At 41.8% G+C, this 60948-nt stretch overlaps 1 protein-coding gene and 1 pseudogene across 1 annotated transcript; both read right to left on the minus strand.

Annotated features, from left to right (window-relative positions):
• Positions 1 to 28741: 28741 nt before the first annotated feature.
• On the minus strand, positions 28742 to 33672 carry LOC132659116 (pregnancy-associated glycoprotein 1-like; annotated as a pseudogene).
• Positions 33673 to 40037: 6365 nt separating this feature from the next.
• On the minus strand, positions 40038 to 60671 carry LOC101104539 (pregnancy-associated glycoprotein 1-like). Its single transcript, XM_060408771.1, has 6 exons — positions 60639 to 60671; positions 57231 to 57348; positions 57014 to 57132; positions 55768 to 55819; positions 53316 to 53330; positions 40038 to 40102 (listed from the first exon to the last, which is right to left on the minus strand). The coding sequence occupies exons 1-6, from the start codon at positions 60669 to 60671 to the stop codon at positions 40038 to 40040; spliced, it is 402 nt and encodes a 133-aa protein (XP_060264754.1).
• Positions 60672 to 60948: the final 277 nt, after the last annotated feature.

A 60948-nucleotide genomic window follows, 5' to 3' on the forward strand; every position in this document is an offset into this window, starting at 1 on the left:
TGCTTCCCTTCTTTTCACAGCTATCTGTAAGGCCTCCTCAGACAGCCATTTGGCTTTTTGGATTTCTTTTCCTTGGGGGTGGTCTTGATTCCTGTCTCCTGTACAATGTCATGAACCTCTATCCATCGTTCATCAGGCACTCTGTCTATTAGATCTAGTGCCTTAAATCTATTTCTCACTTCCACTGTATAGTCCTAAGGGATTTGATTTAGGTCATACCTGAATGGTCTAGTGCTTTTCTCCACTTTCTTCAATTTCAGTCTGAATTTGGCATACGGAGTTCATGATCTGAGCCACCATCAGCTCCCAGTCTTGTTTTTTCTGACTGTATAGAACTTCTCCCTCTTTGGCTGCAAAAAATATAATCAATCTGATTTTGATGCCAACCATCTGGTGATGTCCATGTGTAGAGTCTTCTCTTGTGTTGTTGAAAGAGGGTATTTGCTATGACCTTGCATTCTCTTGGCAGAATGCCTTTGCCCTGCTTCATTCTGTACTCCAAGCCCAAATTTGCATGTTACTCCTGGTGTTTCTTGACTCCTACTTTTGTATTCCAGTTCCCTACAATGAAAATGACATCTTTTTTGGGGTGTTTTTTCTAGAAGGTCTTGTAGGTCTTCATAGAACTGTTGAGCTTCAACTTCTTCAGCCTTACTGATCGGGACATAGACTTGGATTACTGTGATATTGAATGGCTTGCCTTGGAAATGAACAGAGATCATACTGTTGTTTTTGAGACTGCATCCAAGTACTGCATTTCAGACTCTTTTGTTGACCATGATGTCTACTCCATTTCTTCTAAGGGATTCCTGCCCACAGTAGTAGATATAATGGTCATCTGAGTTAAATTCACCCATTCCAGCCCACCTAAGTTCGCTGATTCCTAGAATGTCTGTGTTCTCTCTTGTCATCTCCTGTTTGACCACTTCCAGTTTGCCTTGATTCATGGACCTAACAATCCAGGTTCTTATGCAATATTGCTCTCTACAGCATCAAATCTTGCTTTTATCACCAGTCCCACCGCTTTGTGTTGTCTTTGCTTTGGTTCCATCCCTTCATTCTTTCTGGAGTTATTTCTCCACTGATCTCCATATTGGGCACCTACTGACCTGGGGAGTTCATCTTTCAGTGTTCTATCTTTTTGTTTATCATACTGTTCTTGGGGTTCTCAAGGCAAGAATACTGAAATGGTTTGCCATTCCCTTCTCCAGTGGACCACATTCTGTCAGACCTCTCCACCATGACCCATCCATCTAGGGTGGCCCCACATGGCATGTCTTAGTTTCACTGAGTTAGACAAGGCTGTGGTCCGCATGCCAGATTGGCTAGTTGTCTGTGCATGTGGTTTCAGTCTGTCTGCCCTCTGATGCCCTCCCTCAGCGCCTACCATCTTATTTGGGTTTCTCTTACCTTGGACGTGGGGTATCATTTCACTGCTCTCCAACAAAGTACAGCCTCTGCTCTTTACCTTGGAAGTAGAGTAGCTGCTCTTGTTTGCTGCCCCTGATTTGGACGTGAGGTTATTCCTCTCCACCACACTTCTGTACTGCCGTTGTTGTCATCATGCATCTGCACAACCATCACAGCAGAGGCGAGCAAAAATTCAACCACTTATTGTTCTTCATATTGTTTCTGTTATTGTGACAGAATCGCATGTATGTTAACAAGTAAAAGCAAGATGATAATTAAAACTAATGTTTTAAAGTAAGCCTTTCAGTGGCGAGGAGAAAAGGTTCACACATAACATATACAAGTTTAATTCAAACCCTGCTATTTTAAAACTTGAACTGAAAGCATAAGTTTGTACCAACTAATTATATTTATTTTCATTTTAATTTTTAAGGAAAATGGGTACTTCCTCCTCCAACTTCTGTAAAGCCTAGAAGTAGTAACAACTTGATGACAGTGCCTATTCTGAGGTCTAACATGTAGCTTCTAGATATATTTCTCATCAGAAGATCTTAAAAAGATGGCTGATTACTTGACTGGGTAGAGAAATGCACAAAATAATCTTGGGAATCGTGAAGGACCAGAAAACTGAGGGACTTCAAAGACCAGTGAGGACTGGGCAGAATGTTTAGGAATCCAAATGAAAAGGCCAGACATCTACCAGTCTGTTGGGCAGAGTGATGCTTCTGCTTCTCAACACACTGTTTATGTTTCTCATAGCTTTCCTGCCAAGAAACTAATGTCTTCTGATTTCATGGCTGCAGGAAGCATCCACAGTGGTTTTAGAGGCTAAGATGAAGAAATCTGTCACTGCTTCCACATTTTCTCCTTCTATTTGCCATGAAGGGAGGGGCTGGATCCCGCAAACTTAGCTTCTTAATATTGAATTTTAAGGTGACTGAATGTGTCCAAATGTTAATAGGAAAACATCTAATTTGTCACTGTGATAGACTGCTAGGACACCAGCTCACCATTCTGGACACTGAGAAAGGAAAATAATCATCAATATTTAAGCTGTTCTTGTTTCTATTAAGCATAGGTTATGTAACTACAAAGAGTTCCAGGAAAACAAGCTAGACTCCCTCTTCTGTGGGTGATGAGAAAGTGATGGGGAGCAGCTATAATACAGTTGAAGCCTCACTCACTGGCCTGCAGCTCACCTCCTGCTGTGGAGGTCTGGTTCCTAATAGACCAAAGACTGGTACTGGTCCTGACCCACTGTGCTGGTATTGTGGACTCCTGCTCTAAAACCAATAGTGGGACATTCTGTAAGACAAACCACCATGCTTCCGCCCATTTTTTAAACAAATGAATGGCATTAAAATTGGGAGAGGAACAGTTATTTAGTCCTAAAGGAGAACAACCAGATGCAACATATGACTACATTCTTTCAATAAACTGTAAAAAGACATCTGCTTTTTGAGCATCAGGGTAATTTGCACATGGACTGGATATAAAATGTTCATTTTTTGGGGGGAACAAAAGAGCATTTTTTTTTCATATCCTATCATTCTACCACAGATACTCATTATGTAGATGTGGTGAAATGTTCATCTTGTCCCTAAAATACTTCAGGGAAAATGAATAAGCATTAAAACAGAGAACGAAACAATGCTTTGTCTTGATTTAAAAACAGATAGCTGCTATGCATAGCTGCTATGGATTGTATTGTGTTTACCCTTGACTGCCAATGTGATGGTATTAGGAAGTAGGGCATTTGGGAAGCACCCAGGTTGACATGAAGTTTTGATGGTGGTCCCTCATGATGGGAGTAGCCTCTGCTTCGTTTTCTCTCTTATTCTCCCTCTTCCTTCCCTTCCACCACCACATGTGAGAACATAGCAAGAAGAGAAAGACTGATGCAAGTCAAGAATGTCTTCGCTGGGAACTCAATTGGCCACCACCTTGATGTTGCATAGTCTTCAGTCTATGACAACCTTTGGGACTAAGAAGTTAGTTTTCTAGTTATTGATGCCAAATGATGAAACATAGGGTTCATGACACTCTTCTTTCTTATATTTGTTATGTTTGAATTTTTTTTTGCAGTAAGAGGTTTATGGAAAGTCCATTTTGAAGGTTCTGTCTTAGTGATACCCTGAGGAGTTCAAGAATACAGATTTAGGCAGGTCCCAAATGAATGAGTGGTTGGAGGACCACATGCTCCTTACTCCAACTCATCTCTTGTCATCTGAAAACTGTCCCCCACTTCTGACACCCTTACCACCCCCTTCCCCAATCTACATCTCCATTCCTCTCCTAAGCTCAGTCATCTAGCTGGCAATGTTGATGACTCAGGGCAGGGTCTGGAAGCAGAAGGAATGCAGGCATTTTTAGGAAGAATGAACGGGACAGACCCGTCTTGGTTTTCCCTCCTTTAGTGCGATCTGCAGGTGAGGGATTGGGCCTGCGTAGGGAAGGAGCCACAAGTGAGACTGCCTAGATATCTACAATTGAAGGGCAGAAAAATTCAGAACCCAGCAACCAGGAGGTGGGCAGTGTGCATAGGACCCAGGAGGGAAGGGAGAAATACTGGGAAAAGAATAGTGCCTACAGGAGGGCCAGACCTTCTTGAGACTTCCGGTTAAACTTGGAAGTCATGTCCTTCCTGCTGGAATTCCTGCTCCACATGTGGAGGGGAGAGAGCTCTACTCACTCCTAATGAGTCAAAGGGAGAGGGACAGCGTCCCCCAGAGGCCCTTTGATTCCACTCTAACTGTGGGTATCATCCCAAGCCAGAGACCATATGGCAGGTCATCCTAAAGATGACCTACTTTAAAAAGTATTTAAAATACTACAAAATTTGTTGAAGAGTCCTGGCATATCTAGTTCCCAGAGTTTTTTGGAGAGATGATTCATCACCCAAATTTGGGATTCTGCTGAGGAATCTACATGCTCCCCCATTGGTAACTTCTGAATTATAGCTACCTGATCTCATCCCACAGAACCCAAATGATGGTAAGTTCCAGAGAGCAAGGCCTCTAAGGTCCTTGATGGCACAGCAGCTGTGTGCCAAGTGGTCTACCACTCTCAGTGCTGAGACCAGGAGCCATGAACATCACCAGACAGTTACATCCCCCTGACCACCAGAGGCAACCTCATCATCCTCAGCAACAGCCACCTCTGAGCCACTTGTCCACTGATTGGCATTGAGCCTCATTCTGGAACAAGTGTTCTGGAGCATGTCCAGACTCCCTCATCCAAAAAATGGGAAACTGAACCCTGGGGTGTATGACTCACCTTAGCTGTAGGTAGGTTAGTGAAGACATGGAACCCAGGAACTCTGGTTCCCAGGCTGGGAGACTTCCATGAAGGGAAAGATGAGAGAAAACATCATTGCATTCACTGCTGGGTAGCTCTCAGATGTCTGCAAGCATCAGAGTGAAAGTTTCTTTCTTGTTGCCCCTCAAGTCTGGTTCCGATTTTATTAGCAGACCTGCCTCCCTGGAGCAGCAGGAATGCGATATTCAGAGCTGTTTCATCTGGGCTCCAGGCACACTGGGAGAGCCCCAGCTGTAGTGACCCTAGGAGGCGGTCATGCAGGTGGTGACTGACTGACTTCCAACTCAGAATCCCCAGAGCTCCCAATCCTCATTGAGACAACACAGACCTTTGGTTGACTGGGTAACATGAAGTTGCATTCACAGCGAGAAGCATTCTTTTCTCAGCCTTCTGGAAACTTATATATGTGCCTTATGTTTCCTCAGGGAACCACTGGCTGAGCGAGGTCGGGGTCTGAGACTAGCCTGGATGCAGGGGATGTGTTTCCACTTTGATGCTCCAAATAGACCTTGGAGATTCTAAGGCCTTGAGAGAATTACAATCACCCTTTTATTTTGTAGGGACTTTGCTTTATGAATCTGGTTGGAGAAAAAGGACAGAACCACAGGACAAGGCTGGACATCTCTGGGTCCCAGCTGACTATGATTAGAGTTCCAGCCACCAGGCTTCACAGTCACGTGCTGAAGTTATTCACAAGCCACCTTTGAAGAAGCAAAAGAGGAAAGAGTTTTTGGGCAGAGAGCATTGTGGTCAAGGGACCATGGGAATCCCATGGGGCAAGATGAAACAAGAGTCATTACTTGTTTCTTTGCTCTATCAGTTCCTTGGCTTTTCTACTCCTGAGAACAAGTACATGGAGATAGTCAGAGCGTTGGTGGTGCCCCTGGCACCTGATGCTCCTTCTGATAACCAGTTTGTGGATAAGTCCCTGAGTCCAGAGCATATTCAGCCTCGTGATAGCCCCAGGTTCTCCCATCTTGGGAAGGCTGACATGGCTCATTCCTGCTAACTCACAACTGAAGCATGGGATGAGGTCATGGTGGTTTACCTGTGGGTCAATTCCAAGCATGGTAGGAAGATTGGGAGTGGAAGCGTAGCCATTTATTAAACTTGGTTACCTTAGTCCTTAGCAGGGGCTACTTCCCTTATCTAGAATGTTTTTCTCCCAGATTTTTGCATGGCCAGGTCCTTGTCCACATTCAGCATCATCTCAAATGAGTCTCTCTCAGGCTTGCTTTCCCTGGCCACTCCACTCTCACAAGCACAGACCCTGATACAAAAAGTGCCTATAGACACTTCCCTCTATCAAAATAATAATTATAGCTACCAATGTGGAAAGGTGGCAGAGGGATAAATTGAGAGTTTGAGATTAATATATGTATACTGTTTTATTTAGTAAAGAATCACCTGTACAGCACAGGAATTCTGCTCAGTAGTCTATAATATCCTTTATGGGAAAAGACTCTAAGAAACAATGGATACATGTGCATGTATAAGGAAATTAATTTCCCATACAACTAAGATTAATGCAATGTTGCAAATCAACTACATTCCTATATAAATTAAAACCTGAATTAAAAAAAAAATGCTTACATGTAGAGACCCATGGAGTTCTTTAGACTCACAGGAATCCAGATATGATGTTGGAGATGGCAGAACGGGTGCAGAAATCTAGACATTATCTGAGTTTGCATTTTCCTGAGCTTTGGTGTCTTTTGCTTCAAGTGTCAACTTTGATTTGTCTTTGGAGGATCTGATACAAAGGCTTGGAGACAACAGCTGGGTGTTAGTTGAAGGATGAGAGGGAGGCGCTAGTGGGAGAGTGAAATCCCAGATCCCTAGCCTTGGGTTGGGGCATGTTTGAGGCACAACTTATATCCCAAGTTCCCTGTGAAAACAGGCTGTAGCTTCCCTCTCCATGACTTGCATGATATCAGACCCAGACTGGTTTCATTATTTTTTATGTCCTGCTTCCCCTGAGACCTCACTGGTTTCTCTGGGAGAATCGTTTTTTGTTTTTTTGTTATTATTTTTTTTCCTTTTGCCAGCACTAGGTCTTCATTGTGGAGAAGGCAATGGCACCCCACTCCAATACTCTTGCCTGGAAAATCCCATGAATGGAGTAGCCTGAAAGGCTGTGGAGCATGAGGTCGCCGAGGATCAGGCACCAAGGAATGACTTCACTTTCATGCACTGGAGAAGGAAATGGCAACCCACTCCACTGTTCTTGCCTGGAGAATCCCAGGGATGGGGGAGCCTGGTGGGCTGCCATTTATGGAGACTCACAGAGTCAGACACAACTAAAGTGACTTAGCAGCAGCAGCTGGTCTTCATTGCTGCTCAGGACTTCTATATTGTCAGCGAGCAGGGGCTACTCTGGAATTGCAGTGCACTGGCTTTTTAATCCTGTGATTCTCCTGATGTAGAACACAAGCTCTAGGGCTCTCAGGCTCAGTAGCTGTGGGTCACCAGCTTAGTTGCCCTGCAGCATTTGAAATCTTCCCCAACCAGGTCTCAAATGCACATCTTAAGCACTGGATCAAAAGGGAAAACACTCTGGAAGGAATTTGAAATAAATCACTTTTATGTGAAACTTGGCACCATGGTCTATTTATGAGGAGACTGAGAGAAGATTGTCTCTGCTTCAAGCAACCTCCTGAGATCAGGATTGATTGAGGTTCCCCTCCCAAGGGTTCCTACAGGATCATGAATCTCTCCTGCCATGTGGCTTTGTTCTTGCTTCAGTTTCTGGATCCCACACTAAAGCAAAGCTTCCCGAGGGCAGGGATGTCACTTGACTCACTTCTAAGTACACATCAGGAGATATTGTCTCATTCAGATCCTAATGTCAAGATAAGGCTAACACAAAGATCAGTTATTCTAATATGACTGTTAGGTTACAGGTTCAACGACTGTAATCAAATCCTAAATAACATTGTCTTACATACAATACAATTTCAATTCTCTGTCATATAATGTTAGTACAGGTCTCTCCACAGAGATGAGGGCCCACTTCTTTCTTGTCACATCTTACACCTGTGCTGCTAACCTATGGTCTAACATGGCTACTCCAGTCCTGTCATTATATCTGCATCCCAGCTAGTGGGACAGAAAATAATACTTCCATTTGGAAGTGACATATCACACCTACTCAAATTCCTCTGGCTGTAGTATCTTCCATGATCATGGCAAACCTGGGGGTGGTGGGAACACAGAAGGGCAGGGAATGTAATCATCGTACTGAAGAACATTCATGATGAGTAACAAGGGCCACCATCCTTCATTTATGTCTCTGTAATTCATCCTTTTTTGGTTCTCCCCACACAGCTCTCAGTCTGTTTTAGCCTGCAGATATGGATATGGATGAGGTTATAAGAGAGGACATGGCCCAGGCTGTACAAATATGGAGAAAAGAAGAAAGGAAAGAAGATAAGAAAGTATAAAAATTAAAAATCCAAAGGAAAGCATGCTTATAATCATAATTTTACATTTATACAACGTAGGTATAATGGCTGATGAATCTATTTATAAAATGAAAAATTACAGAAATGTAAAACATAAATATATTCACTAAAGCCAATAAAATAATAAGGCTATATCATATTAAACACATAGTAGTATCAGGATTAAGTTTGGATGCACATTGCAAAAAACTAAAACAACTATAACTTTAGCAAGATAAACTTGATTTTTCTCTCCCTCTGAAACAAAGCTGGGGTTGGGCCAGCCAGAGCTTGTGTGGTATCCATATCGAAAGTTACATGATTGTGCAATACAACTGCAGGAGTTCCATCCATCACAAGTAAAATCCAGACATCAGTTATGAAGAAAGTAAAGAAGGAAAGAGTCCCATCTCTCAGCTAAATCAGCTCCTTGAATGCAGTCTTCCAAGAAATCCCTCTTACAGATCTTCTTGCCTCTCTAAGTCACCAGTCATGACTAAGGCACGGGTGTATAGGAAGGGCAGTCCTGTAGCTACTAGGCTCATGGCTATATAACAAACTATTTTCAGTTTTGAAAGAGAAGCAGAGAACTGATCATTTTGTAGGCAGCCTGCAGCACCTGCCTTAAAGAAGAAGAAGAAGAACAACAACAACAACAAAACGAATGGAACAGGCTGAATGGCTGGCCACAGTGTGGGAGCCAGGAGAAAGGAGCAGCAATGAGAAACAGCTGGATGGATCTGAACTGTGCTCCACAAAATAGAGGCAGAGCAGTCTGTAGAAATCTTCTAAGGGATGAAGTGAGGATTACACACACCACATGACCCAATTTGTTTTGAAAACTGCTTTTGCAACTCAGGTCCCAAATCTCTCTCAATTCTTCAGCTTCTAAATATCTTGTCTTTGTTACCTCACATTCTGACCTACCTGGTTCACCTTCCTTATTTTTGTTCACATCACTTCTCCAACAGTCCACCAGCATTACAAGATCCAGTATTGAAAACTTAGCAACACTTTCTCAAAATGGGTAGAAACACAATGACTATTTCTACTTTAGTATTTGTTTGTCCTGATCAAGGTCTTTTGAAAAGACTGAAATGGCTAGAATTATGGAGATCTCATGTTTCCTCTAAAATCCCAACCAAGAATGTGACTTCCTTGGACCTGGAGGGGATGCGTTCACTTTTGGATCCACAGGTTTTAGCAGAACAGTAAGTCCCCTGTATATGAACAAGTTCCATTTGAAAGGGTGTTCAATAATCACAATTTCTTCATAAATCTAGCAAAGTTACTTAGGTAGCCAACTAAGAGAATTGGCTATATATTACTGTTTTTAATAACTTTATGATACTTTTCACACAAGTAATACATAAAAAACAAACACAAACAATAAAAGAAACATTTTAAATCTTGTGTACCTGGATAGGGCATGGCAACGCACTCCAGTATTCTTGTCTGGAGAATCTCAATGGCAAGAGGAGCCTGGAATACTGCAGTCCATATATTAAAAATTCAGACACAGCTGAGCAACTAAGCACTCCTTTAAAAATAGAATAGTAGTAGCATCTCCATTACCACTGCATTTATGCTTCCTTTCAGAAAGTGTAGGCTTGAAATAAAAGTCCTGCACTATTTATTGTACTCCATATAGTTCTGCACAGTAAAGTACACAAATGCACACCGACTTGTCTTAGACGTGCCCACGACAATGGGTGTCAGATCTGTGAATTAACTGATGTGATTGCACTTGCAAATGCACTTTTACATGTTTGAATGTTTTCAACTTGAACGTTTGTATGTAACAAACTTGCTACACAGGTTTTCAGTGAATGTATGTAATGAAGGAACAAGAGGGGAGAGTAAAGAGCTGCCTGTTCTTTCCCTTTTTGCGTGTATTATGGCCACTCTGAATAGGAATTTCTTTGGGTGTAATTGAGGCCTGGTGTATGGGAACATGGCTGCAAATGACGGAGGACCAAGATCCCAGGAGGTAGGAAAAGAGCCGTGGTTGGTTGAAAAGAGCCAAGGGTGTGAAATAGGAGGAAACAAGTTTTCACAGGTTTATGTGAAAGACGCGGCAAATATCATCAGGCTTTGTGTGTAGTGATTGAGCTGTGGTTTAGAGGAGCAGTCCCTGTTGCCCAGGATGAGCAAGAGAGGAGGCTAACCATGCAAATCAAACATGTATGTCTAGTATTGTCTATGTATGTCAAGTATGTCTAGTATTGAAGAGATATAAGTCCTGTAATTTATTTGCTCCTTCCTGGGCAGAATTAGTGTTGTAAAAGTGGGAAGATCTTCACTATGCCAGCACCTTCTTCTTCTGTCCAGTGAACATTGATTTCTAATGCCATTTCTTTATGAACAGAGGTTATATTTTGTATGATTGAAGTCTTCTTAATGACTGTTCCTTATAAACTTTTTTTTTTCCTTATAAACTTTTGATGCCGTTCTGTACCCAGGCACAAGGGGCCCTGGTGCCTGGCAGGCTCTGTTTCAGCTGCAGAGTGCAGTGTATGGGGATCTCTGTCATCTGCGGCCTGCGGTGTATCTTCAGTTTGGGTTCACATCTGAGGGATTAACTCTAGTTGGGTTTAATTCGACCATCTTGCTCTTTATTTTCAGTTTGTCCCAAGTTCTTTTTTCCCATGTCTCTTTTTATCCCTGACTTCTTTGTGACTGAGTAGGTTTTCGGATTCCCTTCTATATCCTTTGTCACTTTACTCACTGTAACTGTTTTTTAAGTAGTTTTAAGATCCATGGTATGCATCTTTAACTTGACAGTCTATCATTATTAATTATGATAATTATTACATTATTTATTCATTTATCATTTCTTTGTCTGTACTGGGTCTTTTTTAAATTTTTTTTAATTTTATTATTATTTTTTAGTTTTTTATTTTTTAAATTTTATTTTATTTTATTTTTTAATTTTCTTTTAAATTTTATTTTTATTTATTTATTTATTTATTTTAGTTTTTTGTTTTTTAAATTTTAAAATCTTTAATTCTTACATGCGTTCCCAAACATGAACCCCCTCCCACCTCCCTCCCCATAACATCTCTCTGGGTCATCCCCATGCACCAGCCCCAAGCATGCTGTATCCTGCGTCAGACATAGACTGGCAATTCGATTCTTACATGATAGTATACATGTTAGAATGCCGTTCTCCCAAATCTTCCCACCTCTCCCTCTCCCTCTGAGTCCAAAAGTCCGTTATACACATCTGTGTCTTTTTTCCTGTCTTGCATACAGGGTCGTCATTGCCATCTTCCTAAATTCCATGTATATGTGTTAGTATACTGTATTGGTGTTTTTCTTTCTGGCTTACTTCACTCTGTATAATCGGCTCCAGTTTCATCCATCTCAAAAGCTGTGGTACATATACACAATGGAGTATTACTCAGCCGTTAAAAAGAATTCATTTGTACTGGGTCTTAATGTGCCATGCAGGATCTTCCTTGTGGTAGGGACTCTCTATTTGAGGAGGGCAAACTCAGTACTTGCAGCGTGTAAACTCTATTTGAGACAGGCAGGCATAGTTGCTCAGTGGCTTCTGGCATCTTAGTTCTCTGGCAAAGGAACAAAACTTTTCCATTTGCAAATGCATTGCATTGCAAAGCAGATCCGTAACCACTGGACCACCAAGGAAGTCCCTATATTTACCTTTTAATACATATTACATGTTTATCATTTTGGGTACTGTTCATTCCCCCTGAAGATCCAGATTTTCACTTTGTTTAAATTCCTTCTGACTTGAGAACTGTTAAAAAAAACATTTATTACATTGATCTGTTGGTGGTGATGCAGTCTTGTAGTTGCTGTCTGTCTGAGAAAGTATTCTATCTTGTTTTTGATATGTATTTTTCTTGGGTATAGAATTCTGAGTCAATTATATTTCTCTCAGCAATTAAGATGTGGCGCCAGTGTACCCTGGCTAACATTGTTTCCTTTGCCTAATCTGCTGTCATCCCCATTTTTTGTTCTACTGTGTTTGTTTTGCCTTCTGGTTACATTTCTTTGGTTGATTATCTTAATCCATGAATTATGATGAGCCTTAGTAGAGTTGTCATATTTTTTGTCTTCGAGTTAAATGAGTTTCTGTGTTAATGCTTTAAAGCTTTCATCATACCTGGAAATTTTTCAGCCAGTAATTATGAAGTTCTTTGCTTTATTCTCCTGTCTTTCACTTCCTGTGTGGTTCGATTTACATATATTTTAGCACTCTTAAAGTTGCTTCACAAGTCTCTGATGCACAATTAATTTTTCCCCAGAGTCTTTGCATTTCTATTTCACCTGTGTCTATTTAACATACTCAATATTCTTCAGCTTCATGAATATAAGGATTATTGATGTAGTAAGCATTTTAATGTCCTTCCTTGCTAATTATGTAACATATATCTTACTTGTGTTTTTACTAATTGATTTTGCCCTTGTGATGGATATTTTCTTGCTTCTTTATGCATCTGGATTTTTTTCTTTTTAAATTTATTTATTTATCTTAGTCAGAGAATAATTACCTTACAATATTGAGATGAAACTAGGACAAATACATTCACAATTTATATGGAAATTTTTAATTGGATTGTGGATGTGGTCACTTTACATTTGGATGCTGGATATTTTTTAATTTTTATAAATTATTCCTTTCACTGTTTGCAAACACTGTTAATTTCTTGGAAACAATTGCATTTTTTGAAGGTTTGCTGTAAATTTTTTTAAGCTGAGATGAAACCAGTCTTTAGACCAGGTTTACTATTCCCCACTAGCAAGGCAGTATTGTCTTTGGGGCCCTATTGAGCTCATGGGAATTATGAGTAATTTCGGGGACAGTCCTAAGATGGTGGAGGAATAGGACAAGGAGAACACTTTCTTCTCAAAAGATTCATCAAAAGAACATTTGAATGCACAGTAAATTCAACAAAACTACTTCTGAATGCAGGCAGAGGATATCAGGCACCCAGAAAAGCAGCCCATTGTCTTTGAAAGGAGGTAGGAAAAAATGTAACAGGTAAAAAGAGAGGCAAAAGAGGTAGAGATGGAGATCTGGCCCGGGAAGGGAGTCTTAAAAAATAGAGACGCTTCCAAACACCAGGAAACACTCTCACTGGCGAGTCTGTGGTGAGCCTTGGAACCTCAGAAGGCAACATAGTGGGAGGAAACATAAATAAATAATTTAAACCCACAGATTACATGCCCAATGGTAACTCCCAGCAGAGAAACAGTGCAGACCCCCTCATCTGCCACTAGCAAGCGGGGACTGGGCAGGGGGGTGCGGGCTGCATTGCTTAGAATAAGGACCGGGCCTGAATGCCCCAGGGAATCTGAGATAACTAACTTGAGATAGCAAGCCATCTGGGATAGCTACCCTGGTGAAAAGCTTTAAACTAAGACACTGCCAGGGCTGCTCACAGTCAAAGGAGTGAGCAGAGGTAGCCAGCTGTGGACAGGCCCATCCCCTGCCAGGTACAAGGAAGCAAGGGAAGGCAGAGCTGGAAGGGGGCAATCGTGGCCCCATATAGTCATCATCTACCAAACTGCAAGCAGCTACTGCTGCTGCTAAGTCGCTTCAGTCATGTCCGAGTCTGTGTGATTCCTTAGATGGCAGCCCACCAGGCTTGTCTGTCCCTGGGATTCTCCAGGCGAGAATACTGCAAACAGGCTTCGTTACTAACCAAGTCTTCTTGGGATTCTGGATGGTCAATATCCTCCTGAGAAGGTATCCTGGTTGTACACGCAGAAAACTGAGCAGCAGGGACAGGAGAGGCAATAAGTAGGAGCGACCACGCTTGCCAAACACCTGGTCATGGTCACCTGAGCGGCTTGGACCTGGGAAGGGCACAAAACACAGGCCCAACCGAGTCTGCGCTTTTGAGGAGTACCCAAGTGAATGAACCTGAACAGCTTAGACCTGGGAAGTGCATGCAACCCAGGGCCCGCCTCAGACAGTTCTCAGCAGAGCAACCTAGAGCCTGAACAATGTAGACTGGGAAAGCACACATGCCATGAGCAGGGGCAAACCCAGTGTGCCTGAGACACTGGGAGCACTCCGCACACACGCCAGTGATATTTGTTTGCAGTGTTCCTCCCTCCCCATAGCACGAGTGAACAAGTGAGCCTAAAAAATTGTCCACCACCAACCCCTTTGGTCAGGGCAGAAATTAGACACTGAAGAGACCAGCAAACAGAAGAAGGTACAACAGAGGGACCCACCCTGGAAGTGACAGGTGCAATAGGTTAAAACCCTGCAGTCAGCACCAATTACATAGGAAGGGGCGTATAGATCTTGAGAAGTATAAGCTGGAAAAGGAACTATCTGAAAGTGAACTGACCCACACTGACTACAACAACACCAGAGAAAGTCCTAGATATATTTTTACTATTTTCATTCTTTGAATTTATTTTTTTTATTTTTAAGTCCTCTACTACTCCTTTAAATTTCATTTGTATAACCTACTATTACGTTGAAAAAAAAAAGAAGACCCTATTTCTTAAAGCAAACTATATATATATATATATACACATACGTATATATATATATGTGTGTATATATATATAATAACTTTTGTGAATTATTTTTTTCTTTAATATCGTATTTTTGAGAATCCAACCTATACTCTACCTTTTTAATCTTTGCTTTTTGGTATTTGTTATCAGTTTTGTACCTTTAAGAACCCAATCTTCAGTAACCATTTTTACTTGGGAGCGAGATCACCAGCCTGATTCTGTCTCCCCCTTTGGATCTCCTTTTTCTCCACCAGGTCGCCTTTATCTCCTCCCTCACCCTTCTCTTCTCTACCCAACTCTGTGAATCACTTTGAGTGTTCCAGATGGCTGAGAACACTTAGGGAATTGATTACTGGCTGGATCTGTGTTTTGATTCCCCTCTTTATACCCCCTGGACACCTCTGTTTCCTTCCTCCCTCTTCTCTTTGTGTAACTCTGTGAACATCTCTGAGGGATCCAGACTGTGGAGAGCACATAAAGAAGTCATTACTGACTAGTTTGCTCCCTCCTCTTCTGATTCCCCTTCTTCTACTCCTGGTCACCTCTACCTCCCTTCCTCCCTCTTCTCTTCTCCATGTAACTTTGTGAACCTCTCTGGATGTCCCTCACTGTGGAGAAACTTTTCATCTTTAACCTAGATGTTTCATCATTGCTGCTGTATAGATGGAAAAGTCTTGAGGCTACTGTAAAAATAAGACTTAAACCCAGAGGCAGGAGGCTTAAGTCCAATCCTGACCACACCGTAGAACTCCTGAATCCAGGGAACACTAATCAATAGGAAGTCATCAAATGCCTCCATACCTACACTGAAACCAAGCACCACCCAAGGGCCAACAAGTTCCAGAGAAAGACATACCATGCTAATTCTCCAGCAACACAGGAACATATCCATGAACTTCAATATACAGGCTGCCCAAACTCACTCCAAACCCATGGACATCTCATAACTCATTACTGGGTACTTCATTGCACTACAGAGGGAAGAAATCCAGCTCCACCCACAAGAACGCCAAGACAAGCTTACCTAACCAGGATACCTTGACAAGCCATCCGTCCAAACCCACCCACAGTGAGGAAACTCTACAATAAAAAGAACTCCACAAACTGCCAGAATACGGAAAGGTGACCACAAAGGCAGCAATATAAACAACAAGAAGAGGCAGAGAAATACCCAGCAGGTAAAGGAACAGAATAAGTGTCCACCAAACCAAACAAAAGAGGAAGAGATAGGGAATCTACCTGATAAAGAATTCGAAATAATGATAATGAAAATGATCCAAAATCTTGAAATCAATAAGGAAATCCAGATAAATAGCCTGGAGACAAGGATTGAGAAGATGCAAGAAAGGTTTAACAAGGACATAGAAAAAATAAAAAATAGTCAATATATAATGAATAATGCAATAAATGAGATAAAAAAACACTCTGGTGGGACCCAACAGTAGAATAATGGAGGTAGAAAATAGAATGGCAGAAATCAATGAAACAGAGAGGGAAAAGAAAAAGAAATAGAAAGAAATGAGGACAATCTCAGAGACCTCTGGGACAATGCTAAACACCCCAACATAAGAATCACAGGAGTCCCAGAAGAAGAAGACAAAAAGAAAGACCTTGAGAAAATACTTGAGATAATAGTTGAAAACTTCCCTAAATTGGGGAAGGAAATAATCATGCAAGTCCAAGAAATCGAGAGAGTCCCAAACAGGATAAACCCAAGGCCAAACACCCCAAGACACATATTAATCAAATTAACAAAGATCAAACACACAGAACAAATATTGAAAGCAGCAAGTAAAAAACAACAAATACCATACAAGGGGATTCCCATAAGGAAAACAGCTTATCTTTCAATAGAAACACTTCAGCCCAGGAGGGAATGGCAGGACATACTAAAAGTGATTAAAGAAAACACCTACCGCCCAGATTACTGTAGCCAGCAAGGATCTCCTTCAAATACGAAGGAGAAATAAAAAGTTTTACAGACAAGCAAAAGCTGAGAGAATTCAGCACCATCAATCCAGCTCTCCAACAAATGCTAAAGGATCTTGTCTAGACTGGAAACACAGAAAAGGTGTAGAAACTCGAACCCAAAACAATAAAGTAAATGGCAATGGGATCATACTTATCAATAATTACCTTAAATGTAAATGGATAGAATGCCCCAAACAAAAGGCAAAGACTGGTTGAATGGATACAAAAACAAGACCCTTATGTATGTTGTCTACAAGAGACCCACTTTGAAACAAGGGACACATACAGACTGAAAGTGAAGGGCTGGAAAAAGATATTCCATGCAAATAGAGACCAAAAGAAAGCAGGAGTAGCAATACTCATATTAGATAAAATAGACTTTAAAAAAAAGGCTGCAAAGAAGGACACTACATAATGATCAAAACATCAGTCCAAGAAAAAAAGAAGTAAAAGGAATCCAAATTGGAAGAGAAGTAAAACTCTCACTGTTTGCAGAGGACATGATCCTCTACATAGAAAACCCGAAAGATTCCACCAGAAAATTACTAGAGCTAAACAATGAATATGGTAAAGTTGCAGGATATAAAATCAACACACAGAAATCCTTTGCATTCCTATATACTAATAATGAGAAAATAGAAAGAGAAATTAATGAAATAATTCCATTCACCATTGCAATGAATGATTAAAATACTTAGGGCTATATCTACCTAAAGAAACTAAATGCCCATATATAGAAAACTATAAAACATTGGTGAAAGAAATCAAAGAGGACACTAACAGATGGAGAAATATACCATGTTCATGGATCGAAAAAATCAATATAGTGAAAGTGAGTATACTACCCCAAACAATCTATAGATCCAATAGAAACCCTATCAATGGTAATTTTCACAGAGCTAGAACAAATAATTTCACAATTTGTAAGGAAATACAAAAAACCTCGAATAGCCAAAGCAATCTTGAGAAAGAAGAATGGAACTGGAGGAATCAACCTGCCTGACTTCAGGCTCTACTACAAAGCCACAGTCATCAAGACAATATGGTACTGGCACAAAGACAGAAATATAGATCAATGGAACGAAATAGCCCAAAGATAAATCCACTCACCATTGGACACCTTATCTTTGACAAAGAAGGCAAGAATATACAATGGAGAAAAGACAATCTCTTTAAAGAGTGTTGCTGGAAAAACTGGCCAACCACCTGTAAAAGAATGAAATTAGAACACTTTCTAACACCATACACAAAAATAAACTCAAAATGTATTAAAAATCTAAGTGTACAACCAGAAACTATAAAGCTCCTACAGTAGAACATAGGTAAAACACTCTGTGACATAAATCACAGCAGGATCCTCTGTGACCGACCTCCCAGAATATTGGAAATAAAAGCGAAAAGAAAACAAATGGGACCTAATTAAAATTGACAGCTTCTGCCTAACAAAGGAAACTGTAAGCAAGGTGGAAATACTGCCTTCAGAATGGGAGAAAATATTAACAAATGAAGCAACTGATAAAGAATTAATCTCAAAAATATACAAGCAACTCCTGCAGCTCAATTCCAGAAAAATAAATGACACATACAAAATTGGGCCAAAGATCTAAACAGACATTTCTCCAAAGAAACATACAGATGGCTAACAAACATGAAAAGATGCTCAACATCACTCTTTATCAGAGAAATGCAAATCAAAACCACACAATGAGGTACCATTTCACGTCAGTCAGAATGGCTGCTATCCAAAAGTCTACAAGCAATAAATGCTGGAGAGGGTGTGGAGAAAAAGGAACCCTCTTACACTGTTGGTGGGAATGCGCACTAGTACAGCCACTCTGGAGAACAGTGTGGAGATTCCTTAAAAAACTGGAAACTGAACTGCCATATGACCCAGTAATTCCACTGTTGGGCATACACGCTAGGGAAACCAGAACTGAAAGACACACAGGTTCATTAGCCATCTCTTTGTCCTTTGGAGAAACATCTGTTTAGTTCTTTGGCCCATTTTTTGATTGGGTTATATTTTATCTGAAATTGAGAGGCAGGAGTTGCTTGTATATTTTTGAGATTAGTTCTTTTCAGTTGTTTCATTTGCTATTATTTTCTCCCATTCTGAAGGATGTCTTTTCACCTTGCTTATAGTTTCTTTTGTTGTGAAGAAGCTTTTAATTTTAATTAGGTCCCATATGGTTATTTTTGCTTTTATTTCCAATATTCTGGGAGGTGGGTCATAGAGGATTCTGCTGTGATGTATGTTATAGAGTGTTTTGTCTATGTTTTCCTCTAGGAGTTTTATAGTTTCTGGTTGTATGTTTAGATCTTTAATCCATTTTATTTTTGTGTATGGTGTTAGAAAGTGTTCTAGTTTCATTCTATTACAGGAGGTTGTCCAGTTTTCCAGCACCACTTGTTAAAGAGATTGTCTTTTCTCCATTGGAAATTCTTGCCTCCTTTGTCAAAGATAAGGTACTGGGGTCCAGCCCCGGTTGGATCCAGGGTATCCAAAGTGTGACAGCATTGGCGACTGAGATTTATTTGGAGATATAGAGAGAGATAAAGAAAGAATATTGCAGTTAAGAAAATAGAGGAGAGAAAGAGGCTGATATTCCTTGATTTATGCAGAAAGCCAATAAAGCCCGAGCATAGGCCTTGTTCTCTTCACGTAGGCCACAGGCGCCCTCCCGAATAGCAGAGGGTGCCCCACCTTGGGAACCCTCTCGAGTGGGTCTTAGAAGCCTGGGCAGAGAAGTGAACTCAGAGGGACCCTGCGCTTCAGGGAGTCAGCCTGAAAAGGAAAGAAAGAATGACACGGGGTGACCAAGCTTCTGTGAGCAAGGCCCACAACTTTTAAAGAGATTGTCTTTTCTCCATTGTATATTCTTGCCTTCTTTGTCAAAGATAAGGTGACCATTGGTGCATGGATTTATCTCTGGGCTTTCTATTTTGTTCCATTGATCTATATTTCTGTCTTTGTGCCAGTACCATACTGTCTTGATGACTATTGGTTTGTAGTAGAGCCTGAAGTCAGGTAGGTTGATTCCTCCAGTTTCATTCTTCTTTCTCAAGATTGCTTTGGCTATTCGAGGGTTTTTGTATTTCCATACAAAGTGTGAAATTATTTGTTCTAGCTCTGTGAAAATACCGTTGGTAGCTTGATAGGGATTGCATTGAATCTAACAAATACATGAAAATATGTTCAACATCACTCATTATCAGAGAAATGCAAATCAAAACCAAATGAGATTCCATTTCACATCAGTCAGAATAGCTGCTATCCAAAAGTTTAGAAGCAAGAAATGCTGGAGAGGGTGTGGAGAAAAGGAAAATCTCTTACACTGTTAGTGTGAATGAAAACTAGTATAGCCACTATGGAGAGCAGTGTGGAGATTCCTTAAAAAACTGGAAATAGAACTGCCTTTTGAGCCAGCAATCCCACTACTGGGCATACACACCAAGGAAACCAGAATTGAAAGAGACGTGTACCTCAATCTTCATTGCACCACTGTTTTTAATAGCCAGGACATGGAAGCAACCTAGATGTCCCTCAGCAGATGAATGGATAAGAAAGCTGTTGTACATATACACAATGGATATTACTCAGCCATTAAAAAAATACATTTGAATCCATTCTAATGAGGTGGATGAAACTGGAGCCTGTTATACAGAGTGAAGTAAGCCAGAAAGAAAAACACCAATACAGTATACTAACCCATACATATGTAATTTAGAAGGATGGTAATGATAACCCTGTATGTTGCTGCTGCTGCTAAGTCACTTCAGTCATGTCCGACGCCATAGATGGCAGCCCACCAGGCTCCCCTTTCCTTGGGATTCTCCAGGAAAGAACACTGGAGTGGGTGCCATTTCCTTCTCCAATGCATTAAAGTGAAAATGAAAGTGAATTCGCTCAGTCTTGTCCCAGGCTTCTCCATCCATGGGATTCTCCAGGCAAGAGTACTGGAGTGGGGTGCCATTGCCTTCTCCAATAACCCTGTATGCAAGACACCAAAAGAGACACAGATGTATAGAATAGTCTTTTGGACTCTGGAGAGGGCAAGGGTGGGATAATTTGGGAGAATGGCATTGAAACATGTATATTATCATATGTGAAATGAATCGCCAGTCCAAGTTCGATGCATGATACAGGATGCTTGGGGCGGGTGCACTGGAATGACCCAGAGGGATGGTAAAGGGAGGGAGGTGGGAGGGGGTTTAGGATGAGAAACATGTGTATACCCGTGTTGGATTCATGTCAATGCATGGCAAGCCAATACAATATTGTAAAGTAACTAGCTTTCAAATAAAATAAATTTATATTAAAAATGAGTAATTTACACGCTGGTGGGTGGGGACACAATTAGACTTGGTGCAATTTGAGGTTCAAGGATTGTTCCTTATAATTCAGACCAGTACTATCAACTCTCTGCAGAAAACTGGAAGAGTATCACCTGTACCTACCTACAGTTCTCTGTGTGTAGCTCTCTCCTGTGAACTCTAGTTATATAGAGTCATAAATCTCTCTTCTTGGGGAGACTGTTTGTCTCTGCCTAGGTTCAACTTCCATGTAAGTGTTGGAAACTATTTCTGGAGTTGGGGCAATTTTGGAACTCTCCTTGCTTGCTCCTGACCTCATGAATCCATTCTCTGCTGAGAGATGTTTGATGAAAGACAATGCTCTTTCATTTGTCTTTCCTACTTAGGAGTTATTAGAGACAGGAGGATAAACGTGTTTTTTAATCCTTTATGTCAACTGAAATGGAGGTCCCCCTGCAATCAGAACTCACTGAATGGCTTGTGAATGCTAGGCACTGACTTCTGTGCATGGGTGCAGACTTGATTGGGGATATATGTTGGGGCCATAGGGAGCTCCAGTCTTGCTGGAGAAACATGCCCATTACAAATAGTATTTGCTATGTGGTATGTTCAGTTCAGTTCCGTCTCTCAGTCATGTCTGACTCTTTGCAACCCTGTGGACTGCAGCACACCAGGGCTCGCTGTTCTTCACCAAATCCTGGAGTTTGGGGAAACTCATGTCCATCGAGTTGGTGATTCCATCCAACCATCTCATGCTCTGTCATCCTCTCACCTCCTGCCTTCAATCTTGCCCAGTAACAGGGTCTTTTCTAATGAGTCAGTTCTTCACATCAGTTGGTCCAAAGTATTGGAGGTTCAATTTCAGCATCAGTCCTTCCAATGAATATTCAGGATTGATTTCCTTTAGGATGACTAGATGGATCTCCTTGCAGTCCAAGGGACTCTGAAGAGTCTTGTAAAACGCCACAGTTCAAAACCATCAGTTCTTCTTCACTCACCATTCTTTATGGTGCAACTGTCACATCCATACATGACAACTGGAAAAATAATAGCTTTGATTATACTGAACTTTTTCAGCAAAGTTGTCTCTACCTTAAAAAAAAAAATTGTATAGTTGTGTCATAGTTTTCCTTCAAACGAGCAAGCATCTTTTAATTTCATGACTGCAGTCATCATCTGCAGTGATTTTGGAGCCCCTGAAAATAAAGTGTCTCACTGTTTCCATTGTTTCCCCACCTATTTGCCATGAAGTGATGGGACCAAATGCCATGATCTTCATTTTCTGAATGTGAAGTTTAAACCAGATGCTTCACTCTCCTATTCCACGTTCATCAAGAGGCTCTTTAGTTCCCCTTCAATTTCTGCCATGAAGGTGGTGTCTTCTGCAAATCTGAAGTTCCTGATATTTCTCCCAGCAATCTTGATTCCAGCTTGTGCTTCATCCAGTTGGGCATTTCACATGATGTACTCTGCATATAAGTTTTTAAGCAAGGTGACAATATACAGCCTTTATGTACTCCTTTCCTGAATTGGAACCAGTTTATTGTTCCATGTTCAGCTCTAACTATTGTTTCTTGACTTGCATACAGATTTCTCAGAAGGCAGGTAAGGTGGTCTGGTATTCCCTTCTCTGTAAGTTTTCCACAGTTTGTTGTGATCCACATAGTCAAAGGCTTTTGCATGGTCAATAAAGCAGAAGTAGGTGTTTTTCTAGAATCCTCTTGCTTTTTCTATCATCCAATGAATGTTGGCAGTTTGATCTCTGGTTCCTCTGTCTTTTCTCAGTCCAGAAGAACATATGGAATTTCACAGTTCATGTTGTTGAAGACTTGCCTGGAGAAATTGCTTTGTTAGCATGTGAGATGAGTGCAACTGTGTGGTAGCTGAACATTCTTTAAAATCACCTTTCATGAGGATTCCAAGGAAAACGACCTTGCCAGTCCTGTGGCCACTGCTGAGTTTTCCACAGTTTCTGGCATATTGAGTGCAGCACTTTAAAAGCATCATCTTTTAAGATCTGATATAGCTCTACTGCAATGCCATCACACCCACTAGATTTGCTCTTAGTGATGCTTCTGAAGACCCATTTGACTTCGCATTTCAGGATTGTCTAGCTCTAAGTGAGTGTTCACACCATCATGGTTATCGTGGTCATTAATATCTTCTTGTGCAGTTCTTCTATTTATTCTTTCAACCTCTTTTTAATATATTCTGCTTCTGTTAGGTCTATCCCATGTCTCTCTTTTATTGTGCCTGTTTTTCCGTGAAACATTCCCTCCCTATCTCTAATTATCTTGAAGAGATCTCGGTTTTTTACCATTTAACGTTTTCCTCTATTTACTTCACTGATCACTTAGGAAGGCTTTTTAAAAATTTCTTCTTGCTATTCTTTGGAACTCTGCATTCAGACGGGTACGTCTTTTTTTCCCCCCTTGCCTTTTGCTTCTCTTCTTTTCAAAGTTATTTGTAAGGTCTCCCCAGGCAACCATTTTGCCTTTTTTCATTTATTTTTCTTTGGGATGGTCTTGATGTGTTATGTACAGATCAGAAAATGAAGATCACGGCATCCAGTTCCATCACTTCGTGGCAAATACCTGGAGAAACAATGAAAACAGTGACAGGCTTTATTTACCTGGGCTCCAAAATCACTCTAGATAGTGCCCACAGTTGTGAGGAAAAAAAAAAAAAAGACGTTAGCTCCTTGGAAGAAAAGCTATGAAAAACCATACAGCACACTAAAAAGCAGGGACATTACATTACCAGCAAATGTCCGTATAGTCAAAGCTATGGTTTTACCAGAAATCGTGAGTGGATGTGAGAGGTGGACCATAAAGAAAGCTGAGTACCAAAGAATTGATGGTTTTTTTTTCTTTATTTATTTATTTATTTTTTTTCCTTAATTTTAAAATCTTTAATTCTTACATGCGTTCCCAAACATGACCCCCCCTCCCACCTCCCTCCCCACAACATCTCTCTGGGTCAATTGATGGTTTTAAAATGTGGTGTTGGATAAGACTCTTGAGAGTCCTGTGGACTACAAGGAGATTCAACCAGTTCATGCTAAAGGAAATAAGTCCTGGATGTTCACTGGAAGGACCGATGCTGAAGCTGAACCTCCAATACTTTGGCCAATTGATGCGAAGAACTGACTCATGAGAAAAGACCCTGATGCAAGGAAAGATTAAAGGCAGAAGGCAAAGGGGAAGACAGAAGATGAAACTGTTGGGTGGCATCACCGACCTGATGAACATGAGTCTGAGCAAGATCTGGGAGTTGGTGATGGACAGGGAAACCTGGCATACTGCATCCCATGATATAGAAAAGAGTTGCACATGACTGAGAGACTGAACTGAACTAATGTACAGAAAACTTCAGGGAGCAGGCAGAAGTCTTTGGGGTCCAGTCAAGCCTGTGGCACTGGTGGGAGTGGTGAAAGATTTAGGTGGAAGGGGAGGCTTCCCATCCTCTGGTGCAGGTGCTTGAATCCAGGGCAAGGAGCACAAGATTTTGAATGTGTTACCAAATATTGTTTTCTTAAACAAACAAACAGTCAAAAAACAAACGTAAGCAAACAACAAAAAAACTGCTTTCTGCAGGAGTGAGAACTTTGACTGAGTCTGTTCTCTAGATTTTACTGAGGAATGTGGAAGGAATCTGCAGTGGGGTGAGTCAGCAAAAATTAGGTGACCAGCTGCTGGAAGACCAGGCTTATGGTAGACATTCTGCATTAGGTGGAAAACAAATCCAGAGAAAAAGTGTCCCTTCTGGAGTGTGCATGCCAATGTATCACATTGTTTCAGTAGATCAGTTCAATGGTGTTTTGGGGCAAGCAAGAAATGCCTGATGGGTGGTTTGCTTTTGTCAATTCCTGTGGGTAGTTAGAAGACTAAATGTTTGGTTACTTAACTGCATAGTTGGAATTATGCTTGGGAAAGAAAACTATATCAGGTCCACACATATTTTGACATTAAACAGCAAGCAAAGGAAGATTACTAAGGCAACTATAGGTAATTTAAACATGAGGGGCCAAATGGGGAAAGATTCACATAACAGGCTGAAATTGGATTGTACAGGTTGCCATAGTTGTTGCTGTGAAGAGTAGCCATAACAGCTACTTGTTGCTACACTGTAGATGTGGGAAAATGATAAGAGAGCAAGAGCTTTTACAACTTTCCTTGCAGCGTAATTTCAGCGGAGAAGCCGTTGACAAGGAAAGGCTGACTGGTAAGGCTGAGGAAGGGAGTCATCTGAGACAGTAATCATTAGCTCTCATGTGAGCCCAGAAAACAGAAGCATGGGCTCAGTCAGAGTTCTGGGTCAGGGTTCAGAAATAGATGTCATTTGGCTTGAATCAATATTTAGCCTTGTGGATGGCAGCCATAACCTCTAAACAGATTTCCTTCTCCCCAGGTGGCATAATAATTCATATTTGTTCCAGATTCAGGAACCCAAAAAGCCCTCTCAGGTCCACTTGTTCTTTGCAGGCACACATGCAAACTAGAAGGTGGAATTATCATCATGGTGCCCATTTTCCAGATGAGAAAACATGTTAAGAGACTTGATCAAGCTCACACAGCTAAGCATGTGAAAAAGCCAACCACAAACCCAGGGTAACAGTCCTCAACTTGTGTGTTTTTGCTCCACACCCACTGGGAGTGATGAGTGGTGATCTGGAAGCAATGCTTAGGCAGAAGCAAACATTATTCATGTTTAAACTGAAGAAAGTAAGGAAAACCATCAGAACATTCAGCTATGACCTAAATCAAATCCCTTATGATTATATAGAGGGGATGAGAAATAGATTCAAGGGATTAGGTCTGTTAGCCTGAAGAACTATGGATGGAAGTTTGTAACATTGTGCAGGAGGTGGTCATCATAACCATCCTCAAGAAAAACAAGTGTGAGAAGGCAAAGTGGTTGCCTGAGGAGGCCTTAAAAATAGCTGAGAAAATAAGAGAAGTGAAAGGCAAAGGAGAAAGGGAAGGATATACCCAATGGAATGCAGACTTTCAGAGAATAGCAAGGAGAGATAAGAAAGTCTTCATAAGTGAATAGTGCAATAATTAGTGGAAAACAATAGAATTGTAAAGAGTATAGATCTCTTCAAGAAAAGTGGAGATACTAGAGGAACACTTCATGCAAAGATGGGCACAATAAAGGACAGAGAAGTCAAAGACCTAGCAGAAGCAGATGAGATTACAAGAGGTGGCAAGAAGCACAGAAGAACTACACAAAAATGGTCATAATGACCAGGATAGGGATGTTGCTGGGTCACTCACATAAAGCCAGATACTGGAGTATGACATCAAGTGGGCTTGAGGAAGCATCACTACAAGAAATGCTAAGGAAGGTGATGAAATTCCAGCTGAGCTGTTTAAGGTTCCTATAGAATGAGGCTGTAAATGTGCTGCATTCAATATGTCAGCAAATTTGGAAAGCTCATCAGCGACCACAGTGCTAGTAAAGGTCAGTTTTTATTCCAATCCGAAAGAAAGGCAATTCCAAAGAATGTTCAACCTGTCATGCCATTGTGCTCATCTCACTTGCTAGCAAGGTAATGCTCAATATCTTTCTAGCTAAGTTTCAACAGTACATGAACAGAGAACTTCTAGATATGCAAACTGGTTTGAGCAACCAGAGATCAAATTGCCAACATTCATTGGATCATAGAGAAAGCAAGGGAATCCCAGAAAAAACATTTCCATGTGCTTCACTGACTATGCTAAAGCCTTTCACTGTGTGGACCACAACAAACTGGAAAATTCTTAAGGAAATGGGAGTACCAGATCACCTTACCTTTCTCCTAACAAGTCTGTGTGTAGGTCAAAAAGCAGCAGTTAGAATCAGACATCGAAAAATTGAAAATTCAAAATTGAGACCCTAGCATGACAAGGTATACATTGTCACTCTGGTTATGTAACCTATATGTAAGATACATCATTCAATATGCTGTTCTGGATAAATCCCAAGCTGGAATCAAGATTGCTGGGAGAAGTATCAACATCCACAGTTATGAAGATGACACTACCCTAATAGCAGAAAGCAAAGAAAAACTAAAGAGCCTCGTGATAAGGAGACGAGATGAAAAAACTAGCTAAAGCTCAACATTCAAAAAACTATTCACAAAAAGATACTCACCATTCATGACATCCAGTCCCACCACTTCATGGCATATGGATGATGGAAAAGTGGAAACAGTGGCAGATTTTATTTTCTTGGGCTCCAAAATCACTATGGACCTTGACTGCAGCCACAAAATTAAAACACACTTGCTCCTTTGAAGGAAGAAAGGCTATGAAAAACCTGCACAGTGTATTAAAAAGTGGAGATTCACTTTGCTACAGAGGTCTGTAGAGCGAAACCTATGGTTTTTCCAGTAATCAACTACAGATATGCGATCTGGGCCACAAGAAATGATGAATGCCAAAGAACTGAGCTTTTGAACTGTGGTGCTTGAGAAGATACTTGAGAATCCCTTATACAACAAGGAGATCAAACCACTCAATCTGAAAGGAAATCAACCTGTGACCCCTGCTGACTCAGCTGAGGCATCTACTGAGGGCCTCCAGGTGGAAAGAACGGATGTGTCCACTGCAAAAAGCCTAACCATGGCAGGTCCAAGCAAACAGTTTGTAGCCCCACCTATGGAGAAGCTCAGAAAGGCTGAAGGCGCTGTGTACCCTGGGTCTCCTGATACATGCGTTGCATTCTCCCCAGCAGCATTGGAGGCCAAGGAAGGGTCATTCTGGTCTCTGGAGGAGGGGGATGGCTCAGGGATCTACTGGGGCCATCACTTACCAAGTAGAACTGGAAAGAACAGAGCAGGCATATGTGGCAGAGAGCTGGTGACTGGGTTTGGGACAAAAGGGAACCAGCTCTCCATGAAGTACCTCACTCAAACTCCCCTGGAGGTGAAGCCCAGTGATAAGTTCATCTGAGATGGGATGAAGAGAGTCTATTTCATTACCCCTTATAATTCCTCTGAATGAGGACGTGGTGGAGTTGGTAGGTCATCACAAACTCTTCCATGGCCTAGATTATCTCCCAGTCACTTTCTTAGGGGCTGTCTCTCCCCAGCTTCAATCATGTAGTTCTGGAGGGAATTGACAATCATGCGTGCTGCTGGGTCAGACCCCAAGAGCATCTAAAGGCAGTCATAGGACCGCATGGTGCTGCCAGGTTGGCTGATCTAGGACTGCACATGTGATCTGAGGTGGGTCATTCAGAGAACACCCTTGAACTCTGATGTCTTCTATCTTTTCTTTCCTTATTGGAGATGCCTTCAGGATATAAAACCCTGGGGTAGGTAGCTTGGACTCCCTCACTAGATGTAGAAGCTTTAGGAAGATAGCTGTCAGCCTAATACCATCAAAGAAGAGGGAATGAAAGAGTGAGGGTGTGAAATAGAAGCTGATGACTTCTCATTTCTTGGGTCCGGTCACTGAGATCTTTGTATTTGCTCTGAGTCTTGTGTCCTGGATTCCCAGAATCATTTCAGAGAGTCTCCCTTTTCCTTGAAGCCAGTTGGAGGTGGGCTCCTCACAACTGTGATTCAGACTTTGTTCTAGATCCTTCCCAATCATTGTACCCCTCCCAGACACAAACGGAGGCACTTCTTTGTTTCAGCACCATTACGAGTGAAACCTTTTATTCTTTACTGAGAATTGGGTGTGCAGACCAACAAATACAGTTCACCAGCATCCTGGGCAGGAGTACCCTAAGTGTGATTTAAAGTTTGCTCGGAGCGCCCTTATTGATTTCTGAACCACACCAAGCATTTATACTGCCTGTGCCAGGCCAATCCTGTCACTTCCTCCATCAAAAACTGAGAAATACAGCCTCAGCAAGACGTCAAACAGGATCAAGGTCTCTCTAGATGTCCTCACTGTGTTCTCTTTAAACGTGGTATAGCAGTGGCCTCTAGAATCTTGGGGGAGTCAGAGACACACACCAGTCAGCCTGAGCCCTTATATTTGACTCCCACAAATATCATAACCTAGCACAATTCTTGATTTTATCTCCCTCTTTTGGTAAGTATCAAGGGAGTTTCTCCTTAGCAGGGGATATGAGAGTTCATCCACAACCAAAAAGGGCCAAGACATGAGGTTTCCATGAGGAAGGGTGTAGGGGAGGGAAGGACTGGGAGTTGGGGATACAGAGGAATGATAAACAACAAAGTCCTGCTGTAGAGCATAAGGAAATATATTAAGTATCCAGTCATAAACCACATGAAAAAGAATAAGAAAAAGAATATATATTTCCATATGTGTATAACTGAGTCACAATGCTGTGCAACAGAACTTAACACAACACTGAACAACAGCCACACTTCAATAAAATTTTAGTAAAGAAAAAGAGTGTCCATAGTTCTCCTCTCTCCCTGTTTCTTTCCTTCTGACTCCTGCTCTTTGTTTTCTCTTCAGAGATGCTGGTTCTCCTCCTGCATCCCCACAATCCATACTTTATTAAACAATTTTATTTTGTATTGGTGGATATCTGATTAACAATATTCTGAGTTTCAGATGGACTGTAAACAGACTCAACCATATGTATCCATGTATCCTGGTCAGCAAAATACCCCTCCCATCCAAGTTGTCATATAATTAAGTGGAGTTCCCTGTGCTACACAGTAATTCGTTGTTGGTTATCCATCTTATACAGAGCTGTGCCCACAACACGTTCTTGAAAACTTAATTTAGGAATTCTGGGAATCCTCCTTTGGCCCGCACTCACCCTCCTTGGACACTCCAGGTTTGGTTGGGTAATGTACTCTGGTTCCCCTTCCCACTGGTCAGTCTGTAGCCCTCATCACCCCGAGTAAGTCCCCAGTGCCCCAGTGCAGAGCATCTTGGGATGTCATTTGCATGGAATCCAGTGCAGTTTTGCCTAGAACCAAGCAACCCTCCATATGGCTCCATGAGTTTACAGTTTTAGAATTCCTGAAATTCCCTCCCTTCCTCAAAGTTTTCTTCGAGCCCATCAGCCAGCTCTGAACTCCCCTAGGGAGCTGACATGAATCCTCCACTCAGTGCCGGGGTTGAGCAGTCACTGTGAACCCTTTATTCTCATTACTATCCAGCCTCCCTTCAGAGGGGTTGGGTAGCCTGACTCACAAAGGGGGCACCCGGCCAGAGCTATGGGAAGATGGATCCGAGAACTAGGGTGACCTTGTAATTTGTCATCCAAACCAGGAAAACTGCAAGAAGGGAAAGGAGACTGTTAATCCCTATGGTGGGACATCACACTGGGACTGTCCCCAGCCATTCTCCTTGTCACATGACTTATTCAGGGACTGCTAGAGCTGACCTTCCATGTTCATCCATCTGAGGGTTCAGATTGAACTGAAGCTCTTTGAACACTGAGGACCTGAGTGTTCCCCTTTCCTTGTGACTCCCAGCATGCCAGCATGGCGTGGTGTCTCCACATTTATTTCAGGATGATCAGTGTCCCAGACGGCCCTTTACTCTCAGGTTGTTCATGTTGTGGGAGGCTCTGGCCCAACCCCAGGGCTCAGCAGCTTCTGGAATAGTGCGAGATGGCCTGAAGAGGGCGCCGTTCTCCCAGCAGCAGCCCAAGTGTTATTTCAAGTTCCTATTTGAGAACCACCCCTCAGGCTTCTCCCCTCACCTTGAAGATGTAGGCTTGAGTTGGGACTGGGTAGTTGATACCATTGATGGTAAGGATAATAGAGGACAGGGTATTGACTGCAAACCATGAAACGTAGTGCTGTTAGAGAGAGAGGGAGAGAGGTTGGCCCTGGGGATCCTTCTTGTGCGTGTAGACTGGGAGTGACCCTGTGGCATGACCCTTCACCACAGAACCCCATGGCCGATGAGCTTCTGAATGTTTTTGACCAGTCTTCTTGGGCCAAGGATCAGTGATATTGCAGTATCCACAAGGGCTTCACAGCCGCCAAAACAAGCAAGGGCTTCACAGCTGCCAGAACAAGCAATAACCTTTCTTTCCATGGAGATGCTGAGAGACAGTGTGACAAAGCAGGCATCAAGGTCACTCTAAGTCTCCCCAGAGGTGCCCCCTTCCTGACTGTCTCCTAAACAGCCTTTTGTCTCTTGCCCTCTTTCTCTTTGCTCCCGACATGGCACCTTCCTTGACATTCTTGAATGCAGTGCTTGAATACACCAGGCTCTTTTGAACCTTGACTCAAGCTGGTTTTCCTTCCTAGAGGAGCCACCTCCACTTTGACTAGCAAATTTCTTCTCATCTTCCAGATTCCAGCTTAATTGTCATGGTTTCAGGGAAGTCTTTCCCCCAGTGTTGATCAGTCTCCTTCCTTGATAGTCTCTGTAAACACTTCCTCATGTCTAGCATGTACCAAAGTCACAATTAATTATGTGTGTGTCTCATTTCCTGTGCACCTGCCTTCTTAGACTGAGGGAAAGTTTCATTCTCATTGCCTCCTTAAAGTGTCTGGCACACAGTGGATGCCCAAGGCTTGTCTGTTTGGCTTGTGAATGAAGGCTGTGAGAATAATGAATGAGAAATACCCAGAGAGCCGTATCTGGTGGGGAACAAATAATGGGTCAGTCGCAGAATGCAGATGGAGATTCGCGGGGGCAGTAGACTGTCATAATGGTGGGAGACAGGGGCTCCTCTGGGAGAGGGTTTCTGCTAGCACTGCTCCTACAACCAGCTCAGACCCTCAGTCCCTGGCCTGAAAATATATGACAAGCCCACAGACACTCCAAAGAACGGGTCAGCTTTTGTCTGAGGGTATCACACAGAATCCTATCAATTATGCCTCTTGTCCTCAATTCACTCCTGGATCCTACCTTCCTGATTCTCTGTTATAGCCCCTGCCCCACTGTGTGCCCATGAACTTGGGGTGTCTTTTTTATTAGTTGCTTTTATGTCTTAAGACTTCAGCAAATTTCTCTACCCTGCTCAGTAGTTGCTCCCTTAGGAAACCAGTCTCCCCGTTTGCTCAGGACTTTCCCTGTTTTTAAAATGACATTTATCTGTACTAAGAACTTCCTGTGTCCCAGGTAGCCCTGGACAGTTGGTCATCTTATGCTTCTGTTCACCACACTGTAGAGTCCTCTAACCATACTCCATGCCTCACAGGGAAGTGGGTGCAATTCTCTCCCATCTGCACAAACTTCTCCAGACCCTTTTAGTACCCTGGTCAGAAGTCCTGGGGATTATGAACCCATGGGTTGTTTGCATATCTGTCTGCTTGTGTGTTTGTTTGTATATGTGTTTGTTTTTGTCTCTGTGAGTGCTTGTGTGTCTCTGACTAGCTATGCATGTTTATCTGTGTCTCTGTGCATGTTTATAGGTGTCTGCTTGTGTGTTTGCATGTGTCTGTGTGTCTGTCTGTGTTGTTGTGAGTGGTGTATATTTTTGTGTGATTCTGTGTCTGAGAATGTATTTGCGTGTGTCTGCCTGTGCCCATGTACAGTAGCAAGAGCATCACTTGGGCTGACCCTCAGAGGGAGAGGCTTACAGGTCCATATGTACATTCCAGTTGCCTGTGTGGATCAATGGTACCCAGTTGAGCACTCCCTGGTTGTAGAATTTATCCACCCCACCAAACATCACCACACTGTGTTTCACCCTGCATGTGTAGAGAGCAGAGAAGAGGGAGGGGGAATCCTTGGAGGACAGTAACAACAGCACTGTCTGAGAGCCGTGCTAGTCCACCCATCCAGGCCCTAATAAGGTCCCTATATAGAGTTGCAGAAATCGAGGTAGGAGCAATTGAGATTCAGACTGAGGTCGGTTACTGGCTAATGAGTGGCACAGAGGAGGTTAGAAGCTGAGTCACCTGATCCACCCACTATATCTTCTGAAGATACCCTACTTCCTGTGCCCTGAATGCTCAGAACCACTCAGAGGACACGGTGCTGAAGCATATTGGCTTTCTCCTTGTCCACCTTGTCATTTTTCAGGAAAATAAAGCCTGCAAGTTCTAAGGATGCGGGTTAAGGTCATCCAGAATTGGTTACACTGGCCTGTGACCTCTACTCTCCAAAGGGCCCCACACTCAGAAGGAACCCCATCTCTGCTTTCCCTGTCTTGAAATGCCTAATATTTCTTGAACAAGGGGGTCCCACACTTTTGTGTCCCACACTTTCATTTTTCACTGGCTCCTACAAATTGGGTAGCTGGACCTGGGCTCCAAGTGAAATGATAATGAGGAAGGGAAGATAGCCACCATCCTTCCCCTTCCTTCCTTATCAAATTCATAAGCAAATCCTAATGCCTTGTCCTTCAACTTGTTTCCTGTTGCCTTCCATTAGGCTTTCTCCTCACTCACCCCCCTAGACCAAGTTAGTGGTCTTGAGCCCAGGATCTGGGTTGTGTTCCAATAAAATTTATTTATAAAAGCCAGGGGGTGATGTCAGGTAGGGCCCTGGGACCATAGTTTTGGTGGGTTAGATTATCTCTCAGGATAATTCTTTACCAAATTTTCTATAATTTTCTTGCAACTGAAAGCATCTTACAACTAATTTGGAGAAAGAGATTGTCCATCTCAGACTTACTTGCTCAAGTAGAAGGCAAAAACAGACTCAGAAATGGCACCTTGATTCTTCAGCTTGTCAAAGATGGAGATGGCTCCAGTGAAGGATATGTTGGGGTAGTTCAAACCCAAGATGCCATCAAAAGGCATCTCAAACCAGGAATCCATGAAGGTTAGACGGAACAGATGGTCAGTACTTACAAGGTCCACAATGAGTGGGAGAGAAGAGTTTCCCACTTATAGATACATGAAGTGGGGCTAGGACTGGGATGGGGTCCACTGCATTAAGATCCTCAGAGAAGAATTGAGGCTGGGCTCTTTCTTCAGTGGCCCACAGACGGTTAGACCAACCTGGGAGGGGAATTTGGGTTCCATTTGAGAGATGCTGTGAATTTTAAAACATCTGCTCCTCTGAAAAATTCTCCATTTGCCATCAAGGATGGGGCTGGATCCCATGATCTTAGTTTTTTAATATGTAATTTTTAGCTGGCTGAATGTGTCCAAATGTTAATAGGCAACATCTAATTTGTCACTGTGATAGACTGCTAGGGCACCAACTCAAAAGATTCTGAGCTCTGAGAAAGGAAAATAATCACCAATATTTATGCTATTTTTGTTTCTATTATGCATAGGTTATGTAATTACAAACAGTTCCAGGAAAACAAGCTAGACTATCCCTTCTGAGGATGAGGAGAGTGATGGGGAACAGCTATAGTACAGATGAAGGCTCACTCACTGGCCTGCAGCTCACCTCCTGCTGTGGAGGTCTGGTTTCTAATAGATCCAGGACTGGTACTTGTCCTGACCCACTGTGCTGGTATTGTGGACTCCTGCTCTAAACCCAATAGTGAGACATTCTCTAAGACAGACCACCCTGCTTCTTTCCAGTTTCTGAACAAATAACAGCATTCAAATCGGGAGAGGAGCAGTGATTAATCTTAAAGGAGAACAACCAAGTGCAACATATGACTACATTCTCTCAATAAACTGTGAAAAGACATCTGCTTTTTGAGCATCAGCAAAATTTGTACATGGACTGGATATTAGATGTTTATTTTATTAGGGACAAAAGAGCATTTTTTTTCACATTGTATCATTTGACCCCAATAATCATTATGTATATTTTGTGAAATGTTCATCTCGTCCATAAAACACTTCAGGAAAAATGAATAAGGAGTAAAAGAGAGAATGAAATGAGGGTCTGTCTTGATTTAAAAACAGATCTGCACAGCAGATATGGATTGAATTGTGTCCACCCTTGACTCCAATGTGATGGTATTAAGAAGTAGGGTTTTTGGGAGGTGAGCAAGTTGACATAGAGTTTGATGGTGGTCCCCCATGATGGGATTATCCTTTCCCTCCTTTTCTCTCTTATTCTCCCTCTTCCTACTTCTCTTTCCCCACCACAAATGAGAACATAGCAAGAAGAAAAAGACCTGATGCCAGTCAAGAATGTCTTCAACAGGAACTCAATTGTCCACCACCTTGATATTGCATAGTCTCCGGTCTATGACAACCTGTGGGACTAAGAGGTTAGTTTTGTAGTTATTGATGCCGAATGATGAAATATATGGTTCATGACCATCTTCTTTCTTATATTTGCTATAAATAGTTTTGTAGTAAGAAGTTTATAGAATGAAGTTTCTGTCTTAGTGATACCCTGAGGGGCCCAAGATAGCAGATTCAGGCAGGTCCCCGATGAGTGAGTGGTTGGAGGACCATATGCTCCTTCCTCCAACTCTTCTGTTGTCATCTGAAAACCATCCCCCCCCCCCCCCCCCCATACCGGACAAGCTTACCTCTAACACTATCTGCATCTCCACTTCCCTGTTAAGCTAGAGTCATCTAGTTGGAGATCTTGATGACTCAGGACAGGGTCTGAAAAGAGAAAGAATGCATACATTTTTAGAAACAACGATCTGGGCAGACCCCTCCTTGGCTTTCCCTTCTTTATTGCCATCTGCAGGTGAGGGATAGGGCCTGGCTAGTGAGGAAGGCACAAGTGAGACTGCATGGATATTTGCAAGAGAAGGGAGGAGGAATTCACAACCCATTAACCAGGAGGTGGGCAGTTTGCACAGGACGCTGGAGGGAAGGAAGAAGCACTGGGAAAAGAATAGTGCCTACCTGAGGGCCAGATGTACCTGAGTCTTCCTGTTAAACTTGGAGGTCACATACTTCCTGCTTCAATTTCTGCTCCAGATATGAAGAGGATAGAGCTGTACTCACTGCTAATAAGTCATGAGATGAGGGACAGCCTCCCTCAGGAGCCCTTGGATTCCACTCTAACTGTAGGTATCATCCCAAGGCAGAGAGCAAATGGCAGTTCATTCAAAAGATGACCTACTTTAAATAGTATTTAAAATACTACAAAATTTGTCTAAGAGTCCTGGCATATCTTGTTCCCAGAGTTTTTTAGGAGAGATGATTCATTGGCCTAATTTGGGTCCTGCTGTGGATTTTACAAGCTTCCCCATTGGTATCTTTTTACTTATAACTACCTGATCTCATCCCACAGAACCCGAATGATGGTAAGTTCCAGGGAGCAAGGCCTCTAAGGTCCTAGGTGTCACAGCAGCTGTGTGCCAAGTGGTCTACCACTCCCAGTCCTAAGCCCAGGACCCATGAATATCACCAGACAGTTACAGCCTCCTGACCACCAGAGGTAGCCTCAGCATCCTCAGCAACACCCACCTCTGAGCCACTTGTCCACTGATTGGCACTGAGCTTCAGTCTGGAACAAGTGCTCTGGAGCAAGTCCAGTCTCCCTCATCCAAGAGATGGGAAACTGAACCCTGGGGTGTATGACTCACCTTAAGGCTTCAGATAACTTAGTGAAGAGTTGGGACCCAGGAACTCTGGTTCCCAGGCTAGGAGACTTCCAGGAAGGGAAAGATGAGAGAAAGCTCAACTGCATCCACTGCTGGGTAGCTCTCAGATGTCTGCAAGCACCAGGGTGGAAGTTCCTTTCCCTTTGCCCCTCAAGTCTGGTTCTGATTTTATCAGCATATCTGCCTCCATGTAGAAGCAGGAAAGCAATATTTCGGGCTGTTTCTTCTGGGTTGACAGTGGAAGGATAGCCTTTTATTAAACTTTGTTACCTTGGTCCTTAGCTTTGTAGTAGAGCTTGAAGTCAGGCAGATTGTTTCCTCCAGTTCCATTCTTCTTTCTCAAGATTGCTTTGGCTATTCGAGGTTTTTTGTATTTCCATACAAATTGTGAAATTATGTGTTCTAGTTCTGTGAAAAATAACATTAGTAGCTTGATAGGGATTGCATTGAATGTAAAGGTTGCTTTGGATACTATACTCATTTCCACTATATTGATTCTTCTGATCCATGAACATGGCATATTTCTCCATCTATTAGTGTCCTCTTTGATTTCTTTCACCAGTGTATTACAGTTTTCTATATATAAGTCTTTTGTTTCTTTAGGTAGATATATTCCTATGTATTTTGTTCTTTTCATTGCAATGGTGAATGGAATTGTTTTCTTAATTTCTTTTCTATTTTCTCATTATTAGTGTATAGGAATGCAAGGGACTTCTCTGTGTTGATTTACATCCTCCAACTTTACTATATTCATTCATTAGCTCTAATAATTTTCAGGTGGAATCTTTAGGATTTTCTATGTAGAGGATCATGTCATCTGCAAACAGTGAGAGTATTACTTCTTCTTTTCCAGTCTGGATTCCTTTTATTTCTTTTTCTGCTCTGATTGCTATGGCCAAAACTTCCAAAACTATGTTGAATAGTAATGATGAGAGTGGGCACCCTTGTCTTATTCCTGACTTTAGGGGAAATGCTTTCAATGTTTTACCATTGAGGATCATGTTACTGTGGGTTTGTCATATAAAGCTTTTATTATGTTGAGGTATGTTCCTGCTCTTCCTGATTTCTGGAGGGTTTTATCATAAATGGATGTTGAATTTTTTTAAAGGCCTTCTCTGCATCTATTGAGATAATCATATGGTTCTTATTTTTCAATTTGTTAATGTGATAAATTATGTTGATTGATTTGTGGATATTGATGACTCCCTGTATTCCTGGGATAAAGGCCACTTGGTCATGATGTATGATCTTTTAAAATGTTGTTGGATTTTCTTTGCTAGAATTTTTTTAAGGTTTTTGTGTCTATGTTTATCAGTGATATTGGCCTATATGTGGCATCTTTGTCTGGTTTTGGTATTAGGGCGATGGTGGCCTCATAGAATGAGTTTGGCAGTTTGTCTTTGTCTCCAATTTTCTGGAAGAGTTTGAGTAGCATAGGTGTTAACTCTTCTCTAAATTTTGGTTGAATTCAGCTGTGAAGCCATCTGGTCCTGGGCTTTTGTTTGATGGAAGATTTCTGATCACAATTTCAATTTCTGTGCTTGTGATGGGTCTGTTAAGATTTCCTATTTCTTCCTGGTTCAGTTTTGGAAACTTTATTTTTCTAAGAATTTGTCCATTTCTTCCCTGTTGTCCATTTTATTGACATATAGTTGCTGATAGTAGTCTCTTATGATCCTTTGTATTTCTGCGTTATCTGTTGTGATCTCTCCATTTTCATTTCTGATTTTGTTGACTTGACTCTTCTCCCTTTGTTTCTTGATGAGTCTGGCTAATGGTTTTTCAATTTTATTTATCCTCTCAAAGAACCAGCTGTTGGCTTTGTTTATTTTTCTTATGGTCTCCTTTATTTCTTTTAAATTTATTTATGCCCTAATTTTTAAGTTTTCTTTCCTTCTACTAACCCTAGGGTTCTTCATTTCTTCCTTTTCTAGTTGTGTTAGGTGCAAAGTTAGGTTATTTATTTGACTTTTTTTTCCTGTTTCTTGAGGTAAGCCTGTATTGCTATGAACCTGCCCCTTAACACTGCTTTTACAGTGTCCCATAGTTTTGGGGTGGTTATGTTTTCATTTTTATTCATTTCTGGTGTTCTTTGGAAGGAATGATGCTAAAGCTGAAACTCCAGGACTTTGTCCACCTCATGCGAAGAGTTGACTCTGATGCTGGGAGGGATTGGGGGCATGAGGAAAAGGGGACGACAGAGGATGAGATGGCTGGATGGCATCACTGACTCAATGGACGTGAGTTTGATTGAACTCCAGGAGATGGTGATGGACAGGGAGGCCTGGCGTGCTGTGATTCATGAGGTTGCAAAGAGTCAGACACGACTGAGTGACTGGACTGAACTGAACTGAATGCATATTTTGATTTCCTTTTTATTTATTCCGTGAATTGTTGGTTATTCAGCAGCATGCTGTTCACCCTCCATATGTTGGAATTTTAATAGTTTTTCTCCTGTAGTTGACATCTAATTTTACTGCATTGTGACCAGAAAAGATGCTTGGAATTATTTCAATTATTTTGAATTTGCCAAGGCTAGATTTATGGCCCAGGATGTGCTTTATCTAGGAGATGGTTCTATGTGCACCTCCAAAAAAGGTGAAATTCATTGTTTTCGGGTGAAATGTCCTATAGATGTCAATTAGGTCTAACCGGTCTAAGGTATCATTTATAATATGTGTTTCCTTGTTATTTCCCCATTTAGTTGATCTATCCATAGGTGTGAGTGGGATATTAAAGTCTCCCACAATTCTTGTGTTATTGTTATTTTCCCCATTTTTTTGGAAAAAATTTTGGCTGCACTAGGTCTTCATTGCTGCTCAGGACTTCTCTATTTGCAGCGAGCTGGGGCTACTCTGTAAATGCAGTACACTGGCTTTTCAAGCCTATGTTTCTCTTGATGCAGATCACAGGCTCTAGGGCACTCAGTCTCAGTAGTTGTGGCCTGCTGGTTTAGTTGCCCTGGGACATTTAAAATCTTGCCAAGCCAGATCTCAAATGCATATCTTAAGCAGTGGATCAAAAAGGAAAATCCTCTGGAAGGAATTTGAAATACATAACTTTTACATGAAACTTGGCACCTTGCCTATTTTTTAAGGAGACCAATAGAGGATTGTCCGCTACTTCAAGCAACCTCGTGAGACCAGGACTGATTTAGGTTCCCCTCCCAAGTGTTCCTACAGCATCTTGAAGCTGTCCCCGCCATGTTGCTTTGTTCTTGCTTGAGTTTCTGAAACCCACACTAGACCACAGCTTCCAGAGGGCAGGGCTGTCACTTAACTCACTTGTAAGTATACATCAGTAAATCTTGTCTCATTATACCAGACTCTAATGTCAAGACAAGGCTAACAGACTGATCAGTTATTCCATTATGAGTTTTAGGTTACAGGTTCAAATACTGTAATTGAACCTTAAATAACATTGCCTTAAATGCAATACAATTTTAATTTTCTTTCATATAATATAAATGCAGGACCCTCCACAGAAATGGGACCCACTTCTTTCTTGTTACATCTTCCACCTGTGCTACTTACCTCTGGTCTAATATGGCTGTTCCAGCCCTTATCATTACATCTTCATTCCAACTAGTGGGAGAGAAAATAATACTTCCATTTGGAAGTGCCATATCATCTGTACTCAAATTCCATGGGCTTAAGTATCTTCATGGTCATGGCAAACCTGGGTGTATTGAGTCCACAGAAGGGCAGGGAAATGTGATTCAACTACAGAACATTCATGATGAGTAACAAAGGCCACCACCCTTCATTCATGTGCCTGTAATTCATTCTTGTTTGGTTCTCCCCACACAGCTTTCAGCCTGTTTTTGCCTGTGGATATGGATACGGATGAGGCTGTAAGAGAGGAAATGGCTCTGGATGTACAAATATGGAGAAAACAAGAAAGGAAAGAAGATCAGAAAGTATATAAATGCAAAATCTATAGGAAAGTATGCTTATAATTATAATTTTGCAGTTAATCAATTTAGGTATACCTGTGCTTGGTGAATCAATTTATTAAATAAAACATAAGAGAAATGTAAAATATAAATATATTCACTAAACCCAACAAAATAAAAGGCTATATCACATTAAATGCATAGTAGTATCATGATTAGTTTGGATGCACATTGCAAAATAATAAACAACCATAACTTTAGCAAGATAAACTTTATTTTTCTCTCCCACTGAAACAAAGATTGAGGTGGGCCAGTGAGAGCTTGGATGGTATTTATCTCCAACGTTACATGATCGTCTAATACAACTGCAGGAGTTCCAGCAATCACAGCTAAAATCCAGGGAGCAGTTAGGAAGAAGGTAAGGAGGGAAGAGACTCATCTCTCAGCTAAATCAGCTCCTTGAATGCAGTCTTCCAAGAAATCCCTCTTATAGGTCAGCTTGTGTCTCAGTCACCAGCCATGACCAAGAGCACGGGTGGGTAGGAAATGCAGTCCTGTAGCTACTGGGCTCATGGCTATATAACAAACTATTTTCAGTTTTGAAAGAGAAGCAGAGAATAGATCATTTTGTAGTCAGCCAGCAGTGTCTGCCTTAAAGAACAAACCTTTTCTGAATATATTAGGCTGAACAGCTGGGCACAGTGTGGAAGAATCAGCAATGAGAGACAGATGGGTGGATCTGAACTGTGCTCCAGAAAAAAAAAAAAAAAAAAAGTCAGACTGGTCAGTAAAAATCTTCTAAGGACTGAAGTGAGGATTATACATACCACAGGAACCAAGTTGTTTTGAAAACTGCTTTTCCAACTCAGGTCCCAAATCTCTCTCAGTTCTTCAGCTTCTAAATACCTTGTCTGTGTTATCTCACATTCTGACGTTCCTGTCTCACCTTCCTTATTCCTGTTCACATCACTTCACTATCCAGTAACAATCATTACAAGATCCAGTACTGAGGAGTTAGCAACACTTTCTAGATGTGTGTTGAAACACAATGACTATGTCTACTTTAATATTAGTTTCTCATGATCAAGGTCTATTGAAGTACTGATATGCCTAGAATTATCAAGATCTCACATTTCCTCTAAAATCCCAAACATGAATGTTACTTTTTTGGACTTGGAGGGGATGCAATTACTTTTGTATCCACAGGTTTTAGCAGGACAGTAAGTCCCCTGTGTATGAACAAGTTACATTTCAAAAGGGTGTTCAAAAATTCCAATTTCTTCATAAGTCCAGCAAAGTTACTTAGACAGCCAACTAAAACAGATGGCTATATGTTACCAGTTTAATAGTTTATGATAGTTTTCACACAAATAATACATAAAAAACAAACACAAACAATAAAAAAACATTTTTAATCTTGCAGTACCTGGAGAGGGCATGGCAACCCACTCTAGTATTCTGGTCTGGAGAATCCTCATGGCAAGAGGAGCCTGGCTGACTATAGTCCATATGTTGACAAATTAGAACACAGCTGAACTAAGCACACTTTTAAAAATAGAATGGTAGTACCATCTATATTACCACTCCATTTACGCTTCCTTTCAATCATCATAGGCTTGAATTAAAAATACTGCACTATTGTACTCCATCAGCTTCCCTTGTAGCTCAGTCGGCAAAGAATCTGCCTGCAGTGCAGGAGACCCAGGCTCAATCCCTTGGTTGCAAAGATCCCCTGGAGAAGGATTTGGCAACGCACTCCAATATCCTTGCTGGAAAAATCTCACGGACAGTGGAGCCTGGTGGGCTGCAGTCTATGGGGTCAAGAAGAGTCAGGCTCTACTGAGCGACTAACACTTATTGTACTCCATACAGTTCTGTACAGTAAAGTACACCCACTTGTCTGGGATGTGCCCACAACCATGTGTGTCAGATCTGTGAACTAACTGATGTGATTGCACATTAAACTACACTTTTACATGTTTGAAAGTTTTCAACTTGAAGGTTTGTTTGTAACAGACTCGCTACACAGGTGTTCAGTGAATGTATGTAGTGAATGAACAAGAGAGGAGAGTAAGGAGCTGCCTGTTCTTTCCATTTTTGCATGTATTATGACCACTCTGAATAGGAATTGCATGGAGCATAATTGAGGCCTGGTGTATGAGAACATCACTGCAAGTGACAGAGGACCAGGATTCCAGCACGTGGCACAAGAGCCATGGTTGGTTGGAAAGAGCCAGGAGTGGGAATTAGGGGGAAACAAGTGTTCACTGGTTTATGTGAAAGACTCAGCAAATATCATCTGGATTTGTTTGTAGTGACTGAGCTGTGGTTTACAGGAGCAGTCTCTGTTGCTCAGTATGAGCAAAGAGAGGAGAATGAACCATGACAATTGAACATGTGTCCCAGGTCAAGTATATCTAGTATTGAAGAGATGTAAGTCCTGTCAATTTATCTGCTCCTTCATGGAAAGAATTAGAATAGTAAAGGAGGGAAGGTCCACACTATGCTAGCACCTTTTTCTTCTTCTGTCCAGTGAATATTGATTTCTAATGAAATTTCTTTATAAACAGAGGATGTACTTCATATGATTGAAGTCTTCTAATTTACTGTTCCATATAAACTTTTGGTGCTGTTCTGTGCCCAGGCACAAGGGGCCCTGGAGCCTGGCAGGCTCTGTTTCAGCTGCAGAGTGCAGTGTATGGGGATCTCTGTCATCAGGGGCCTGCATTGTATCTTCAGTCTGGGTTCACATCTGAGGGGTTAACTCTAGTTGGGTTTAATTGGACCATCTTGCTCTTTATCTTCAGGTCGTTCCATGTTCTTTCTTCCGATGCCTCTTTTTATCCCTGACTTCTTTATGACTGAGTACTTTTTATGATTCCCTTTCATAGACTTTGTCACTTTATTAACTGTAACTATTTTTAAGTAGTTTTAAGATCCATAGTATGCATCATTAACTTTCCAGTCTATCATTACTAATTATGATAATTATTAATAATTATTAAATTGTATATTTATTTATCATTTCTTGGATGTGTTGGGTCTTAGTGTGGCATGAAGGATCTTTCTTGTGGTAGGGACTCTTTATTTGAGGAGTACTTGCATCGTGTAAACTATTTGAGACATGCAGGCCTAGTTGCTCAGTGGCATGTAGGATTTTAGTTCTCTGGTGAAGAAACAAACCAGCATCCCCTGCATTGCAAAGCCGATCCTTAACCACTGGACCACTGGGAAACTCATTATAATTACCTTTTAATATATATTATATGTTGATCATTTTGTTTCTGTTCCTTCACTCTTTGTATCCAGATTTCTCCTTCCTTTTAAATTCCTTCTGACTTTAGACCTTTTATAAAACATTTATTACATTGGTCTGTTGGTGGTGATGCAGTCTTGTAGTTGCTGTATGTCTGAGAAAGTATTTATCTTGTTTTTGATATGTATCTTTCTTGGGTATAGAATTCTGAGTCAATTCTATTTCTATCAGCACTCTAAGATGTGGTGCCAGTGTCCTCTGGCTAACATTGTTTCCTATGCCAAATCTGCTGTCATTCCCATCTTTTGTTCTGCTGTGTCTGTTTTTCCTTCTGGTTACATTTCTTTGGTTGATTGTTTTAAGCAATGAATTATGATGTGCCTTTGTATAGTTGTCATACTTCTTGTCCTTGAGTTACTTGAGCTTCTGTGTTTGTGGGTTTAAAGCTTTCATAATATGTGGAGATTTTTCAGTCAGTAATTATGAGGTTTTTTTTCTCTATTCTCCTGTTTCTAACTTCCTGTTGGATTCCATCTACATATATTGTAGTATTCGTAAAGTTGTTTCAATGTTCTGTGATGGACAATTAATTTTTTCTCACATTCTTTCCATTAGTATTTTCCATGTCTCTATTTAACATACTCAATACTCTTCAGCTTCATGAATATAAGGATTATTTCTGTAGTAAGAAGGAATGATGCAAAAGCTGAAACTCCAGTACTTTGGCCACCTCACGTGAAGAGTTGACTCATTGGAAAAGACTCTGATGCTGGGAGGGATTGCAGGCAGGAGGAGAAGGGAACAAAAGAGGATGAGACGGCTGGATCACATCACTGGCTTGATGGACGTGAGTCTGAGTGAACTCCTGGAGTTGGTGATGGACAGGGAGGCCTGGCGTGCTGCGATTCATGGGGTCACAAAGAGTCGGACACTACTGAGTGACTGAACTGAACTGAAGTATTTTAACGTCCTTCCTCACTAATTATGTAATGTACATTTTTAACTGTGCTTTTACTAATTGATTTTTCCTTCATTATGGATGTTTTCTTGCTTCTTTGCACATCCAGAATTTTTTTCTCTTTAAATTTATTTATCTTAATTTGAGAATAATTACATTACAATATACTGATGGAACTAGGATATCACTGCAAGTGAAAGAGGACCAAGATTCCAGGACGTGGCACAAGTTCCATGGTTGGTTGAAACGAGCCAGAAGTGTAAAAGAGGAGGAAACAATCTTTCACTGGTGTATGTGAAAGACTCAGCAAATATCATCGAGATTTGTTTGTAGTGATTGAGCATGTTTTTGCCGATTGATTTTCCCCTCATTTTGGATATTTTCTTGCTTCTTTGGACATCTGGAATTTTTTTCTTTTTAAATTTATATATCTTAGTTAGAGGATAATTATTTTACAATACTGTGAAGGAGCTAGGACAAATACCCTCACAATTTATACGGAAATTTTAAATTGGATGTTGAATGTGGTCATTTTTACCCTTTGGATCCTGCATGTTTTTTAATTATTATAAATTATTCTTGGCACTCTTCACAAACATTGTTAATTTCTTGGAAACTGTTGTACATTTTGAAGGCTTGCTGTTCAGTTTTTTTTTTTTTTAGCTGAGATGAGACCAGACTTTAGACCAGGTTTATTATCCCCACTAGCAAGACAATATTGTCTTCAAGGCCCTACTGATGTCATGGGAATTATGAATCATTTCCACTCTGGTGGGTGAGGACACAATTAGACTTGGCTCAATTTGGGGCTCAAGGTTTGTTCCCTATCATTATTACCATTACTATACACTCTCCACTGAAAACTGGAGGGTATCATCTGTACCTTCCCACAGTTCTATCTGTGTAGCTTTCTCCTGTGAACTCTTAATTATCTAGAGTCTCAAATCTCTATCCTTGGGGAGACTGTTTGTCTCTGCCTAGATACCCCCTCCATGTATGTGTTGGAAACTATTTCTAGAGTTGGGGCTATTGTAGAACTCACCTTGCTGGCTCCTCCCTCCCACCCCAGGAATCCATTTTGCTGCCAGATGTTTGATGTAAAAAGCTACTCTTTCATTTATCTTGTTTATTTTGGAGTTGTTTGAGACAAGAGGATAAATGTGTCCTTTGCTCCTCTATGTCTACCAAAATGGAGGTCCCCCTGCAATCAGAACTCACTGAATGCCTTGTGAATGCTAGGCACTGACTTCTGTGCATGGGTGCAGACTTGATTGGGGATATGTGTTGGGGCCTTAGGGAGCCCCAGTTTTGCTGGAGAAACATGCCAATTATAAACAGTATTTGCTATGGGGTCTGTTCAATTCAGTTCAGTCGCTCAGTCATGCCCCACTCTTTGCAACCCCATGGACTGCAGCACGCCAGGCATCCCTGTCCTTCACCAACTTCAGAAGCTTGCTCAAACTCATGTCCATCAAGTCAGTGATGCCATCCAACCATATCATCCTCTGTTGTCCTCTTCTCTGCCTGCCTTCAATCTTTTCCAGCAACAGTGTCTTTCCTAATGAGTCTGTTCTTTGCAACAGTTGGCCTAAGTATTGGAGCTTCAGGTTCATATTCAGTGCTTCCATTGGATATTGAGGATTGATTTCCTATAGCATTGACTGGTTGGATCTCCTTGCAGTCCAAGGGTCTCTCAAGAGTCTTGTCCAACACTACAGTTCAAAAGCATCAATTCTTCATTGCTCACCACTCCTTATGGTGCAGCTGTCACATCCATACATGACAACAGGAAAAATCAGAGCTATGATTATACTGAGCTGTTTTAGCAAGTAATGTCTCTGCTTTTAAAATGCTGTCTAGGTTTGTCATAGCTTTTGTTCAAACAAGCAAGCATCTTTTTATTTCATGGCTGTAGTCATCATCTGCAGTGATTTTGGAGCCCCCCAAAATAAAATCTCTCACTGTTTCCATTGTTTTCCCATCTATTTGCCATGAAGTGATGGGACCAAATGCCATGATATTCATTTTCTGAATGGGGAGTTTGAGCCAGATGTTTCACTCTCCTCTTTCACTTTCATCAAGAGACTCTTTAGTTCCTCTTCACTTTCTGCCATGATGGTGGTGTCATCTGATTATGTGCAGTTATTGATATTTCTCCCGGATATCTTCATTTCAGTTTTTGCTTCATCCAGTTGGGCATTTCTTATGATGTACTCTGCATATAAGTTAAGTAATCAGGGTGACAATATACAGCCTTGAAATACTCCTTTCCTGATTTGGAACCAGTCTGTTGTTCCATGTTCAGTTTTCGCTGTTGCTTCTCACCTTCATACGGATTTCTCAGGAGGCAAATAAGATGGTCTGGTATTCCAATCTCTGTAAGTTTTCCACAGTTTGTTGTGATCCACACAGTCAATGGCTTTTGCATATTTGATGAAGCAGAGGTAGGAGTTTTTTCTGCAATTCTCTTGCTGTTTCTATGAACCAGCAGATGTTGTCAGTTTGACCTCTGGTTCTTTGGCTTTTTCTCAATCCAGCTTGAACATCTGGAATTTCACAGTGCATGTACTGTTGAAGACTTGCTTGGAGAAATTACTTTGGTAGCATGTGAGATGAGTGCAACTGTGTGGGAGATGTACATTCTCTGAACTCACCTTTCTTTTGGATTGGATTGAATATGACCTTTCCAGTCCTGTGGCCACTACTGAGTTTTCCAAATTTGCTAGCATACTGAGTGCAGCAGTTTAACAGCATCATCTTTTAAGATCTGAAATAGCTCAACTGCAATTCCTTCACCTCCCCTTGCTTTCTGCTAGTGATACTTCTGAAGGCCCACTCGATGTGCATCTCAGGATATCTAGCTCCAGGTGAGTGATCACACCATCATGGTTATCTGGGTCATTAATATCTCTTTTGTACATTTCTATGTATTCTTTCAACCTCTTCTTAATATATTCTGATTCTGTTAGGTCCATATCATTTCTGTCCTTTATTGTGCCCACCTTTGCATGAAATGTTCCCTCCCTATCTCTAATTTTCTTGAAGAGATCTCAGATCTTTCCCATTCTGTTGTTTTCTTCCATTTCTTTGCACTGAAAACTTATGAAGGCTTTTAAAAAATCTCTCCTTGCTATTCTTTGGAACTCTGCATACAGATGGGTATGTCTTTCTTTTCTCCTTTCCGTCCTGCTTCTGTTCTTCTGCAAGTAATTTGTAAGGCCTTCTCAGACAACCTTTTGCACTTCTTCTTAGAGATGGTCTTGATATGGTATGTACAGATCACAAGATCGAAGATTATGGCATCCATCCCATTACTTCACGGCAAATATATGGAGAAACAATGAAAACAGTGGCAAGCTTTATTTTCCTGGGCTCCAAAATAACTGGAGATAGTGACTGCAGCTCTGAAAAAAAGAGACGCTGATCCTTGGAAAATAAAGCTATGAAAAACCTAGACAGCATACTAAAAAGCAGAGACATTGTTTAACAGCAAAGGTCTGTATAGTTAAAGCTATGGTTTTGCCAGAAGTTGTGATGGATGTGAGAGTTGGACCATAAAGAAAGCTGAGCACCAAAGCACTGATGCTTTTAAGCTGTGGTATTGGACAAGCCTCTTGAGAGTCCCTTGGACTGCAAGTAGATCCAACCAGTCCACCCTAAAGGAAATAAGTCCTGAATATTCATTGGAAGGACAGATGCTGAAGCTCAACCTCTAATACTTCAGCCACCTGATGGGAAGAACCAACTTATTAGAAAAATCCCTGATGCTGGGAAAGAATAAAGGCAGGAGGTAAAGGGGAAGACGGAAAATGAAATTGTTGGGTGGCATCACCAGCTTGATGAACATGAGTTTGATCAAGCTCCAGAAGTTGGTGATGGACAGGGAAGCCTGGTGTGCTGCACCCCATGATATAGCAAGAAGTTAGCATGATATAGCAAGTCCTCTGAACTGATGTACAGAGGACAATCAGGGAGCAGGCAGAAGTCTTTGAGGAAGGAGGAAGGAACAGTTTCTGGATAGCTGACAATGATAGGTTGGTAGGTCTTTTCAAGCAGGAGAAGTTGTAGGGAAGCAATTCTATTCCAGGTTCAGAAAATAGTAAGAGAAAGGAAGGGTGGCAGTGCTGGGATTTCCCAGGGGACAATATCCCTGTTCTATTAAACCTTATCAATGCTCAATATATTAGGTGATTGGAAACATGAGTTTTGTTTTGGAAGTGATAGAACAATATTTAATGCAAAGACTGATGCTGAAGATGAAGCTCCAACATTTAGCCCACCTAATGTGAAGAGCCAGCTCATTGGAAGAGACCCTGATGCTGGGAAAGATTGTTGGCAGGAGAGGTATCAAAAGGATGAAATGATGTGATGGCGTCACCAACTCAATGGACATGAGTTTAAGGAAACTCCGCAAAATAATGAAAAACAAGGAAGCCTGTTTTCCTGCCGTACATGTAGTCACAAAGCGTCAGACATGAGTTAGCAACTGAACAATACCAGTGAGGACACAGGCCCAGTGAAGCCTCTGGCCCTGGTGGGACTAGAGAAATATTTAGGTGGAAGGGGAAGCTTCCCATCCTCTGGTACAAGTCCTTGAATCCAAGGCAAGGAGCACAAGATTTTGAATGTGTTACCAAATATTACATTCTAAAAAACACAAAAGCTGTCTTCTGAAGAAGTGGGAGCTTTGACTGTTTGTTCTCTAGATTTTACTGACGGATGTGAAAGGGATCTGGAGTGGGCTAAGTCTACAAAAACCAGGTGACCAGCTGCTGCAATGCCAGGCTCATGGTAGACATTCTGCACTAAGTGGAAAATGAATCCAGAGATGAAGTGTCCCGTCTAGAGTGTACATGCCAATGTATCAGATTGTTGTGGTAGATCACTTCAATATTGTTTTGAGGTAAGTGAGAAATGAACGATGGGTGGTTTGCTTTTGTCAATTCCTCTGGATAGTTAGATGACTAACTGTCTGGTTCCTTAAATGCATGGTTGGAATCATGCTTGGGAAAGCAAACTAGATCAGGTCACACATATTTCCTGATAAACAGCAGGCATAGGCAGGTTTCTAAGGCCACTGTAGGTATTTTCACCATGAGGGGCCAAATGGGGACAGTTTAATTTAACAGGCTGAGATTGGACTGTGCAGGTTGCCATAGTTGTTGCTATGATGAGTAGCCATAACAGCTACTTGTTTGGCCTTGCTGGAGATGTGGGAAACCGAAAAGAGACGAAAAGCCTTACAACTCTCCTTGCAGTTGATTTCAGGCTAGAAGTAGTTGGCAAGAAAAGGCTGACTGGAAAGGCTAAGGAAGGGAGTAATCTGATATAATGATCATTAGCTCTTGTGGGACGCCAGAAAAGAGAGGCATCTGCTCAGTCAGAGTTCTGTGTTATGGTTCAGAAATAGATGTCATTTGGCTTGAATCAGTATTTAACTCTGGGGATGGCAGGCATAAAATCTAAACAGAAGATTTCCTTCTCCCCAGGTGGCAGAATAATTCGTATTTGTTCCAGACTCAGGAAACCAGAAAGCCCTCTCAGAGCCACCTGCTCTTTGCAGGCACACATGCAATCTAAAAAGGTTGAAGCATCATCATGGTGCCAATTTTCCAGATGAGAAAACTGAGGTTAAGTGACTTGATCAAGGTCACACAGCTAAATATGTGAAACCCAGAACAAATCTAGGGTCACTTCAGTTCAGTCGCTCAGTCGTGTCCGACTCTTTGTGATCCCATGAATCACAGCATGCCAGGCCTCGCGGTCCATCACCAACTCCCGGTGTTCACTCAAACGCATGTCCATCGAGTTGGTGATGCCATCCAGCCATCTCATCCTCTGTCATCCTGTTCTCCTCCTGCCCCAAATCCCCCCCCCCCCCCCCCCCCCCCCGGCATTAGGCTTTTTTCCAATGAGTCAACTCTGCACGAGGTGGCCAAAGTATCGGAGTTTCAGTTTTAACATCAGTCTTTCCAAGGAACACACAGGACTGATCTCGTTTAGGATGGAGTGGTTGGATCTCCTTGCAGTCCCAGGAACTCACAAGAGTCTTCTCCCATACCACAGTTCAAAATCATCAATTCTTTGGCGCTCAGTTTTCTTCACAATCCAACTCTCACATCCATACATGACCACTGGAAAAACCATAGCCTTCACTAGATGGACCTTTGTTGGGAAAGTGATATCTCTACTTTCCAATATACTATCTAGGTTGATCATAACTTTCCTTTGAAGGAGTAAGCGTCTTTTAATTTCATGGCTGCAGTCACCATCTGCAGTGATTTTGGAGCCCCCCAAAATAAACTCTGACACTGTTTCCACTGTTTCCCCATCTATTTCCCATGAAGTGATGGGGCAAGATGCCATGGTCTTAGAGTTCTGAATGCTGATCTTTAAGCCAACTTTTTCACTCTCCACTTTCACTTTTATCAAGAGGCTTTTTAGCTCCTCTTCACTTTTGCCATAAGGGTAGTGTCATCTGCATATCTGAGGTGATTGGTATTTCTCCCGGCAATCTTGATTCCATCTTGTGCTTCTTCCAGCGCAGCCTATCTCATGAGGTACTCTGCATAAACAGGGTGACAATATACACCCTTGACATTCTCCTTTTCCTCTTTGGAACCAGTCTGTTGTTCCTTACCCAGTTTTAACTGTTGTTTCCTGACCTGCATACAGGTTTCTCCAGAGGCAGGTCAGGTGGTATGGTATTCCCATTTCTTTCAGAATTTTCCACAGTTTATTGTGATCCACACAGTCAAAGGCCTTGTCATAGTCAATAAAGAAGAAATAGATATTTTTCTGGAACTCTTTTGCTTTTTCGATGATCCAGCTGATGTTGGCAATTTGATCTCTGAGTCCTCTGCCTTTTCTAAAACCAGCCTGAACATCTGGAAGTTCACGGTTCATGTATTGCTGAAGCCTGGCTTGGATAATTTTGAGCATTACTTTACTAGCATGTGAGATGAGTGCAATTGTGCTGAAGTTTGAGCATTCTTTGGCATTACCTTTTTTTGGGAATGGAATGAATACTGAACTTCTCCTGTCCTGTGGCCACTGCTGACTTTCCAAATTTGCTGGCATATTGAGTTTAGCACTTTAACAGCATCATCTTTCAGGATTTGAAATAGCTCAACTGGAATTCCATCACTTCCACTAGCTTGTTCGTAGCGATGCTTCCTAAGGCCCATTTGACTTCACATTCCAGGGTGTCTGGCTCTAGGTGAGTGATCACACCATATTGTTTATCTTTGTCATGAAGCTGTTTTTTGTACAGTTCTTCTGTGTATTTTTGCCACCTCTTCTTAATATCTTCTGCTTCTGTTAGGTCCATACCACTTCTGTCCTTCATTGAGCCCATCTTTGCATAAAATGTTCCCTTGGTATCTCTAATTTTCTTGAAGAGATCTCTAGTCTTTCCTCTTCCGTTGTTTTCCTCTATTATTTGCATTGATTGCTAAGGAATGCTTTCTTATCTCTCTTTGCTGCTATTCTTTGGAACTCTGCATTCAGATGCTTATATTTTTCTTTTTCTCCTTTTTTTTTCTGCTTCTCTTCTTTTCACAGGAATTTGAAAGTTCTCCCCAGACAGCCATTTTGCTTTTTTGCATTTCTTTTCCATGGGGATGGTCTTGATCCCTGTCTTCTGTACAATGTCACGAACCTCTGTCCACAGTTCATCAGGCACTCTGTCTACCAGATCTAGTCCCTTTAATCTATTTCTTCTACTTCTATTTCTCACTTCATTTGTATAGTCCTCAAATTCTGTTTTTTGCTCCATATCCACTGGGAGTGGTGGGTGGTAATCTGGCACTATTGCTTAGGCAGAAGAAAGCAATATTAAGTCTTCAATTGTAGAAAGTAAGGAAAACCACTGGAGCATTCAGCTATGACCTAATCAAATCCCTTATGATTATACAGTGGTGATGACAAATAGATTCAAGGGATTAGGTCTGGTAGCCTGAAGAACAATGGATGGAAGTTTGTAACATTGTATGGGAAGTGGTGACCAAAACCATCCCCAAGAAAAACAAATGTGAGAAGGCAAAGTGGTTACCTGAGGAGGCCTTGAAAACAGCTGAGAAAATAGGAGAAGTGAACAGCAAACAAGAAAGGGAAAGATATACCCAATGAAATGCAAACTTTCAGAGAATAACAAGGAGAGATAAGAAAGTCTTTGTAAGTGAAATGTGCAATAATTAGAGGAACATAATAAATTGTAAAGAGTATAGATCTCTTCAGGAAAATTGGAGACACCATAGGAATACTTCATGCAAAGATGGGCACAGTAAAGGACAGAAAAGTCAAAGACCTAACAAGCAGATGAGACTAACAAGAGGTCACAAGAATGCACTGATGAACTATACAAAAATGGTCATAATGACCCATATAGAGATGATGTTGGGGTCACCTATGTAAAGCCAGATATACTGGAGCATGAAATCAAGTGGGCCTTAGGAAGCATCACTACAAGCAAAGCTAGTGGAGATGATGGAATTCCAGCTGAGCTATTTAAAACATCCTAAAGAATGAGACTGTAACAGTGCTGCATTCAATATGTCAGCAAATTTGGAAAACTCAGCAGTGGCCACAATGCTGGAAAAGGTCAGTTTTCATTCCAATCCAAAAGAAAGAAAATTACAAAGAATGTTCAACCTATCATGCAATTGTAGTCATCTCACTTACTAGCAAGGTAATGCTCAAAATCCTTCAAGCTAAGCTTCACAGTACATGAACTGAGAAGTTCCAGATGAACAAACTGATTTGAGGAACCAGAGATCAAATTGCCAACATTCATTGGACCATAGAGAAAGCAAGGGGATTCTCGAAAAACATCTGCATCTGCCTCACTGACTATGCTAAAGCCTTTCACTGTGTGGACCACAACAAACTGAGGAAAATTCTTAAGAGAATGGGAGTAGCAGATCACCTTACCTGTCTCCTGAAAGCCTGTATGGAGGTCAAAAATTGGCAGTTACAATCAGATACAGAGCAACTAAAATATTTAAAATTGGGAAAGGAGCAAGGCAAGGTACATATTTTCACTCTGCTTATTGATTTTGTATGTAGGAAAGATCATTCGATTTATGCTGGACTGCATAAATCCCAAGATGGAATAAAGATTGTGGGGAAAATATCAACATTCACAGATATGAAGATGACACCACCCTAATAGCAGAAAATAAAGAACTAAAGACCAATTGATAAGGAAAGGAGATGAAAAAAAGCTGGCTTAAAACTCAACATTCAAACAACTATTCACAAAAAATTACTCAACATTCATGGCATCCAGTCCCACCACTTCATGGCATATAGATGAGGGAAACGTGGAAACAGTGGCAGATTTTATTTTCTTGGGCTCCAAAATCACTATGGACCTTGACTGCAGACACAGAATTAAAAGATACTTGCTCTTTGGAAGGAATAAAGGCTACGAAAAAATGCACAGTGTATTAAAAAGCAGAGACTCACTTTGCTACAGAGGTCTGCAGTGTCAAAGCTATGATTTTTCCAGTAATCATGCACAGATGAGTGATCTGGACCATATGAAAGGGTGAATGCCAAAGAATTAACTTTTGAAATATGGTGCTTGAGAAGACTCTTGAGAATCCCTTATAAAGCAAGGAGATCAAACCAGTCAATCTAAAAGGAAATCAGCCTTTGACCCCTGCTGTCTTACCTGAGGCATGCACTGAGGGATCCAGGTGGAAAGAACGGATGCTTCCACTGCAAAGGTGCCTAACCATGGCAGCTCCAAGCAAATACTCTATAGCTCCACCCCTGGAGGAAGCTCAGAAAGGCTGAAGGCTCTGTGTACCCTGGGTCCAATGATACATGCGTTGCATTCTCCCCAACAGCACTGGAGGCCAAGGAAGGGTCATTCTGGGCCCTGGAGGAGGGAGATAGCTCAGGGGTCCACTGGGGCCACCACTTACCAAGTAGGACTGAAAAGGACAGAGCAGGCATATGTGGCAGAGAGCTGGTGACTGGGGTGTGGGAACATGAGGGAACCTGCTCTGCATGAAATATCTCACCCAAAATCCCCTGGAGGAGAAGTCCAGTGATAAGATCATCTGAGGTGGGATGAAGAGAGTCTATTTCATTACCCCTTATAATTCCTCTGAACGAGGAGGTGGTGAAGTTGGTGGGTCATCACAAACTCCTCCATGGCCTAGACCATTCCCCAGTCACCATCCTTGGGGCTGCCTCTCCCCAGCTTCAGTCATGTAGTTCTGGAGGAAACTGACAATCATGTGCGCTGCTGTGTCAGGTCCAATGACCATGTAAAGCCAGTCATAGGACCCCATGGCTGATCTAGGGCTGTACATGTGAACTGTGATGGGTCATTCAGGGAACACCCTTGAGCTCTAATGGCTCTGTGCTTCTTTCCTTACTAGGAGATGCCTTCAGGATATAAAACCATAGGGCAGGTAGCTTGGACTCCCTCACTAGGTGGGGAAGTCTTAGGGAAGAAAGATGTCAGGCTAACACCATCAAAGAAGTGGGAAAGGAAAGACCGAGGGTGAGAAAGAGAGAATTGATGATTTCTGATTTCTTGGGTCCAGTCGCTGAGATCTTTGTATTTGCTCTGAGCCTTGTTTTCTTAATTCCCAGAATCATTTCAGTGAGTCTCTCTTTTCCTTAAGGCCAGTTGGAGTAGGGCTCCTCTCAATTTTGATTCAGACTTGGGTCTAGATACTGCACTCCCAGTCACAAACAGAGGCAACCATTTGTTTCAGCACCATTAAGAGTGAAACCCTTTAATCTTTACTGAGAATAAGGTGTGCAGACCACCAAATACAGTTCACCAAAATCCCAGGCAGCAGTGCCTAAAGTGTGAGTTAGTGTGTGTTAGGAGAGTCCTTACTGATTCCTGAACCACTCCAAGCATTTACACTGCCTGTGCCAGGCCAATCCTGTCATTTCCTTGGTCAAAGACCGATAAATACAGCCTCAGGAAGATGTCATCCAGGACCCAAGTCTCTATAGATTGACTCACAGTGTTCTCTTAAAGGTGATATAGCAGCAGCCTCTAGAATCCTGGGAGAGTCAGAAACACACACCAGTCAGCATGAGCCCTTACCAGTGACTCCCACCAATATCCAGATGCAGCAAAATACTTCGTTTTATTTCCCTCTTTTGGTAAGTATCAAGGGGTTTTCTCAGCAGCAGGGGATATGAGAGTTCATCCAAAACCAGAGGGCCAAGACATGAGGTTTCCATGAGGCAGGGTGTGGTGAGTGGAGGACTGGAAGTTGGGGAAACAGAGGAATGAAAAACAACAAAGTCCTATTGTACAGCGTCAGGAACTATATTCAATATTCAGTGATAAACCACATGAAAAAGAATAAGAAAAAAAATATTTTTATGTGTATAACTGAGTCACATTCCGCCACGCTTACACCAAATGGCTGGTCAGTACTTACAAGGTCCCCAATCTGAGGGAGAGAAGAGTGTTCCCATTTACAGATATGTGAAGTGGGGCTAGAACTGGGCTGGGGTGCATTGCCATTAGATCCTTAGAGAAGAATTGAGGCTGGGCTCTGTCTTTGGTCGCCCACAGATGGTTAGAGCAAGGTGGAAGGGGAATTTGGGTTCCATTTGAGAAAGGCTATGAATTTTAAAACATTTGCCCCTCTGAAAAACACCACCTGAGTGAGTCAAATTGGCCTCGTGGCTTCTGTCCAGATGGGGCAACCAAGAGTCAGGCCAGGTCGCATTGGTGCCACCTTATAGACAAAACAATCTGGAGCAAGATAGCCTTCTCTTTGGCATCACTGTGACCTAATGACAGGAATGGACTGCATTCTCTGTAATGTACTGTGGATTCTGCATCTGTCTGGTAAGACAGAACCCGAAAACACAATCTTGCTTGCGGGGTTCTATGAAATTACTGCCTGGGGAATTCACTTTTGGGGATATGTGTATATTTCTATGAGTGTGTATGAGAGAGAAAGAGAGGTGAACTAATCCAGCATTTTTGGGGAGGCAGGCCATAGGTTTATGAGACTCTCAAGGGTCCTCTAGAGTGATAACTCATTTATAAAGCCCCTTGAATTCTCAGGCCTCCAGTTTCCCACTCTGGATACCTGAAGCCCTTGACTGCCCCAAGGATCTCCAGATCACTTTTATCCTGTCCCAAAATACCCCACAGCAACTTCAGTCCTGAAAAGCCAGCCTAACTCCACCTTTTACCACATGTGTGCTCCCAGCAAGGCCCTTGCTGTCTGTACTTCAGTTTCCTCATACGTCTCATGAGCTAATCAGAGTAACTGCTTTGTGGGGTTGTTGCAGAATTAAACCAGTTATCAGAGGAAAGTGGCTGAAACAGTCTGTGAATATAAAAGTGGGTGTTTTTTTCCCTCTTCTTGCTCCCAGCAAAATGAATCTTGAACTGCTCCTGGGCAGAGGAGCTGCAAGTCCACACCTCAAGCCACTCTCTGGGTTAGATAATCTGTTTGCTCATGTGTCACCACGGGCACTGCCTCCCCTGGGACAGGATCCTGTGGGTAAGATGGCCAATGTCTCTGGGAGTTAGGCTAGGAAGGTTCCTGCCAAATGGTCCTGCATCTATTTTGCAATCAGGGGTCACTCCACAGCCAGTCCTGACTCAGCTTCTTTTTACACATTACCCGAATGGTGTCATAAGCATGACATCCCTTCATGCTCCCAGATCCATAGGCAATCCAGAAGGTCTTCTGGATTGGCCGGAAGATGGAAGACTTGTAATGTCTGAACCTAACTTGTGTAGCTGCAGACACAACAGATGAGTGTCATCAGGTGCTAAGGGTGGAAACAGGGCAGCAGGGCAAGTGAAAGATGGTCCTGATAGGGGGTGTCTGTATTCACAACAGGCTGGACTGGGGCGAATGTGGGAGGGCACCCACAAGTCAGATGATCTTGCGTCAAAGATAACCTGGAATTGCTGAGGGCGTGTTCCAATGATGATTTTACCCACATAGAGCATCTATATGGAGAAGGAGGGAGTGGGTTAATGCAGAACTGGCTACCTTCTGTTCCCACACTGATGTCTCCCTCTGGGTGTCATATGTCTCTTGAGATCACTTTCCAACCACTGTGAAGCTCACAGCCTTTGATCACAGAGGTGGTTGCATTTTACTTCACTTTTTTTTCCCTGTGCTACATTGTATGCATGTTATGCATTCTATGACCAGGCATTGCAATGGTACCTCTGGCATTGGAAGTGCAGAGGCATAACCATTGGACCTCCAAGACTGTTGGACACCCAGGGAAGTTCTGGTGCCTTTATTTGAGAAATTCTGTAGTCTCTTCAAATGCAGCCTTAGCATCCCCTTCTCCAGGAGGTCCTTCTTGATCAACCCCAGGCACTAACTCTAAACCCAGACCACATTCAATCAACGCCACACAAGTGACCGATTCATTTGACATGTATTTACTCTTTGCCTATCTCTCAGGCTGACATGGGCATTCTTGAAGACAAATAAGCCTTTTTTCTAATCTAAAAACAGTAAGCACTGTGTTAGATTCTTATGGCCTTACAGGGAATATGGGTTCAGTAACTTTTTCTTGCTGTCGTTCTTGCATCTGTGGAAACTGAATTACTCTGCCTGGTTATTTGCAACTGCTTTGCAGTTGGTTCTACATTCTGATCAGAAATGGTTCCTTCTTCATCTGTAACTAGTTGACTCCCTTAGTTCAGAAGGAGCTGCTGCTGCTGCTAAGTCACTTCAGTCGTGTCTGATTCTGTGCAACCCCATAGACAGCAGCCCACCAGGCTTCACCGTCCCTGGGTTTCTCCAGGGAAGAACACTTGAGTGGGTTGCCATTTCCTTCTCCAATTCAGGAAAGTGAAAAGTGAAACTGAAGTCGCTCAGTTGTATCCGACTCTTAGCGACCCCAGGGACTACCAGGCCTCTCTGTCTTTGGGTTATTCCAGGCAAAAGTACTGTGGTGGGTCACCATTGCCTTCTGCTCAGAAGGAACAATCTCCCTCAAACTAATGACACATCTTTGACACAGAAATGGATGTTTACCTGCCACCTGGTAATTTCTGGGCCCAGTCACCAAGACCAAGAGTTGAGGCTGAGAGTGCCTTCTCCTCTGCGTGGGGCCCCTTTTGCCCAGTGTTTCTGCCTCCTGAAGAGCTCTAGCCCCAACATCCCACGTGGCATCTCCAGATGAGCCCCAGTGCTACGCTAGAGCATCAGGGGGCACTGTGGAGCACCATCCTCCCAAAACACTCACATCCATGATGTTCCTTGGTGGGTGAATACTTTAGAGGTATTCTTTCACCGAACATTTGAGAAAGAAAATGCTACAATTACATGTCAGTGTTAAAGTATAACTGTCATTGTAATGGCACTCTGTACTTTCCACTCATTTTTATGAGTCACCTTATTATAAGAATTTTTTGCATATTCCATGGCAAAGACGTAGGTTTGAATAAAGCTTCTGTTCTGTAATGTTGGGTAAGCCATATGACCATGTGGGATCTCACTCTTCCCTTCAGTAAAATGGTGGAATGTAACAATTCAAACCCTCCAAATAGGATATCTCTGAGATAAGTGAAGTGATGGATATAAGGTGCCTGATAAATAGGAAGTCTCAACAATGACAGCCACTAGCATTGCTTTTGCCACCCCAATGTATCCTTCTCATAGAAGCTCAGGGAAGGAGGTAGAAGGGGGATTCCTTTCCTCTTTACAAGGGAGGAATTTGAAATGTGAGAGGCTTGTGAATTGGCTGTGGTCATACTGCTTGTCAGATATAAAACGGTGTATAACTTGCTCTCCCAATCTTTCTCCAAATTAAAAGAGAAGAGAGAGTTAAAAGAAGAATCCAGGAGATAGGTAACAAGTTCAGGAAGTGTAGAAAATTAAAATAAAATTTAAAAGAAAACACTACAGAGAGAAATACACTCACAGAGACTTCCAAAGGGATGGAGAGACAAATGATAGTGATACAGACATGCAGACATAGAGATATACACACTGAAGTAGAGAGGGAACAAAGAACATGCTAAATAAAACCTAGAAAAGTGCTATTCCCCAGGATCACAGCTACATCTGCGTTGACTGTGCACTGAACAATTGCAAGGAGTTCCAATTGCAATAGGAAATTGGACAATAGGACAAGACTGGACCCCAGAGTTGTGCAACTCTGCAAATCTACACCAAGAACCATAGTTCTCAGAGTTCCTATAGCAAGGTACTTATCAATATTTAAGGGCTGAACTTTAAGATTGTCAGGGAAATATTCCATTCCATTCTAAACCTGATGAGTAGAAGAATAATCAGATGAAAACAAAAATCACAGAAAGGAAGATGATGTGGCTTACACTCTCCATACTTACATGACTCTGCAATCTGAGAAGGCCACTAGGTCGAGGAGCACAAGCCACTTCATGCTTCTTTCCTGGCTCCAAGTACTCAGGGAAGTTTGAGTTCTTAGCATGTAGTGGTGACCAGGAGTCCCTAGTTATATATACTCTGACATGCCCTAGTTTAGCATTTTAGGCCAATAATAGGTCTGGAAACACACACACACACACACACACACACACACACACACACACACACAAAGGTCTCGATAAAATCTTTATCTTCATCAGTGTCCTTGGTGAGTGGATTTTGAAGCTTCACAGAATACAGAGAATTGAACTGTAATCTCTTCCTTGAAAGTTGCCTGGAAAATCAAACTGATCTGCATGGACATCTAATAAGATGTTGAACCTTGCCTAGTTGGAGAAAAAACTGCTAAAAACACTATAAAAATGGATATTAAGGGCCATGCTCAACTTTCTTGGTTTCATGTCATCTTCCTAGCCACTTCATGAGATATGCATTGCTGTCTTCATTGGCGAGGAGATTGCTAGGAGGATAAGTTGTTAAATAGCAAAGCGAAGACTTCAGGCACAGCCCAGGGACATACAACTGGGTTTAGGTAATGGGTCTGATGGCAGACATCAGAGGCACCTATGATGCCAGGCTGCATCAAAGATTTAGGGCAGAGCAGTACTTCAATTGCATGGTTTCAGTATTGGAAGAAATGTCATATGCATCCACAGCATATTTTATAGCATCTAACAAATGTACGAGGAAGAACTGTGTGCTAAGTTCTGGGTTAAAGGCTTCAAAGTCAAAGTTGATGAAGACAAAGTAGTCTTTATCTTAAGAGACCTAGCAGTCTAGTTCACAAAGTCATGGTCCCTGGAGGCAGGAGATATGATACTACGACTAGTTGGCCAAGTTGAACTTTGGGCCACACAGGTCTTACCATTAGGAGCAGCCTTTCCTCCACTTCACCCATGCTGGAAAGCAGGCTACTTGGCCATGTTTTCAAAAGAATTGGAAGTTTGGATATTTATATACAATCTATTGATTTTAAAGTTAGCAACTAATTTTTTTCCCAAAAAAACAATGGGAGCAAAATCTCCACAGTGATATGCTGGAATCAGCTTTTAGTCTCTGCAGGTTTTTATTTCTCGCCTAGAGTTGGGACTGCAGTGGGGACAGAGAGGAATTTAATTCATGTTGGTTGATTTACAAAGAGACTTAATGCACACTGAACATGTGTGTTTCCTTTC

The sequence above is a fragment of the Ovis aries genome, unplaced genomic scaffold, assembly GCF_016772045.2.
Source record: "Ovis aries strain OAR_USU_Benz2616 breed Rambouillet unplaced genomic scaffold, ARS-UI_Ramb_v3.0 scaffold_87, whole genome shotgun sequence".
In the NCBI taxonomy this organism is placed as follows: Eukaryota; Metazoa; Chordata; class Mammalia; order Artiodactyla; family Bovidae; genus Ovis; species Ovis aries.

Excerpts from the sequence above, each read along its gene's own strand:
- LOC101104539 (XM_060408771.1), bottom strand. The coding sequence starts at position 60,671 with ATGGGTGAAGTGGAGGAAAGGCTGCTCCTAATG. Across the intron at positions 57,349-60,638 it reads AGGAAAGGCTGCTCCTAATG|ATGCTCTATGTGGGTAAAAT; the intron begins GTAAGACCTGTG and ends TTCTCCATATAG. Across the intron at positions 57,133-57,230 it reads TCGCCCCAGTCCAGCCTGTT|CTACACAAGTTAGGTTCAGA; the intron begins GTGAATACAGAC and ends TTGTGTCTGCAG.